Source organism: Notolepis coatsorum (assembly GCF_963971535.1).
Source record: "Notolepis coatsorum genome assembly, chromosome: 4".
Lineage (NCBI taxonomy): Eukaryota > Metazoa > Chordata > Actinopteri > Aulopiformes > Paralepididae > Notolepis > Notolepis coatsorum.
The window spans coordinates 206,997,709-207,069,797 of NC_140168.1; positions in this window are offsets into that span (position 1 = coordinate 206,997,709).

Below are 72,089 nucleotides of genomic sequence, written 5' to 3' on the forward strand. Positions count from 1 at the left end.
TCCCGCTCCCTCTCTCTTTCTCCCTCCCTCCCACTCCCTCTCTATTTCTCTCCCTCCCTCGCTCTCTCTCCCTCCATCTCTCTCTCTCCCTCTCCCTCCCTCCCACTCCCTCTCTCTCTCTCCCTCCCTCGCTCTCTCTCCCTCCATCTCCCTCTCTCTCCCTCCATCTCTCTCTCTATCGCTCTCTCTCTCTCTCTCTCTCTCTCTCTCTCTCTCTCTCTCTCTCTCTCTCTCTCCCTCTCTCTCTCCCTCTGACGCTCTGAACCCGGGTGCTAGGAGACATAGCCCAGTTGTTGTGTTGATGTTTGCAGGGCTTGAGAGGCCCTGTCCTCAGCCTCCAGCAGCCCTGGCAGAGCCCCTGTCATCAGCCTCCAGCAGCCCTGGCAGAGGCCTGTCCTCAGCCTCCAGCAGCCCTGGCAGAGCCCCTGTCATCAGCCTCCAGCAGCCCTGGCAGAGGCCTGTCCTCAGCCTCCAGCAGCCCTGGCAGAGCCCCTGTCCTCAGCCTCCAGCAGCCCTGGCAGAGGCCCTGTCCTCAGCCTCCAGCAGCCCTGGCAGAGGCCCTGTCCTCAGCCTCCAGCAGCCCTGGCAGAGGCCTTGTCCTCAGCCTCCAGCAGCCCTGGCAGAGGCCCTGTCCTCGGCCTCCAGCAGCCCTCACAGAGGCCCTGTCCTCAGCCTCCAGCAGCCCTGGCAGAGGCCTGTCCTCAGCCTCCAGCAGCCCTGACAGAGGCCCTGTCCTCAGCCTCCAGCAGCCCTGGCAGAGGCCCTGTCCTCGGCCTCCAGCAGCCCTGACAGAGGCCCTGTCCTCAGCCTCCAGCAGCCCTGACAGAGGCCTGTCTTCAGCCTCCAGCAGCCCTGACAGAGGCCCTGTCTTCGGCCTCCAGCAGCCCTGGCAGAGGCCTGTCCTCAGCCTCCAGCAGCCCTGGCAGAGGCCTGTCCTCAGCCTCCAGCAGCCCTGGCAGAGGCCCTGTCCTCAGCCTCCAGCAGCCCTGGCAGAGGCCCTGTCCTCGGCCTCCAGCAGCCCTCACAGAGGCCCTGTCTTCGGCCTCCAGCAGCCCTGGCAGAGGCCCTGTCCTCAGCCTCCAGCAGCCCTGGCAGAGGCCCTGTCCTCAGCCTCCAGCAGCCCTCACAGAGGCCCTGTCCTCAGCCTCCAGCAGCCCTGGCAGAGGCCCTGTCCTCAGCCTCCAGCAGCCCTCACAGAGCCCCTGTCCTCAGCCTCCAGCAGCCCTCACAGAGCCCCTGTCCTCAGCCTCCAGCAGGGGGGGGGGGGGTCGTTGCTCGGAGGGTGCTTCAGAAACGCCGGGCGTGATCGACGTTATCAAGAGTTGTTGTTTATTGCATTGGGCATTCTTCACGACATCCGACCTTCTGTTGCCTCTCCTAGGAGACTGTTCTGACAGCGCAGTATTGATGTAACTTGGTGAGAGAGCTTTGCTGGGAGAGATGTTTTTAATACATAGATCTTACACAACATGAGGTTGACAGATAGCCAGCCGACTGACACACCAGAATGCTTTAAACACAATGTCCCTAAAGAGCCTCGGAGGCACACGTTGGGTACGGCTGGAAAGCTGAGCCCCCTGTGTTCCTGTGTGATGATGTCCGTCTCCATAGCAGCCGTTTCATTGTAGTCATTTTGAAACTCGACCTCATTGTGTGAAATTACCGGAACTGAAGAAAAAAGCTGAAAAAAATGCAATTCTTACAGAAATATCATAAACATCAAAAGCGTTTGATAGCCAAATCACAGCATGGATGTTCTATGGTGTTTCTCAAGGTCTTGGAGTCTTCATGTGGTGTTTTCTAGCGCTTTCTCGACCATGTTGTATCAATTCTCCAGTGGTTTTGCAGCAAATCTGTGTAACAAATGGTATCGACCCAAAAGATCCTGCAGCAACTTATGAGACATAATTGAGCGTGGGAATGGCCATCATACAAAATGTTCTAACCCTTTCACTACCACACTACAGACGCGTCTATAGTGTGGTAGTGAAATGGTTAACCCTTTGTCATGTGGCAGTGAAAGGGTTAACCCTTTGTCGTGCGGCAGTGAAAGGGTTAACTGGCTGTAGTGTTGTAGTGAACGAGTTAACCTTCTGTAGTGTGGTAGTGACATGGTTAACCTTCTGTAGTGTGGCAGTGAAAGGGTTAACAATATGTAGTGTGGTGGTGAAAGGGTTAACCATATGTAGTGTGGGATTGAAATGGTTAACATGCTGTCGTGTGGTAGTGAAAGGGTTAACCGTCTGACATGTGCTAGTGAAAGGGTTAACCTTCTGTCATGTGGTAGTGAACGGGTTAACATTCTGCAGTGTGGTAGTGAAATGGTTAATCTTATGTAGTGTGGTAGTGAAATGATTAACCGTATGTTGTGTGGTAGTGAAAGGGTTAACCGTCTGTCGTGTGGTAGTGAAATGGTTAACCCTTTGTCATGTGGCAGTGAAAGGGTTAACCGTATGTAGTGTTTTAGTGAACGGGTTAACCTTCTGTAGTGTGGTAGTGAAAGGGTTAACCCTTTGTTGTGTGGCAGTGAAATGGTTAACATTATGTAGTGTGATAGTGAAAGGGTTAAGTGGCTGAAGTGTGGTAGTGAAAGGGTTAACTGTCTGTAGTATTGTAGTGAACGGGTTAACCTTCTGTAGTGTGTACATTGGAGGGGGTTGGGTTTGGACATTTACAGGGGCCAGTTTCGGATTGCAGTCTCCCGTAGGTGCTCTTTGAGAGAGGTTTTGAAAGTGGGTAGTGATTCACATTGCTTTACAGCTGTGGGTACGGCGTTCCACATTGTTGTTGCATAGTTGCGAAACGTGTTTATTTCCTTGTTTGTCGCAGTGAAAGGGTTAACCATTTGGTAGTGAGGTAGTGAAAGGGTTATGAGACATAATTGAACGTGGGAACGTCCATCATACAAAGTGTTCTAAGCCCTTATACACTCTAAATGTTCAGAATTGTAATGGGCGCCTAACCAAAACACAATGTTTATTTATGTTTATCTAAGCTCCACTTTTAATCCACTTTTATGTGGCATCTGCTGTTGACCTGCTATCTCCCCATAATGCCCCCTCCCCCTAAATACCCCCTGCTCCCTCCCTCTAAAAAGACAGAAATGTTTCTATGTGGGTCTCAGAGGGCTAACAGAGAACCTCAGTCATGCAAGCAACACTGTAGGCGGTAAGAACTTGGACGTGTTCCTCTGCTGTGACACTTAACAACCTGTTAAGCTTTAAAGTCCCCCTATAGGGGGACCCTGCTTTTCTTTATCATAAATCGATCAATAGAGACCGTATTAGATCCCCAATTATCATATCATGGGGTATCATTGGAAAGCCACCCTCATTGGCTACAACCCTGTTTTGAGATCGCCAAATGATTGACGGAGCTAGAGCCCCCGGAGGTCGGGGTGGTAATGTGTACTTTGGTGCACGCCTCACATATCGGCATGTAACTCGAGAACCGCTGAAAGGATTCTGGCACCTGAAAGGGCAATTGACAGGCAACAAATAGGCCTTTAATTGTATCTCTATATTTTATAAAGAAAATGCACACCTGGGCTGCTAGAGGTCAGAAAAGTGGCATGTCCTCATGAGGGCCCACATGTGGGCCCTTGGATGTTAAGAGGTTAATGTTTAAAAAAAATGCCAATAGTAAAGACCATAACCCTATCAAAACAGCAGTCAAAGTGTATATTTTCATTTTTACCGATGTTTTGTACGATTTACCGAAAATAAGAATTGATCGGAAAAATGCTAATTATATCTCTTTTATCGTAAAACCGTGAGGAAATGACTAAATCCTGATTTAACCCTGCCATTGGAAAGAGGAGCCTTTTCCCTATCCATAGATATGATTTGGCCATAATAAGGTCAAGGTCAAGTTCAAGGTCAAATATTAATTTATAATTAAAATCGATTATCATTTATTACTGTATCTACAAATCCTTCTGTTTAATAATCTTCCCTTTATTCATTTGCTTAGATTGCTTGTACACATGATCTCAATAAGGTGGTGAATGAGCTCAGTGAGCTCATATGCTTACCCCGCAGATTTAACATGGTGTTATTCACCGTCAAAGATGCAAATATAAATCATAATTCATTACAATTTACTCAAGCCTAGTAACAGACACAATATTCCTGACACTGGGAATACATACCCCCAGGTCCCTAGATGTTCCTAGATACCAAGAACATGCAAATTGACCTTGTAGAAGTGGAGCAATCTTCCATTTACTTATGCATGTACCTTTAGGCGAAATTTCTGAAAAAAGTCTACAGATTAACAGGTTAAGAGATATGCTTAAATGTCGGCTGTGACAGTCAGTTCAAGCTGTGGGTTGGAGTACACCACCAAACCCCTAGGTGCATTCAGTCTTTCTTCGATTTGGTCCATGTTTGTAATGTATTTAATCACCATTGATAATGGAACGCTCGGACCGAGATGATAAATGGTAAAAATGGAAGTATGTCAGAGGAACACGGCCCAGGGCAGCGGCCAATCATAGCTCTGCGCTGTCCACGTCCATCTTTGGAGGTTCCCCCTTCCTCCCCCCCCCCCTCTCTCTCTCTCTCTCTCTCTCTCTCTCTCTCTCTCTCTATCTCTCTCTCTCTCTCTCTCTCTCTCTCTCTCTCTCTCTCTCTCTCTATCTCTCTCTCTCTCTCTCTCTCTCTCTCTATATCTCTCTCTCTATCTCTCTCTCTCTATCTCTCTCTATCTCGCTCTTCTTCCCCCTCTCTCTCTCTCTCTTTCTCTCTTCCTCCCTCTATATCTCCCTCTTTCTCCCTCCATATCTATCACTCCCTCCCCATGTCTCTCTCACTCTCTCTCTCCTTCCCTCTCTCTCTCTCTCTCCCCATCCATCTATCCCCCCCTCCCTCTCTCTCTTTCTCTGTCTCTTTCTCTCTATCTCTCTCTGTGTATCTCCTTCTCTCTATATCTCCCCTTTATCCCTCCATCCATCCCCCTCTCTCTCTCCCTCCCCCTTTCTCTCCATATATCTCTCTTTCTCCCTCCCTCTCTCTCACTCCCTCCCCCTGTCTGTCTGTCTGTCTGTCTGTCTGTCTGTCTGTCTGTCTGTCTGTCTGTCTGTCTGTCTGTCTGTCTGTCTGTCTGTCTGTCTGTCTGTCTGTCTGTCTGTCTGTCTGTCTGTCTGCCTGTCTGTCTGTCTGTCTGTCTGTCTGTCTGTCTGTCTGTCTGTCTGTCTGTCTGTCTGTCTGTGTGTGTGTGTGTCTCTCTCTCTTCTCTCTCTCTCTCTCTCTCTCTCTCTCTCTCTCTCTCTCTCTCTCTCTCTCTCTCTCTCTCTCTATCTCTCTCTCTCTCTCTCTCTCTCTCTTTCTATGTATCTCTCCATCCCTATCCCCTCTCTCTCACTCCTTCCCTCCCTCTCTCCCTCCTTCCCTCCCTCTCCCCCTCCCGTTATCTCTCTTTGTCTCTCTCCCCCCTCTCTCCCTCCCTCAATTAGTATTGAGAAATTGCTAAAACTGTGAAATGTACAAAAGTGGAGGTAGGGATGGAGAGGCAGGTTCTCACACAACAAGACTTACAAACCACATCGTATTCAAAACATCCAACACAGTGTGCTCCTCTACAGATGGCGGCTTTGTGACGTTACCTGGTGTCAATGTTCCCTATTCTGAAGTTACACTCTCTCCGCTGGTGTGTCCCCAGTCCCCACCTACATATAGTCATGGATTCTGTCATATCTAACAACAGAAATTTTCTCAAATGGCGGTCCCTGGCAAAAATGTACTGGGGGCCTAATATGCATCAATGCAGGGGTCCTTGACATGAGCATAGTTGAATAGTGAAGTTTGTGGGATTCTCCCATTAAAGACATTCTTGCATTGGGGCTTTAAAGGAACACGCCAGCATTATGGGAAATGCGCTCCAGAGAGAGACAAGAAGATATTATACCGATTTCCTCTCTGTGCGTTCAGTAGAAAGCTGTCCCATAGAACAACTTTACAACACAGCATTGAAGGTATATGACAGGAAACAGTACTCATACCACCACTGTAAAATCCTGGATAAGCATCAAATTAAAAATTTTGAAAACCTCAGACGTTATAAAAGTTCCTGCTTTGTATATAAATGCCTGCACAGATTAGCCCCTCCCCTCTCAAGGAGTTTATCCACGAGAAAAGGAACACTGGATTAGCCACTAGGTCAAACACCAGAGGGGATTGTGAGGTCCATTTTAGAAAGACCGCCTTCAGCAAAAAATGTCTATCGATAAAGGGAAGTGGAACATGGAACAGCCTTCCGGTCCCCTTAAGGCAGTGTTTCTCAAAGTGGGGGGCGCGCCCCCCAGGGGGGGCGCAGAGGCATGACAGGGGGGGCCTTGAGATTTATAAAAAAAAATAAAAAAAATTTAAATAATTGGATTACAGAAAATTATCACTAAAGTGCTATCTGTTGCAGCTGCACTGTTCTCCATGAAAATACCATTTCTCAAAATCTGAAAATCATTATTTAATAAAACACAAAAGGATCACCAAGTTACTCTGGATAAAAAAAAACTTTACAGACAACATTGAGACAAAGCTTCCTGACACATCTCCATCCAAACTCTTGGAAGAACTCTTTGAAATCTCATCTGATACCACCTGGAGAGCTAGTTTCAGAGTGTGGTGCTGAGTACCAAGTATCTCATGATGCAGCAGTTAAGGTGTTGATACCATTCAGCACCACATACAGTATCTGTGTGAAGCTGGCTTTTCATCCATGACAGCTCTGAAAACAAAATATAGGGCCAATTTGAAAGGTCACGATATTGGTGTTATTTCAATAAATTTAAACATGGCCCATTTCATGACTATTTTGTTGGGGCGAGGGGGGGGGGGCCAAAATATTTTGGTCCGCCAAAGGGGGGCCTGACAGAAAAAGTTTGAGAAGCACTGCCTTAAGGGAATGTACCACCCTGTCCACCTTTAGGGGCCAACTCAGGAAATGGCTGTTAGACAGCCAAATATGCACTCATTAGGGATGTTAGTGATGTTGTACTGACTGAATGTCATGTTAGTGTGGTCATGTCAGTGATGTCAGTTTTTATGAATGAACGTTGTATGGTCCGTTTTGTGTTTGTTTTATGTTAGGACTACGGGTGGAAATTAGCCCTGTGCTATTCCCGGCATATTTACGTCCTTATCATGCTGTGATGTATTGCATACACTCATGTAAATGATGTTCATTAATTTGCATTGTCCTTAATAAACAAATCTAAATCTAAGTCCGGCTGCCAGCTAGCCTAGCTTAGCACAAATGAAGGGATGCAGATATGGACCACTAGCCTAGCCGGTGGCAAAAAAAACACCTCTCTCTGAGTTTTAAGCTATGGTAGTGGTCCGTAATCCGCTTCCATTAATTTGCTCTAAGCTAGGCTGGCTTGCAGCCGGATAGCTTTTCCAATTGATGTTCATCTTCTCGTCTGTGGAAGACGGTCAGCGCATTCATCATAACGCTGGCGTGTTCCTTTTAACGATGCTTTCACTTCACATGTCTCCACTTTTATATAAATGATCCTCACACAGTTATGACTCATCGCCGACGCGCCCCAGATCATCCCGGGATGTTTATTGAGCGACAGGCTCATTAATGACAACACCTGCGCACTCCCGACTTTGACGGACAGTTTTGTGTGAGCACCCCCCCCCCCCCCCCCCCCCCCACTCGTCATCCCCACAGGCAGGGTCACCGATATGGCTTCGGCAGAGAGAGCGCCAGACAGATCCATCAAGCGGCTGGAGGCTGCCGAGGGAGACGTGTACGACGGTAAACACATGCGCCGCAGACGCCCCTCACCAGGGCCCTGATTCAAAAGACAGCCTGGTGATGAACGGATCGGGCCGCACCGCCGGGCATTCGGAGAGCCGTGTGAGGGCCGCGCACTGCCCCCGGCAAGCCACCTGGAGGAAACCTTGCATTAGTACGTAACCCTCATAGTTAGATTACATTACATTACACTACATTACATTACATTACATTAGATTCGATTGAAATGTATTGTCATCATACAGCACAAGTACAGTACAAAGAATCGTGTGTGTTTTACCTGAATAAATAAATGACACATAAAAAAAATCTAAGAAATCTGGTTAGATTAGATTCAAATGTATTGTCATCATACAGCAAAAGTGCAGTACAACAAAAAATAAACTTGGCATCCAACCATAGTGCAAATGTAACAGTAAAGTGTAATAGTAATATACAATATACAGGTGATTAATCTTGGTATAAAATATATAAATTAGTAATAGTGCTAATCAGATGTATCACAGTGATACAGTGATAAAGACACTATGGTAGTAAGTCATACTGGCCAGCAGCATAACTAGTAAGAGTAGATAAGGATGTACAGATATAGTATCTACAGATATGTAAACAGCATTATATGCAGGTATGTACAGACAGAAGTGGATATATAATATATATATATACGGTAAGAAGAAATATATATATAAAAAAAGAAAAAAAGGTCAAAGATGATGGTGGTCTCCACGGAAAAGACACTTTTATGTGACCAAATAAAACTTGACCAGTTTGCACAAAACCCGATCTCATTCATATAAAGAATCAGATGGATTACTTTCACACTCAGGGGGGGGGGGGGGGTTGAAATGATACGCCGTGGGTACCAGTCGTTTACCTCTAGATTTTCCATATAGGTCAGGCACAGGTCACGACCCCCGAACCGGTCGCACCCTCTCCAGCTCTCTCTACTTATTGCATCATTATTTAACCAAGTGAAAAGTGTCGGTTTATGGAGGACGGTCCAAGGGTTAAAGCCTCCATTGACCACCTTTATCATATTACTATCACATTCTCAGATTGTCCCAGGGCCAAACACAACACACACACACACACACACACACACACACACACACACACACACACGCACACACACACACACACACACACACACACACACACACACACACACACACACACACACACACACACACACACACACACACACACACACACACACACACACACACACACACACACACACACACACACACGCACACACAGTGCATATTCAACAATGGAAAACACATGTTACAGATGTGACTCAATTTTCGGGGGGTTAAAAACTGAAACCTTAGCCGCGTGTAGCACGCACACACGCGCACACACCCACACACACAGGGGTGGGGGGTTGGGGATTGGACACATCTCCGTCGCGACCGGAGAAACTTCAACCGAACTTCACGTGTAAATACTCATTCACATCGTGAATAATAGGGCCCCTGAAACAAACCAGGTGTGTGTTTTAGTTGCACTGGTCGCTTAGTGTCTCCCCTCGAGAAGGTTCACGTTAACCGTTTCGCTCGGGTTGTAGTTATGAACGAGATTAAACTTGTGAGCCTGTTTCATGTCAACATGTTTTTTTGTGTGTTTTTTTTGTTTTATTTTAACAGGGGGTGTTTTGCCGCTTTGAGCATCATTGGCCCAAAGTGAGTGATGTCATCTCAGCGGCAAACAGAGGCCATGTATCGGCTCCATTTGGCCCTCGATAGCCGTCTTCGTTAACACTATGATGACCGGCGGGGCCCGGCGATTTAGGCCTCAGAGGACAGCAGAAAGTAAACAAACCGATGTACTTTCTAAGAGCTTTATATATCATTTATAGTATTGCTATCTGTCCATTCTCATTGTCACTTGAGTGCATAAACCGTGCCTTCATAATGGCTTAAAGAAAATAAAAATCCATCGGTTGGTTGTCATTTTATAGCGTCGTGAATATAAGGTTTATCGCACTTTTCGTCTCGTCTTTTTTCCCGAGAGCTAGATAATAGGCTAAACGTTGGCGCCGTTATATCAAACGCCATTTCTGCTGTATATATACGAATGAAATAAAACAAACTGCGTAGCATCCGGACTATTACAGAGCATCTATGGATGAAATGGGGGCGGCGGGGAACGCCGATTACTATTATTGATTACCAATACAGTGTGCGTTCAATATAGCATTTTCATTGACCGATCACGTTACGTTATAAAACAATGTCCAATCCAGCTGTAATTTGGGGTAATATTATCCTACCGTCAGGCCATGTGATCGCCGGCAGCATTTCCTCACCAGTCATCGGATTCTGGTAGATCGATATGCACATTGGCTAATTATAAATCCCATTATTCCACGCTGAAAAAAACGCTCGCCAAACTGATCCAAGATGGAGGATGTTCGGCTGGGATCAAGGAACTATGATCCGCACACAGAACTGTACTTTTAATTTTTTTTTTAAATTCACATAATGATACTGCAGTGGAGCGATGTCGCCCCTAAGCGGGTCTGGCCGGTACTGCATGTTTCGAAAATCAAATATGTGAAAAGATGCTGGTAGTGGATCGGGTACCTAAGAAGCGTTATAAATATGGAATAAAACAATAACAACTCGTCACGTATATACTCGTGGCTCTGGTCCACAACGCTCTTTTTCGAAACACGTATACTCGTTCTCGGACGGCATAAGACGGATGATGTTGTTGTTTTCAAGTTCAAGTTCAAGTTTCTTGTCATACAGAAGTACAGAATACTTTTATACAAAATGCTTCTTACTGTTACGCTCCAGAGACTGTGCAAGACAAGATAAGTATGAAATAAAATAACATAGTATAGCATGTAAATTAGAAGTAAAAAAAAAAAATGAGGTCACAGTGTTCAGTATAGACATATGTACAATGTTCGATGCAGAATAGACGTAACTGAGTTACCATATAATATACAATACTGTGCAGTGTACTAATACAATACTATATAGTGCAAGGCAGAAATGGGATGAGGTGCAATTTAGGTACAATTTACAGTGGGTGTACGAGTTGTAGTGCAAATCCTTTATCAATAAATATAAATTGTGTTTGTGTGGTTTAAGTGAGTGTGTGGGTGTGTGTGCTGTGTGCATTTGATGGTTGTTGCATAGTGTTTATTGTTCGTTTAGCAGCCTGATGGCCTGGGGATAGAAGCTTCTTCTGAGTCTTTCTGTGCTCGCCTTAAGACTCCGGTATCGTTTGCCTGACCGCAGCAGTTCAAAGAGGCAGTTGTTCGGGTGGCTCGAGTCCTTAATAATTATCTTAGCCTTCCCCCTGCACCGCTTGTTGTAAATGTTCTGGAGGGTGGGAAGCCCCCCTCCAATTGTGCGTTCGGCTGAACGTGTCACTCTTTGTAGTCTGCTACGGTCTTGTGCAGTGCTATTCCCAAACCAGGAGGTGATGTCGCCAGTCAGGATGCTCTCTATTGTACATGAGTAGAAGTTCCTAAGGATCTTCTGACTGACTTGGAACTTCCTTAGGCGCCTGAGGAAGTAGAGGCGTTGTCGTGCCTTCTTCACAACACTGTCAATGTGTGTGGTCCATGTCAAGTCCTCGGATATGTGGGCTCCGAGGTACTTGAAACTGTTCACTCTCTCAACCGGTGCCCCGTCGATGCTGAGGGGGCTGTAGTCCTTGACCCCCGACCTCCTGAAGTCCACAATCATCTCTTTTGTTTTGCTGACGTTCAGGGAGAGGCAGTTCTCCTGACACCACTGTGACAGATTCTCTACCTCTTCCAGGTAGGCCCTCTCGTCGTTGGCAGAGATCAGGCCCACCACTACTGTGTCATCAGCAAATTTGATGATTGTGTTGTTGTTCCGCTGTGCCACGCAGTCATGTGTGTACAGGGAGTAGAGGAGGGGGCTCAGAACACAGCCCTGGGGGGCCCCTATGTTGAGCGTGATGGATGAGGAGGTGCAGTTGCCTGCTCTTACCACCTGGGGTCTGCCCGTCAGGAAGTCCAGGACCCACTGGCAGAGGTCATAGTTCAAGCCCAGGTCCCTGAGCTTGGCTATGAGTTTGGAGGGGACTATGGTATTGAATGCTGAGCTGTAGTCGATGAACAGCATTCTCACATAGTTCCCCTGCCTCTTGTCCAGGTGTGATGCTGCTGTGTGCAGCACATGGGCTATGGCGTCCTCCGTGGACCTGTTGGGGCGATATGCAAATTGCAGGGGGTCCAGGTTGATGGGGAGGGAGGAACAGATGTAGCCCTTCACTAGCTTCTCAAAGCACTTCATGGCTATGGAGGTGAGGGCTACAGGGCGGTAGTCGTTGTTGTTATTGTTGTTGTTTTTTGGGAGAATTTATCAAGGTTTTTTGTCACAGTCACTTATATAGAGGCATATCCTATCTAAACCTGTGTATTTCTAACAAAAAAACAAACATCATGTGTGAGGGGGGGGGGGGGCAGGAGAATAGAATATATGAAATGTTTTTGTATTCAAGTGGTTGTTCTTTGCGGGGCTACCGGGAGCTTGGTGCGTCTGACAAGAGCTTGTATGGAACGCGTGAGAATTTTTATTGGCGCACAAGTGCTGCTGTCAGTTCAGTGTCGCTATGTGTTTTTTTTTTTTGGGTCGTGAAATTCCTATTAAAGTGGTATTAAAAAGGTCTTAAAAATGTTACTTGACTTAAATGTAAAAGTTGAAACGTGCAGATACCCTGAACAAACATCATATAACATAAATAACTAGACATTACAAAGACCCTACATTTAATATCAAATACACCAATACAAAACAAGACTGCACTGACAAACATTGTCGTGAAGACCTATACTTTTGCCTTCGTCTATAAAAGACGAAGAAATAACAGGCGTCATCCCTCTCGACTCGTTCAGTTGGAAAGATCGCTGACCTGTGGCCATCGTGACCCTTGGTGTGTGGGCCTCTGCACGGGCCCCCAAGGTCACAGGCCCCTAAGGTCACGGACCCCCAAGGTCACGGACCCCAGCCACCAGAACACTGACACGTGTCGCTTCTGTTTCCAACGGACGCAGAATTCACAGGTAAATGCTGACACATAGACTCAATATATATAAAAAATGTATAATAATAAACAAAAATGGTAACAGCACACACAAACTTACGACCTTCAAAATCAGCCTGTCACTTTGTTTTCTCAAAGCTTTAGAGTAGCAATATCTCATACGTGAATTGAGCGTGGGGACGTTTTGGAAAATCGATAATCACCCATTACAACATTAACCGTTGATTGCCTTTTTCGAATGAGAAAGTTTTTCCTAATTTGATTTGGTGTCGGACTCCAGGTTTCCTCCACGTGGGTCTCATAGGACACCAGACGCGCCAGAGAGGCTGTCAACCAGCCCCCGAGCTTCCAGCTACCATTGTTCTCCTGGAATCATTCATCGGAACGGATCCAAGCGCTGAGCTCGGGAGACGAGCTATAAGGGAGGCCTTTCCAGTGGACTCCACGCTGAGCAGAGGTGGATGCTGGGAGATATTGGCGCTCGTGTTTGCTTATTGAAATGACCCTCAACAATAACCCCCCCCCCTTCTACCAGCCTATGATTCTCCTCTGTCTGGCTCGCAAACAGGCCCCCCTGTCGTTGTTAAAATCAGTTTGGTTCCTCTCGCGGGGCTGTCTTTGGGGTTCGCTCGCTCGCCTGTTTGACCCGATCCTGATCCGATTAGTTTCTGGTTTTACTAGACGGCATGTGAGGGCCGGTTCCCGCTGTACAGTGAGCGCCGGGCGTAACTCCCCTCCTCCTCCGCCACATGCAGCGCTATGCCACTGGATAGAAGCCACCGCCCGGGGGGAATGTCCCGCTGTCCTCACGGTAACCCCCTCTCCCCCTTGTCAGGTCTGCAGTGCAGCGGAGAGAGAGAGAGAGAGAGAGAGAGAGAGAGACGGGACCAAAATAGGGTACAAAGCCTCCCCTGCAAATCAACCCAATTTCCAGTGTATCTAACTTTGGACTAATTTTGTATGAAGTGAAATTAGGAAACCAAAACACATTAGTCAACCAGACAGGAAGGAGGTTTGGGGGAGGGGGTGGGGGAATGACAAGAGCAGCATGCGTGTCGAATGTGAACGGACCCAGAGCTGATGGTGACGTCTTCTGTGAAGTCTCACAGAGCTGGAAGAGATGGGGTTTGCACTCACTGGCAGCGAACATAGTACCATGTTGGAGGCGACCACGGAGGCGACACCCACAGCAACGTCAACCAAAGTTAACTTGTGGACCGTATATACCAGTCTTATATTTATAGGCTATAGCTTATTTTAACATCGGTTCCCCTTTAGTTTGTTTTCTTTATTTAGATGGGAGGAAGGCTGAGAGGGAGACAGAGTAGAGGAGACACAGGAGAAGAGAAGGTTATTTATTGAGACAGTAGGAAGGCTGAGAGGGAGACAGAGTAGGCGAGACACAGGAGAGAAGGTTCTTTATTGAGACAGTAGGAAGGCTGAGAGGGAGACAGAGTAGAGGAGACACAGGAGAGAAGGTTCTTTATTGAGACAGTAAGAAGGCTGAGAGGGAGACAGAGTAGAGGAGACACAGGAGAGAAGGTTCTTTATTGAGACAGTAGGAAGGCTGAGAGGGAGAAAGAGTAGGGGAGACACAGGAGAGAAGGTTATTTATTAAGACAGTAGGAATGCTGAGAGGGAGATATAGTAGGGGAGACACAGGAGAGAAGGTTCTTTATTGAGACAGTAGGAAGGCTGAGAGGGAGACAGAGTAGGAGAGACACAGGAGAGAAGGTTCTTTATTGAGACAGTAGGAAGGCTGAGAGCAAGACAGAGTAGGGGAGACACAGGAGAGAAGGTTCTTTATTGAGACAGTAAGAAGGCTGAGAGCAAGACAGAGTAGGGGAGACACAGGAGAGAAGGTTCTTTATTGAGACAGTAGGACGGCTGAGAGGGAAACAGAGTAGAGGAGACACAGGAGAGAAGGTTCTTTATTGAGACAGTAGGAAGGCTGAGAGGGACACAGTAGAGGAGACACAGGAGAGAAGGTTCTTTATTGAGACAGTAGGAAGGCTGAGAGGGAGACAGAGTAGAGGAGACACAGGAGAGAAGGTTCTTTATTGAGACAGTAGGAAGGCTGAGAGGGAGACAGAGTAGGAGAGACACAGGAGAGAAGGTTCTTTATTGAGACAGTAGGAAGGCTGAGAGGGACACAGTAGAGGAGACACAGGAGAGAAGGTTCTTTATTGAGACAGTAAGAAGGCTGATAGGGAGACAGACAGTAGGAAGGCTGAGAGGGAGACAGAGTAGAGGAGTCACAGGAGAGAAGGTTCTTTATTGAGACAGTAGGATGGCTCGGAGAGTAAACATCCGGCTATTGGAGCGGCAACTATTCACAGACTGTTGACGGCGAATCCCGAAAGAAAGAGACTACCCCCGACAGGCAAGTTTGATAGAAAATCGATGTTTTTATTGTATTTGCTCCTGTCTGGAGACATTCATCAGAACCCAGGACCTGTTTTAACGCGCCAACAGGCGAAGAATCAACGGCTCATCCTCACACCGTCAATAGCATGCATCTCCACACCGTCGCCGGCCCAGGACACAACGGCCAGCGGATGCACCAACCGACCAGCAGGCGGCGACATCCCCTCACCGAAGCCCAAGCAGAGGAGCCGAGATGCAAGAGGGAGAGAGCTTGCAATCAGGGGACTCATATCAGCGCGGGACGTGAGCACCAGGGACCCGCCGGTTGACTCGGCTAGCCCCGCCAGAACAGCTAGACTAACCGACCCACCCCCCCTCCCCCACAACGGAGGGCCTCCAGAGACATCTGAGGACAGCAACCAGCCCCCCCCCCCCCCCCACGTCGCGGGTTTTCACACAGACCAAATACACCAGCAGAGGACAAAGGATCATCCCCACCCCCCCTCCTAACATCAATGAACACAGGACCCCATCCCCCCCTCCCCACCTACCGCCACAAGATCAACCACACGGACTAGGATCCCCCACCCCCCCTCCGGACATCACAGAGCCCCCCCCCCTTCCCACAGAAGAAGAATCCTACCTTTATCTCAATGATATTGACGACACAGCAGATAAAAACGGACTACATATCTTTCATCTTAATGTAAATAGCCTCAGGCACAAACTGGCAGAAATAAGAAATCATTTCAGTAGCGGAAAGGTAAACATACTATGTTTCTCAGAAACCAAACTGGACCCATCAGTAACAGACCCGGAAATTGAATTAGAGAACTATTCTTTAGTCCGCAATGACAGGAACAGGCATGGAGGAGGTGTCTGTATGTACATCCATCAAGACACCAAATTTATTAACCGTACAGACCTAGATCATGAGGCTATTGAAACTGTTTTTGTAGAAATTCTATTTGAAAGGGCTAAATCTGTTCTAGTCGGCACAATTTACAGACCGCCAGACCAAAATGGCTTTTATGACGTGTTGGATGAGTGCTTAGCTGGAGTTGAGGATACAGAAATGATTCTTATTGGGGATTGGAACACGGATATGCAACAAAAAGATGCACCCGTCTTCAAATCCTACAATAGGTTTTGTGATCTGCACGGCCTCAGCCAACTAATCACACAACCCACACGTGTGTGTGAGTCAACTCAGACTACCATTGACCTCATCCTGACCTCTGACAAGTCCAAGATCGCCAATAAAGGGGTTATAGCATGCGGGTTAAGTGATCATTATATGATATTCTGTACCCGCAAAAAGCTAAAACAAAAGGCTGGCTGTCACAAAACAGTCACATCTAGAGACCTAAAAACCTACTCTAGCGAGGCCTTTAACCTTGAACTGGAGGGTCTGGACTGGTCAGATGAGCTCAATGGTACACTGGTTGAAGAAACATGGCTTGGCTTCAAAACCAAATTTTCAACGATACTAAACAACATGGCCCCCCTAAGAACCACCAGGGTAAAAAATCGCGCTGAGCCGTGGATGCACGCTGAAATACTGACCGCTATGAAAACCAGAGACAAAAAATGCTCTGAGTTTCGTAAAAGTCAGTCAAAGCTTAACATAAGCACGAGCAGTGAACTCCAAGCCCACGTGACGGAACTCAAACTGGAAAGAAACAGACTAAGAAATGATGTAAACTCCATGATCAAAACAGCAAAGAAAAAATTCATCAATGACAAAACCGAGGAAAACAAAAACAAACCGCGTGAACTTTGGAAATTACTCAATAACCAACTAGGCTGCAGTAAAAAACTTAAAACCAGATTCTCAAACATAAACATAAAGACGGACAACACGCTCATCACAGAAAAGCTGGATGTAGCCAATTACTTAAATAGTTTCTTCACAAACATAGCCACAACACTGGTAAACAAACTACCCTCCCACTCAGGGCATTATGGGGTAGAACACATAGTAGCTTACTACAAAAACCTAGGGGTCCACAAAGACGACTTCAAACTGGAAATGGTAACAACAGATGAGGTACTCAAAAAACTGAGCGCCCTCCAACCTAACAAGGCCACTGGCCATGACAACATCCCCTCCAAATTCCTCAGAGACTCAGCAGCCGCCATCACCCCAGTCATCACACACATAATAAACCTCTCTATAAAACAGGGACACGTCCCCAAGGACTTCAAAATTGCGAGAGTGACCCCTCTGCACAAAAAAGGCAGTAAATTAGACCCAGGCAACTACCGCCCTGTTTCTATCCTTACCTCCATCTCGAAAGTCATGGAAAAAATTGTATACGAACAGGTCGAAAAATACCTTGCGGAAAAAAATCTAATCTACGAATTCCAATCTGGCTTCAGAACATCCCACTCCACTGACACATGCCTTCTCTATTTAAACGACCACATCAAACAAGAGGTGGACGCGGGCAAATACTGCGGCATGGTCATGCTGGACCTACAAAAGGCCTTCGACACTGTCAATCACACCATTCTGATTGACAAGCTAAAAGCAATTGGTTTTGATAGTCTATCAGTGAGCTGGATGCAATCCTACCTGGAGGGGAGAGAGCAGATGGTGGAGGTAAACGGTACCCTATCCCCCCCCCCTCACAGTAAACTGTGGTGTTCCACAAGGAAGCATACTAGGTCCGCTACTGTTCCTAATTTATGCAAATGACATGTCGTCAGCTTGTGACTGCAACTTGTTCCTGTTTGCGGACGACTCAGCCCTGCTGGTCTCTGACAAGAACAAATTACAGGTTGAAAAAACCCTCAGCTCAGAACTAAGCAAAATCTGCATATGGCTCGCTGATAACAAACTATCATTACACATGGGCAAAACAGAGTCCATTCTCTTCGGTTCAAATAACAAACTCAGCAAGACCGACGGCTTCTCAGTTACAGTGGGTGACAATATTGTCACAAGGAAAGAAGATATTACCTACCTGGGTTCCATCCTAGAGGCAAATCTTTCCTGTGACAAAATGGCATCCAATGTAATAAAAAAAGTCAACCAACGAACTCGATTCTTGTACCGGATCTCCTCACTGGTAAACAAGAATACCCTGAAGACTCTAGCAGGAGCACTCATTCAAGGGTACTACGACTATGCTTGCACCTCATGGTACCAAAGCACCTCAAAGGCGCTAAAAACAAAATTACAAACATCTCAAAACAAACTGGTCAGACTACTGCTTGACCTTACTCCTAGAACCCACCTCACCCCTGCCCACTTTGACAACCTAGGATGGCTTAGAGTAGACGACAGAGTACAGCAACTTGCAATGGGCCTGGTCTACAAGATACACTACACGACCAAGGTACCCATGTACATGACTAAATACTTCCCAAAGGTCAGTGAATACCACGATCACAACACCAGAGGGAGCTCCACAAATCATGTTAAACCCAGATTCGGCTCAAACAAGGGACTAAACACGTTTCGCAATTATGCCACATCAATGTGGAACGCCCTACCCAAAGCTGTAAAGGAATGTGAATCACTACCCACTTTCAAAAACACTCTCAAAAAACACATAAGGGAGACTGCAACTCGAAACTGGCCCCTGTAAATGTCCGAACACAACCCCCGCCAATGTACAGTAAATTACCAAGTATGGTCTTGTCAATAATCCAATGTACAGTGTTGTTTTGTACAGTTGTACAGTGTCCCCCACCCACCCCCTCCTACCCACCCCCCCCCCCCCCCACCCACCCAACCACCTCCAATGTACAGTCCCCACCCACCCCTCCTACCCAACCCCCCCCCCCCCCCACTCCTACCCCCCCCCCCCACTCCTACCCCCCCCCCCCCCCCCCCCCCCCCAACCACCTCCAATGTACAGTCCCACCCCCACCTACCCAATCCAATGTACAGTTTCTACGCCTAATGTATATACTCTTTTCTTTCTGGACTCTTTTTGTATCACAAATACAGTACTGTAATTGCAAATCTGGTATGTCATAAATGTATAGATGTAGCAGTACTGTCTATCTGTATGTCATGTATGTCATATATGTTACGATGAATTGGAAATGGGGGACCCTGGTGTAAACAAGACGAAAGTCTTTCTCTGGTCTGCATCCCCTTAACAATTGTATGTATTGAGCTGTACTGCACTGTACCCATTCTCCAATCTGTTAATAAAGTTTTCATTCATTCATTCATTCATTCATTCATTCATTCATTCATTCATTCATTCATTCAGGAAGGCTGAGAGGGAGACAGAGTAGGGGAGACACAGGAGAGAAGGTTATTTATTGAGACAGTAGGAAGGCTGATAGGGAGAAGGAGAGACACAGGAGAGAAGGTTCTTTATTGAGACAGTAGGAAGGCTGATAGGGAGACAGAGTAGAGGAGACACAGGAGAAGAGAAGGTTCTTTATTGAGACAGTAGGAAGGCTGAGGGGGAGACATAGTAGAGACCATAGGAGAGAAGGTTATTTATTGAGACAGTAGGAAGGCTGAGAGGGAGACACGGGAGAGAATGTTCTTTATTGAGTCAGTAGGAAGGCTGAGAGAGAGACAGAGTAGGAGAGACATAAGAGAGAAGGTTATTTATTGAGACAGTAGGAAGGCAGAGAGGGAGACAGAGTAGAGCAGACACAGGAGAGAATGTTCTTTATTGAGACAGTAGGAATGCTGAGAGGGAGACATAGTAGAGGAGACACAGGAGAGAAGGTTCTTTATGGAGACAGTAGGCAGGCTGAGAGGGAGATAGCGTAGGGGAGACACAGGAGAGAAGGTTCTTTATTGAGACAGTAGGAAGGCTGATAAAGAGACAGAGTCGGAGAGACACGGGAGCGAAGGTTCTTTATTGAGACAGTAGGAAGGTAGAGAGGGAGGCAGAGTAGGAGAGACACGGGAGAGAAGGTTCTTTATTGAGACAGTAGGAAGGCAGAGAGGGAGACAGAGCAGGGGAGACACAGGAGATAAGGTTCTTTATTGAGACAATAGGAAGGCTGAGAGGGAGACATAGTAGGAGAGACACAGGAGAGAAGGTTATTTATTGAGACAGTAGGAGGGCTGAGAGGGAGACAGAGTAGAGGAGACATAAGAGAGAACGTTCTTTATTGAGACAGTAGGGAGGCTGAGAGGGAGACAGAGTAGAGGAGACACAGGAGAGAAGGTTTTTTATTGAGACAGTAGGAAGGCTGAGATGGAGACAGAGTAGAGGAGACACAGATGAGAAGGCTCTTTATTGAGACAGTATGAAGGCTGAGGGGGAGACACAGGAGAAGAGAAGGTTCTTTATTGAGACAGTAGGACGGCTGAGAGGGAGACAGAGTAGAGGAGACACAGGAGAGGAGGTTATTTGGTTCTTTATTGAGACAAAAGGAAGGCAGAGAGGGAGATAGAGAGGAGAGACACAGGAGAGAATGTTCTTTATTGAGACAGTAGGAAGGCTGAGAGGGAGACAGAGTAGAGGAGACACAGGAGAGAAGGTTCTTTATTGAGACAGTAGGGAGGCTGAGAGGGAGACAGAGTAGGGGAGACACAGGAGAGAAGGTTCTTTATTGAGACAGTAGGGAGGCTGAGAGGGAGACAGAGTAGAGGAGACACAGGAGAGAAGGTTCTTTATTGATACAGTAGGAAGGCTGAGAGGGAGACAGAGTAGGGGAGACACAGGAGAGAAGGTTATTTATTGAGACAGTAGGAAGGCTGATAGGGAGAAGGAGAGACACAGGAGAGAAGGTTCTTTATTGAGACAGTAGGAAGGCTGATTCAGATTCAGATTCAGATTCCTTTATTGAGCCATTTGTGTAAAACACATTGGTAATTGTTGCAGCAATACAGTGTATGCATTCTTTCTTTTTTCACAGTAAACAAACACCAACACAGACAAGAAACGAAAACAGTGCAGTGGGGGATTAATCAATAAATAAAATACATATATATATATATAAAGTGAAGTGTGCAGAGATCCAGTACGGACTAGTGCAGTGCAGTCAATGTCATTGTGCCAGTGTCACTTGGGGGCAGAGGGGGGGGGGTACCGGGGGGGGGGGGGGGGGGGTGGGGGGGGGGGGGGGGGGGGGGGGTGGGGGGGTTGGGGGGGGCCTGAGGCATTGATCAGCCTGGCGGCTGAGGGGAAGAAGCTCAGTCTGTGTCGAGCTTTCACAGCCTTTGGGATCCTCAGCCTTCTCCCAGAGGGGAGCAGGGTGAAGAGGCTGTGACCGGGGTGGGATGGGTTGGCCATGATCTTTCTCGCCCTCTTCAGCGCCCTGGAGTCGTGCAGGGACCTGAGGGAGGGCAGGGGACAGCCGATCACCCTCTCCGCGGAGCGAATCACCCGCTGCAGCTTGGCAAGATCTTTTGCCGCTGCAGCAGGGAACCAGGAGATGATGGAGTGGGTGAGGATGGACTCAATGATGGCCGTGTAGAATTGGGCCATCATGATAGGGAGACAGAGTAGAGGAGACACAGAAGAGAAGGTTCTTTATAGAGACAGCAGGAAGGCTGAGAGGGAGACAGAGCAGGGGAGACACAGGAGAGAAGGTTCTTTATTGAGACAGCCGGAAGGCTGAGAGGGAGACAGAGTAGAGGAGACATACGAGAGAAAGTTCTTTATTGAGACAGTAGGGAGGCTGAGAGGGAGACAGAGTAGAAGAGACACAGGAGAGAAGGTTCTTTATTGAGACAGTAGGAAGGCTGAGAGGGAGACAGAGTAGGGGAGACACAGGAGAGAAGGTTATTTATTGAGACAGTAGGAAGGCTGAGAGGGAGACAGAGTAGGGGAGACACAGGAGAGAAGGTTATTTATTGAGACAGTAGGAAGGCTGAGAGGGAGAAGGAGAGACACAGTAGAGAAGGTTCTTTATTGAGACACTAGGAAGGCTAAGAGGGAGACAGAGTAGAGGAGACACAGGAGAGAAGGTTTTTTATAGAGACAGCAGGAAGGCTGAGAGGGAGACAGAGGAGGGGAGACACAGGAGAGAAGGTTCTTTATTGAGACAGTCGGAAGGCTGAGAGGGAGACAGAGTAGAGGATACATAAGAGATAATGTTCTTTATTGAGACAGTAGGGAGGCTGAGAGGGAGACAGAGTAGAGGAGACACAGGAGAGAAGGTTATTTATTGAGACAGTAGGAAGGCTGAGAGGGAGACAGAGTAGAGGGGACACAGGAGAAGAGAAGGTTCTTTATTGAGACAGTAGGAAGGCTGATAAGGAGACAGAGTAGAGGAGACACAGGAGAGAAGGTTATTTGGTTCTTTATTGAGACAGTAGGGAGGCTGAGAGTGAGACAGAGTAGGGGAGACACAGGAGAAGAGAAGGTTCTTTATTGAGACAGTAGGAAGGCTGGGAGGGAGACAGAGTAGAGGAGACACAGGAGAGAAGGTTATTTGGTTCTTTATTGAGACAAAAGGAAGGCAGAGAAGGAGATAGAGAGGAGATACACAGGAGAGAAGGTTCTTTATTGAGACAGTAGGAAGGCTGAGAGGGGAACAGAGTAGAGGAGACACAGGAGAGGAGGTTCTTTGGTTCTTTATTGAGACAAAAGGAAGGCAGAGAAGGAGATAGAGAGGAGAGACACAGGAGAGAAGGTTCTTTATTGAAACAGTAGGACGGCTGAGAGGGAGACATATCATGGGAGACACAGGATAGAAGGTTCTTTATTGAGACAGTAGGAAGGCTGAGAGGGAGACAGAGTAGAGGAGACACAGGATAGAAGGTTCTTTATTGAGACAGTAGGGAGGCTGAGAGGGAGACAGAGTAGAGGAGACACAGGAGAGAAGGTTCTTTGGTTCTTTATTGAGGCAGTAGGGAGGCTGAGAGGGAGACAGAGTAGGGGAGACACAGGAGAGAAGGTTCTTTATTGAGACAGTAGGAAGGCTGAGAGGGAGACAGAGTAGAGGAGACACAGGAGAAGAGAAGGTTCTTTATTGAGACAGTAGGAAGGCTGGGAGGGAGACAGAGTAGAGGAGACACAGGAGAGAAGGTTCTTTGGTTCTTTATTGAGACAAAAGGAAGGCAGAGAGGGAGATAGAGAGGAGATACACAGGAGAGAAGGTTCTTTATTGAGACAGTAGGAAGGCTGAGAGGGGAACAGAGTAGAGGAGACACAGGAGAGGAGGTTATTTGGTTCTTTATTGAGACAAAAGGAAGGCAGAGAAGGAGATAGAGAGGAGAGACACAGGAGAGAAGGTTCTTTATTGAAACAGTAGGACGGCTGAGAGGGAGACATAGCAGGGGAGACACAGGAAAGAAGGTTCTTTATTGAGACAGTAGGAAGGCTGAGAGGGAGACAGAGTAGAGGAGACACAGGAGAGAAGGTTATTTATTGAGACAGTAGGGAGGCTGAGAGGGAGACAGAGTAGGGGAGACACAGGAGAGAAGGTTCTTTATTGAGACAGTAGGGAGGCTGAGAGGGAGACAGAGTAGAGGAGACACAGGAGAGAAGGTTCTTTATTGAGACAGTAGGAAGGCTGAGAGGGAGACAGAGTAGGGGAGACACAGGAGAGAAGGTTATTTATTGAGACAGTAGGAAGGCTGATAGCGAGAAGGAGAGACACAGGAGAAAAGGTTCTTTATTGAGACAGTAGGAAGGCTGATAGGGAGACAGAGTAGAGGAGACACAGAAGAGAAGGTTCTTTATAGAGACAGCAGGAAGGCTGAGAGGGAGACAGAGCAGGGGAGACACAGGAGAGAAGGTTCTTTATAGAGACAGCAGGAAGGCTGATAGGGAGACAGAGCAGGGGAGACACAGTAGAGAAGGTTCTTTATTGAGACAGTCGGAAGGCTGAGAGGGAGACAGAGTAGAGGAGACATAAGAGAGAAGGTTCTTTATTGAGACAGTAGGGAGGCTGAGAGGGAGACAGAGTAGAGGATACATAAGAGATAATGTTCTTTATTGAGACAGTAGGGAGGCTGAGAGGGAGACAGAGTAGAGGAGACACAGGAGAGAAGGTTTTTTATTGAGACAGTAGGAAGGCTGAGAGGGAGACAGAGTAGAGGAGACACAGGAGAAGAGAAGGTTCTTTATTGAGACAGTAGGAAGGCTGATAAGGAGACAGAGTAGAGGAGACACAGGAGAGAAGGTTCTTTGGTTCTTTATTGAGACAGTAGGGAGGCTGAGAGGGAGACAGAGTAGGGGAGACACAGGAGAGAAGGTTCTTTATTGAGACAGTAAGGAGGCTGAGAGGGAGACATAGTAGAGGAGACACAGGAGAGAAGGTTCTTTATTGAGACAGTAGGAAGGCTGAGAGGGAGACAGAGTAGGGGAGACACAGGAGAGAAGGTTATTTATTGAGACAGTAGGAAGGCTGAGAGGGAGACAGAGTAGGGGAGACACAGGAGAGAAGGTTATTTATTGAGACAGTAGGAAGGCTGAGAGGGAGAAGGAGAGACACAGGAGAGAAGGTTCTTTATTGAGACAGTAGGAAGGCTGAGAGGGAGACAGAGTAGAGGAGACACAGGAGAGAAGGTTCTTTATAGAGACAGCAGGAAGGCTGAGAGGGAGACAGAGTAGAGGAGACACAGGAGAGAATGTTTTTTATTGAGACATTAGGAAGGCTGAGAGGGAGACAGAGTAGAGGGGACACAGGAGAGAAGGTTCTTTATTGAGATAGTAGGAAGGCTGAGAGGGAGACAGAGTAGAGGAGACACAGGAGAGAAGGTTCTTTATAGAGACAGCAGGAAGGCTGAGAGGGAGACAGAGTAGAGGAGACACAGGATAGAAGGTTTTTTATTGAGACATTAGGAAGGCTGAGAGGGAGACAGAGTAGAGGGGACACAGGAGAGAAGGTTCTTTATTGAGACAGTAGGAAGGCTGAGAGGGAGACAGAGTAGAGGAGACACAGGAGAAGAGAAGGTTATTTATTGAGACAGTAGGAAGGCTGAGAGGGAGACAGAGCAGGGGAGACACAGGAGAGCAGGTTCTTTATTGAGACAGTCAGAAGGCTGAGAGGGAGACAGAGTAGAGGATACATAAGAGATAATGTTCTTTATTGAGACAGTAGGGAGGCTGAGAGGGAGACAGAGTAGAGGAGACACAGGAGAGAAGGTTCTTTATTGAGACAGTAGGAAGGCTGAGAGGGAGACAGAGTAGAGGAGACACAGGAGAGAAGGTTCTTTATAGAGACAGCAGGAAGGCTGAGAGGGAGACAGAGTAGGGGAGACACAGGAGAGAAGGTTTTTTATTGAGACATTAGGAAGGCTGAGAGGGAGACAGAGTAGGAGAGACACAGGAGAGAAGGTTCTTTATTGAGACAGTAGGAAGGCTGAGAGGGAGACAGAGTAGAGGGGACACAGGAGAGAAGGTTCTTTATTGAGACAGTAGGAAGGCTGAGAGGGAGACAGAGTAGAGGAGACACAGGAGAAGAGAAGGTTCTTTATTGAGACAGTAGGAAGGCTGAGAGGGAGACAGAGTAGGGGAGACACAGGAGAGAAGGTTATTTATTGAGACAGTAGGAAGGCTGAGAGGGAGAAGGAGAGACACAGTAGAGAAGGTTCTTTATTGAGACACTAGGAAGGCTAAGAGGGAGACAGAGTAGAGGAGACACAGGAGAGAAGGTTTTTTATAGAGACAGCAGGAAGGCTGAGAGGGAGACAGAGCAGGGGAGACACAGGAGAGAAGGTTCTTTATTGAGACAGTCAGAAGGCTGAGAGGGAGACAGAGTAGAGGATACATAAGAGATAATGTTCTTTATTGAGACAGTAGGGAGGCTGAGAGGGAGACAGAGTAGAGGAGACACAGGAGAGAAGGTTTTTTATTGAGACAGTAGGAAGGCTGAGAGGGAGACAGAGTAGAGGAGACACAGGAGAAGAGAAGGTTCTTTATTGAGACAGTAGGAAGGCTGATAAGGAGACAGAGTAGAGGAGACACAGGAGAGAAGGTTCTTTGGTTCTTTATTGAGACAGTAGGGAGGCTGAGAGGGAGACAGAGTAGGGGAGACACAGGAGAGAAGGTTCTTTATTGAGACAGTAGGAAGGCTGAGAGGGAGAAGGAGAGACACAGGAGAGAAGGTTATTTATTGAGACAGTAGGAAGGCTGAGAGGGAGACAGAGTAGGGGAGACACAGGAGAGAAGGTTATTTATTGAGACAGTAGGAAGGCTGAGAGGGAGAAGGAGAGACACAGGAGAGAAGGTTCTTTATTGAGACAGTAGGAAGGCTGAGAGGGAGACAGAGTAGAGGAGACACAGGAGAGAAGGTTCTTTATAGAGACAGCAGGAAGGCTGAGAGGGAGACAGAGTAGAGGAGACACAGGAGAGAAGGTTTTTTATTGAGACATTAGGAAGGCTGAGAGGGAGACAGAGTAGAGGGGACACAGGAGAGAAGGTTCTTTATTGAGATAGTAGGAAGGCTGAGAGGGAGACAGAGTAGAGGAGACACAGGAGAGAAGGTTCTTTATAGAGACAGCAGGAAGGCTGAGAGGGAGACAGAGTAGAGGAGACACAGGATAGAAGGTTCTTTATTGAGACAGTAGGAAGGCTGAGAGGGAGACAGAGTAGAGGAGACACAGGAGAAGAGAAGGTTATTTATTGAGACAGTAGGAAGGCTGAGAGGGAGACAGAGCAGGGGAGACACAGGAGAGCAGGTTCTTTATTGAGACAGTCAGAAGGCTGAGAGGGAGACAGAGTAGAGGATACATAAGAGATAATGTTCTTTATTGAGACAGTAGGGAGGCTGAGAGGGAGACAGAGTAGAGGAGACACAGGAGAGAAGGTTCTTTATTGAGACAGTAGGAAGGCTGAGAGGGAGACAGAGTAGAGGAGACACAGGAGAGAAGGTTCTTTATAGAGACAGCAGGAAGGCTGAGAGGGAGACAGAGTAGGGGAGACACAGGAGAGAAGGTTTTTTATTGAGACATTAGGAAGGCTGAGAGGGAGACAGAGTAGGAGAGACACAGGAGAGAAGGTTCTTTATTGAGACAGTAGGAAGGCTGAGAGGGAGACAGAGTAGAGGGGACACAGGAGAGAAGGTTCTTTATTGAGACAGTAGGAAGGCTGAGAGGGAGACAGAGTAGAGGAGACACAGGAGAAGAGAAGGTTCTTTATTGAGACAGTAGGAAGGCTGAGAGGGAGACAGAGTAGGGGAGACACAGGAGAGAAGGTTATTTATTGAGACAGTAGGAAGGCTGAGAGGGAGAAGGAGAGACACAGTAGAGAAGGTTCTTTATTGAGACACTAGGAAGGCTAAGAGGGAGACAGAGTAGAGGAGACACAGGAGAGAAGGTTTTTTATAGAGACAGCAGGAAGGCTGAGAGGGAGACAGAGCAGGGGAGACACAGGAGAGAAGGTTCTTTATTGAGACAGTCAGAAGGCTGAGAGGGAGACAGAGTAGAGGATACATAAGAGATAATGTTCTTTATTGAGACAGTAGGGAGGCTGAGAGGGAGACAGAGTAGAGGAGACACAGGAGAGAAGGTTTTTTATTGAGACAGTAGGAAGGCTGAGAGGGAGACAGAGTAGAGGAGACACAGGAGAAGAGAAGGTTCTTTATTGAGACAGTAGGAAGGCTGATAAGGAGACAGAGTAGAGGAGACACAGGAGAGAAGGTTCTTTGGTTCTTTATTGAGACAGTAGGGAGGCTGAGAGGGAGACAGAGTAGGGGAGACACAGGAGAGAAGGTTCTTTATTGAGACAGTAAGGAGGCTGAGAGGGAGACATAGTAGAGGAGACACAGGAGAGAAGGTTCTTTATTGAGACAGTAGGAAGGCTGAGAGGGAGACAGAGTAGGGGAGACACAGGAGAGAAGGTTATTTATTGAGACAGTAGGAAGGCTGAGAGGGAGACAGAGTAGGGGAGACACAGGAGAGAAGGTTATTTATTGAGACAGTAGGAAGGCTGAGAGGGAGAAGGAGAGACACAGGAGAGAAGGTTCTTTATTGAGACAGTAGGAAGGCTGAGAGGGAGACAGAGTAGAGGAGACACAGGAGAGAAGGTTCTTTATAGAGACAGCAGGAAGGCTGAGAGGGAGACAGAGTAGAGGAGACACAGGAGAGAAGGTTTTTTATTGAGACATTAGGAAGGCTGAGAGGGAGACAGAGTAGAGGGGACACAGGAGAGAAGGTTCTTTATTGAGATAGTAGGAAGGCTGAGAGGGAGACAGAGTAGAGGAGACACAGGAGAGAAGGTTCTTTATAGAGACATTAGGAAGGCTGAGAGGGAGACAGAGTAGAGGGGACACAGGAGAGAAGGTTCTTTATTGAGACAGTAGGAAGGCTGAGAGGGAGACAGAGTAGAGGAGACACATGAGAAGAGAAGGTTCTTTATTGAGACAGTAGGAAGGCTGGGAGGGAGACAGAGCAGGGGAGACACAGGAGAGCAGGTTCTTTATTGAGACAGTCAGAAGGCTGAGAGGGAGACAGAGTAGAGGATACATAAGAGATAATGTTCTTTATTGAGACAGTAGGGAGGCTGAGAGGGAGACAGAGTAGAGGAGACACAGGAGAGAAGGTTTTTTATTGAGACAGTAGGAAGGCTGAGAGGGAGACAGAGTAGAAGGGACACAGGAGAGAAGGTTCTTTATTGAGACAGTAGGAAGGCTGAGAGGGAGACAGAGTAGAGGAGACACAGGAGAAGAGAAGGTTCTTTATTGAGACAGTAGGAAGGCTGATAAGGAGACAGAGTAGAGGAGACACAGGAGAGAAGGTTCTTTGGTTCTTTATTGAGACAGTAGGGAGGCTGAGAGGGAGACAGAGTAGGGGAGACACAGGAGAGAAGGTTCTTTATTGAGACAGTAAGGAGGCTGAAAGGGAGACATAGTAGAGGAGACACAGGAGAGAAGGTTATTTATTGAGACAGTAGGAAGGCTGAGAGGGAGACAGAGTAGGGGAGACACAGGAGAGAAGGTTATTTATTGAGACAGTAGGAAGGCTGAGAGGGAGACAGAGTAGGGGAGACACAGGAGAGAAGGTTATTTATTGAGACAGTAGGAAGGCTGAGAGGGAGACAGAGTAGGGGAAACACAGGAGAGAAGGTTATTTATTGAGACAGTAGGAAGGCTGAGAGGGAGAAGGAGAGACACAGGAGAGAAGGTTCTTTATTGAGACAGTAGGAAGGCTGAGAGGGAGACAGAGTAGAGGAGACACAGGAGAGAAGGTTCTTTATAGAGAGAGCAGGAAGGCTGAGAGGGAGACAGAGTAGAGGAGACACAGGAGAGAAGGTTTTTTATTGAGACAGTAGGAAGGCTGATAAGGAGACAGAGTAGAGGAGACACAGGAGAGAAGGTTATTTGGTTCTTTATTGAGACAGTAGGGAGGCTGAGAGGGAGACAGAGTAGGGGAGACACAGGAGAGAAGGTTCTTTATTGAGACAGTAAGGAGGCTGAGAGGGAGACATAGTAGAGGAGACACAGGAGAGAAGGTTCTTTATTGAGACAGTAGGAAGGCTGAGAGGGAGACAGAGTAGGGGAGACACAGGAGAGAAGGTTATTTATTGAGACAGTAGGAAGGCTGAGAGGGAGACAGAGTAGGGGAGACACAGGAGAGAAGGTTATTTATTGAGACAGTAGGAAGGCTGAGAGGGAGAAGGAGAGACACAGGAGAGAAGGTTCTTTATTGAGACAGTAGGAAGGCTGAGAGGGAGACAGAGTAGAGGAGACACAGGAGAGAAGGTTCTTTATAGAGACAGCAGGAAGGCTGAGAGGGAGACAGAGTAGAGGAGACACAGGAGAGAAGGTTTTTTATTGAGACATTAGGAAGGCTGAGAGGGAGACAGAGTAGAGGGGACACAGGAGAGAAGGTTCTTTATTGAGATAGTAGGAAGGCTGAGAGGGAGACAGAGTAGAGGAGACACAGGAGAGAAGGTTCTTTATAGAGACAGCAGGAAGGCTGAGAGGGAGACAGAGTAGAGGAGACACAGGATAGAAGGTTTTTTATTGAGACATTAGGAAGGCTGAGAGGGAGACAGAGTAGAGGGGACACAGGAGAGAAGGTTCTTTATTGAGACAGTAGGAAGGCTGAGAGGGAGACAGAGTAGAGGAGACACAGGAGAAGAGAAGGTTCTTTATTGAGACAGTAGGAAGGCTGGGAGGGAGACAGAGCAGGGGAGACACAGGAGAGAAGGTTCTTTATTGAGACAGTCAGAAGGCTGAGAGGGAGACAGAGTAGAGGATACATAAGAGATAATGTTCTTTATTGAGACAGTAGGGAGGCTGAGAGGGAGACAGAGTAGAGGAAACACAGGAGAGAAGGTTTTTTATTGAGACAGTAGGAAGGCTGAGAGGGAGACAGAGTAGAAGGGACACAGGAGAGAAGGTTCTTTATTGAGACAGTAGGAAGGCTGAGAGGGAGACAGAGTAGAGGAGACACAGGAGAAGAGAAGGTTCTTTATTGAGACAGTAGGAAGGCTGATAAGGAGACAGAGTAGAGGAGACACAGGAGAGAAGGTTCTTTGGTTCTTTATTGAGACAGTAGGGAGGCTGAGAGGGAGACAGAGTAGGGGAGACACAGGAGAGAAGGTTCTTTATTGAGACAGTAAGGAGGCTGAAAGGGAGACATAGTAGAGGAGACACGGGAGAGAAGGTTCTTTATTGAGACAGTAGGAATGCTGAGAGGGAGACAGAGTAGGGGAGACACAGGAGAGAAGGTTATTTATTGAGACAGTAGGAAGGCTGAGAGGGAGACAGAGTAGGGGAAACACAGGAGAGAAGGTTATTTATTGAGACAGTAGGAAGGCTGAGAGGGAGAAGGAGAGACACATGAGAGAAGGTTCTTTATTGAGACAGTAGGAAGGCTGAGAGGGAGACAGAGTAGAGGAGACACAGGAGAGAAGGTTCTTTATAGAGAGAGCAGGAAGGCTGAGAGGGAGACAGAGTAGAGGAGACACAGGAGAGAAGGTTTTTTATTGAGACATTAGGAAGGCTGAGAGGGAGACAGAGTAGAGGGGACACAGGAGAGAAGGTTCTTTATTGAGACAGTAGGAAGGCTGAGAGGGAGACAGAGTAGAGGAGACACAGGAGAAGAGAAGGTTCTTTATTGAGACAGTAGGAAGGCTGGGAGGGAGACAGAGTAGAGGAGACACAGGAGAGAAGGTTCTTTATTGAGACAGTAGGGAGGCTGAGAGGGATACAGAGTAGGGGAGACACAGGAGAGAAGGTTCTTTATTGAGACAGTAGGGAGGCTGAGAGGGAGACAGAGTAGAGGAGACACAGGAGAGAAGGTTCTTTATTGAGACAGTAGGAAGGCTGAGAGGGAGACAGTGTAGGGGAGACACAGGAGAGAAGGTTATTTATTGAGACAGTAGGAAGGCTGAGAGGGAGAAGGAGAGACACAGGAGAGAGGGTTCTTTATTGAGACAGTAGGAAGGCTGAGAGGGAGACAGAGTAGAGGAGACACAGGAGAGACGGTTCTTTATTGAGACAGTAGGAAGGCTGAGAGGGAGACATAGTAGAAGAGACACAGGAGACAATGTTCTTTATTGAGACAGTAGGAAGGCTGAGAGGGGAACAGAGTAGGAGAGACACGGGAGAGAACGTTCTTTATTGAGACAGTTTGGAGGGCTGAGAGGGAGACAGAGTAGAGGAGAGAGAAGCCTCTGGCCGGATTCGATGCCAGGTCAGCAGTGGTACATGCAGTTCCATAACCTGTACACCAGACACACTAATAGGCGGTCCGGGTCTGGACCTATAACCAATAGATCATTGAGAGTTATTCAATTTTGATGGAGCGTTTCTATTTTAACACTGCTTTTCTAGCCTTTAACTTTACTTTACTTGTAACTTTACTGTTAACATTTGTACTCTGGTTGGATACCACACCTCTTTAGGTTCTACTGTACTTTATGATGCTGTATGATGACAATAAAGTTTAATCTAATCTAATCTAGTCTTTACGGCACTGGTTTAGCGGCCTAGGAAACTCACTGACCAAGCGCATGCGTCGTAAGTAGGGATGTCCGATATTATCGGCCGATATTGGCATAAAAATTTGATATCGGAAAATATCGGTATATCGGTTTTCAAATTATTATTATTATTTTCTTTTACATTTATTTAACCTTTATTTACCCAGGCAAGCAAGTAACAACTAATTATTATTTTATTTATTGTCAAAGTATGCATAATGTTGTGTTATTACATGACAAGAGATATGTAATGTTAATTGCCTGAAATTATTCAGTTTTTTGGGGGGGGGGGGGGGGGGGGGGGGGGACCCTGCATATATCGGTATCGGTTGATATCGGTTGATATCGGTATCGGAAATTAAGAGTTGGACAATATCGGTATATCGGTATCGGTAAAAAAGCCAATATCGAGCATCCCTAGTCATAAGTCATCTCACGTGACGCTACTCGGCCAATCAAATGTGTGCATTCCGACATGCATTGCGGCTGGAGTCAGCGAGTGGGACACAGACATGGGGAGACGAGAGAGTCGGAGTAGTAATTCTCAGAGAAAATGGAGTCAGAGAAGTGTAATTGCACATGGCATGTTCTAAAAAGGGAGAAGTAGAGAGCGAAAACAGAGCTGTTTTTATCAAGATGGACAGACTCTTACATGTTCGTTCTTCCCACGGACAGTTTAGAACCAGGACGTCTCATTATGTTCAAAACCAGCATGTCTCATAATATTCCGAGATCATGCGGCTTATTAAAAGCATCAGTGTGAAGTGCCCCTATGAGACAAAGCACACATCGTCTGAGCAAACATAGACACTGGAGGGCACGGAAAATAAACGAAACTCAAGTTACACTTTTGATTTAGTTTTTCTAAAATTGAACACTGTACAACTGTACAAGCAAAACTGTACATTGGAATATTGACAAAACCAACTATATTTGAGTGTTATTATTTAGTTGCAGTGCCCTGTTTTGGTCACTAAGTGGCGCTCCTTGTTTCTACCTGATGTAGCAACAGGTTTAATGTGATTTAACTTGAGCCAGTGACTCACTTCCTGTCTACCTGCCATCCGGCACAACGCAACCTACATGTATATTGAGAGAATAATAGAGCCGTATGATCAGGCATCATATGGTCATACGCCTAACAGTATGTTTTGATAATAAATGGGTGCGAAATCCCTACAGTAGCTCTTTGCTAAGCTATCCTGGTGTAACTCTTTAATGCTAACAAGTTAACATCTGAGTAGCTCTTTGCTAAACTAAGCTATCCTGGTGTAACTCTTTAATGCTAACAAGTTAACGTCTGAGTAGCTCTTTGCTAAGCTAAGCTATCCTGGTGTAACTCTTTAATGCTAACAAGTTAACGTCTGAGTAGCTCTTTACTAAGCTAAGCTATCCTGGTGTAACTCTTTAATGCTAACAAGTTAACATCTGAGTAGCTCTTTACTAAGCTAAGCTATCCTGGTGTAACTATTTAATGCTAACAAGTTAACGTCTGAGTAACTCTTTGCTAAGCTAAGCTATCCTGGTGTAACTCTTTAATGCTAACAAGTAAACGTCTGAGTAACTCTTTGCTAAGCTATCCTGGTGTAACTCTTTAATGCTAACAAGTAAACGTCTGAGTAGCTCTTTGCTAAGCTATCCTGGTGTAACTCTTTAATGCTAACAAGTAAACATCTGAATAGCTCTTTGCTAAACTTACTATTTAATGCTAACAAGTTAATGTCTGAGTAGCTCTTTGCTAAGCTAAGCTATCCTGGTGTAACTCTTTAATGCTAACAAGTTAACATCTGAGTAGCTCTTTGCTAAGCTAAGCTATCCTGGTGTAACTCTTTAATGCTAACAAGTTAACATATGAGTGGGTCTTTGCTAAGCTAAGCTATCCTGGTGTAACTCTTTAATGCTAACAAGTTAACATCTGAGTAGCTCTTTGCTAAGCTATCCTGGTGTAACTCTTTGATGCTAACAAGTTAACATCTGAGTAGCTCTTTGCTAAGCTAAGCTATCCTGGTGTAATTATTTAATGCTAACAAGTTAACATCTGAGTAGCTCTTTGCTAAGCTAAGCTATCCTGGTGTAATTCTTTAATGCTAACAAGTTAACGTCTGAGTAGCTCTTTACTAAGCTAAGCTATCCTGGTGTAACTCTTTAATGCTAACAAGTAAATATCTGAGTAGCTCTTTGCTAAGCTAAGCTATCCTGGTGTAATTATTTAATGCTAACAAGTAAACATCTGAGTAGCTCTTTGCTAAGCTAAGCTATCCTGGTGTAATTCTTTAATGCTAACAAGTAAACATCTGAGTAGATCTTTGCTAAGCTAAGCTATCCTGATGTAACTCTTTAATGCTAACAAGTTAGCGTATGAGTAGCTCTTTGCTAAGCTAAGCTATCCTGGTGTAATTCTTTAATGCTAACAAGTTAACGTCTGAGTAGCTCTTTACTAAGCTAAGCTATCCTGGTGTAACTCTTTAATGCTAACAAGTAAATATCTGAGTAGCTCTTTGCTAAGCTAAGCTATCCTGGTGTAATTATTTAATGCTAACAAGTAAACATCTGAGTAGCTCTTTGCTAAGCTAAGCTATCCTGGTGTAATTCTTTAATGCTAACAAGTAAACATCTGAGTAGATCTTTGCTAAGCTAAGCTATCCTGATGTAACTCTTTAATGCTAACAAGTTAGCGTCTGAGTAGATCTTTGCTAAGCTAAGCTATCCTGGTGTAATTCTTTAATGCTAACAAGTTAACGTCTGAGTAGCTCTTTGCTAAGCTAAGCTATCCTGGTGTAATTCTTTAATGCTAACAAGTAAACATCTGAGTAGATCTTTGCTAAGCTAAGCTATCCTGATGTAACTCTTTAATGCCAACAAGTTAACGTCTGAGTAGCTCTTTGCTAAGCTAAGCTATCCTGGTGTAACTCTTTAATGCTAACAAGTTAACGTCTGAGTAGCTCTTTGCTAAGCTATCCTGGTGTAACTCTTTGATGCTAACAAGTTAACATCTGAGTAGCTCTTTGCTAAGCTAAGCTATCCTGGTGTAACTCTTTAATGCTAACAAGTTAACATCTGAGTAGCTCTTTGCTAAGCTAAGCTATCCTGGTGTAATTCTTTAATGCTAACAAGTTAACATCTGAGTAGCTCTTTGTTAAGCTAAGCTATCCTGGTGTAACTATTTGATGCTAACAAGTTAACATCTGAGTAGCTCTTTGCTAAGCTAAGCTATCCTGGTGTAACTCTTTAATGCTAACAAGTTAACGTCTGAGTAGCTCTTTGCTAAGCTAAGCTATCCTGGTGTAATTATTTAATGCTAACAAGTTAACGTCTGAGTAGCTCTTTGCTAAGCTAAGCTATCCTGGTGTAACTCTTTAATGCTAACAAGTTAACGTCTGAGTAGCTCTTTGCTAAGCTAAGCTATCCTGGTGTAACTCTTTAATGCTAACAAGTTAACGTCTGAGTAGCTCTTTGCTAAGCTAAGCTATCCTGGTGTAACTCTTTAATGCTAACAAGTTATCGTCACACAGCCAGACATGTTACACACTGCACTACAGCATCTCATACTGTACTTGATTACTGAACATCTTTCCATCCCTGTTACAAAGGGTCAGATTAAACCGAATATATATATTTATTGCTTGAGATCCCTTGTATAATATTTGTATATCGTTTGATATACAAATCACACAGCAGCATCACACCTGGACAAGAGGCAGGGGAACTATGTGAGAATGCTATTCATCGACTACAGCTCGGCATTCAATACCATAGTCCCCTCCATACTCATAGCCAAGCTCAGGGACCTGGGCTTGGGCTATGACCTCTGCCAGTGGGTCTTGGACTTCCTGACTGGCAGACCCCAGGTGGTGAGAGCAGGCAACTGCACCTCCTCATCCATCACCCTCAACATAGGGGCCCCCCAGGGCTGTGTTCTGAGTCCCCTCCTCTACTCTCTGTACACACACGACTGTGTGGCTCAGCGGAGTAGCAATACAATCGTCAAATTTGCTGACGACACAGTGGTGGTGGGCCTGATCTCTGCCAACGACGAGAGGGCCTACCTGGAAGAGGTCAAGGTCCTGGCGGGATGGTGCCAGGAAAACAGCCTCTCCCTGAACGTCAGCAAAACAAAGGAGATGATTGTGGACTTCAGGAGGTCGGGGGTCAAGGACTACAGCCCCCTCAGCATCGACGGGGCACCGGTTGAGAGAGTCAACAGCTTCAAGTACCTCGGAGCCCACATATCCGAGGACTTGAAATGGACCATACACATTAACAGTGTGGTGAAGAAGGCACGACAACGCCTCTACTTCCTCAGGCGCCTAAGGAAGTTCCAAGTCAGCCAGAAGATCCTTAAGAACTTCTACTCATGTACAATAGAGAGCATCTTGACCGGCAACATCACCTCCTGGTTTGGGAATAGCACTGCAAAAGACCAAAGCAGACTACAAAGAGTGACACGTTCAGCCGAACGCACAATCGGAGGGGGGCTCCCCACCCTCCAGAACATTTACTACAAGCGTTGCAAGGGGAAGGCTAAGAGAATTATTAAGGACTCGAGCCACCCGAACAACTGCCTCTTTGAACTGCTGCCGTCAGGCAAGCGATACAGGAGTCTCAAGGCGAGCACAGAAAGACTCAGAAGTAGCTTCTATCCCCAGGCCATCAGGCTGCTAAACGAACAATGAATGAACACTACACAACAACAACCACCAAACACACATAGCACACACATCCACACGCACACACTCACTTTAAACAAACACACTGTAGCACCCACTACACACACTTTATAGCACACACCCACTTTAAACAAACACACTGTAGCACCCACTCCCCACACTTTATATTTATGGATGAAGGATTGCACTACAACTCGTACACCTTACTGTAAATTGTACCAAAAATTGTACCTCATCCCATTTCTGCTTTGCACTAGATAGTACTGTACATTAGTACACTGCATAGTTGTGTATTGTATATTATATGGTAACTCAGAACATTGTACATATGTCTATACCGAACAACTGTGACCTCATTTTCTTCTTCTAAATTCATGCTATATTATGTTATTATGTTATTTGATACTATCTTGTTTAGCACAGTCTCTGGAGCGTAACAGTAAGAAGCATTTTGTATGAAAGTATTCTGTACTTCTGTATGACAACTATTAAAGAACTTGAACTTGAACTTGATATCCCTTGTATATTATTTGTATATATACACGGAATATCCCTTTACCTGGGTACAAACCAGAGTAATATTCGCTCTCCTATTGGACAGCGACCCCTAGGCGCCAACGGCCAAGCCCCCAACGGCAAGTTCAAAGGCAACTCCGGGCATGTCTCAACATGTCCAGAGTCGGCGCAGTAATACGAGACAGAACTGAGGTTGGCACTAGATAATTCACCGTACGTATAAATACGGCGCAGGTGGTAACAGCAGCAATTCGTTCATTACTAGTAAAGCCTTCACCACGAGACAACGTGCAGTGAAGTGAGCAACTTTGCCTCTAAATAGAGCCTTGAGAACTGCGTGCGAATAGATTGCTAAAGTGTCAGAGTTTAACGCAGTAACGTTGAGTTCGACTTATTCTAATGTGAAGTAATAGTCTATCATTTATAGTGTATCGTGCGGCTACAGTTCTTCAGTGACCAGCATTACCACCGGTTCGTCGTGTATATAGCTAGTGCACTTATCCAGGCTGGGCGGCCTAAACTCGTGCCCCCACCCGAGGAGTCCTAGACGGGAACCGTTGGATATGTACACCGGAGAACCTACACCGGCGACTGCAGAACCATTTCTGGTTGGATTATATTGCTTTGGGACCGTGACTGCTGGAGCAGAGAACTGTCGACCCCACTGTCGTTTGGGATCTACCCCCCGTGAGGATCATCACTCGAGCCCGCCTCTAGGAAGAGGCTGGCTAGCTGTCTTCCATGCTGTCGAGCATACTGGATTATAGCTGTTGCTTTGTCTACTGATCAAGGGAGTACATGCACTGGCTCCTGTATCTGGAACCTCGTTATTCCTCGTTGACCCAGACTTTGTACCCGAACATTCCTCTACCCCGGCCGGCCTTACACCCGGAGGGAACCCCCCAGTGTCTCCAGCTGGTACTAGTGTGCCCTATGTAATTGCTATACCACAGGTGGCGTCAGTTTAGACCCATCCTAGTATTCATACCATTCTCATTGACTTACGCTCTTGACTTACTTTACGTGTGTTCTTCGCCATACAAGCGCGAGCCTAATTCTCAATCTGTAACCTAACATTGCTTAATAATAATAAATACCCTCTAAATAGTACTTTATGTGTCAATGCCGTATTCTTGTGTGGGTGTTCACCATATATATTCATGTACTGTATGGCCAGTAATTAAAGTACATAACTAGTAGTGGTTTAATATATCATACTCTTTAATACAGTCAGGGAATTGTACCCCTCAGTTACAATTGGTCCTTCGAGCCGGAGGGTATCAGTGTAATATCTAATATAATATTGATATTAACCATGGCCAGCGGTGAACACTCCCCAAGCGGCTCTCCCAAGCTAGAACGCCCGCAGCGCAAACGTCAGCCACCTCCCTATCTGGAGGAATACGCTGTCGTTCTAATACCTAGCTTTAAACAGACGTTAAATGCGGATAAAACGGATAGTCAAAGCATGTCAAATCCTACCGACCAGGCGACCCTGCCAGTAGAGACCCCAGTGGGTTCAAACGAAACTGACCAAGCTCACGGGGGGGACCAGGGGGGACATGACATGACTATACCCCCAGACAACGTCAACGGGATAGTCCCCGGAGAGCTCCAGGATAAAGAAAGCGCTCCAGGGACAGAACCCGACACCACCAGAAGAGAAGCGCGCCCAGGAGATGGACCTCGGGGCGCGCCAGGAGAACAGATCTCCAACGAGCACTGTCAGAAGCCGATCACCTCCGTCAGTATCATCCCCCAGCGAGGCGGACCAGATACTGGCACAAGCCTTCATCGCCACCCTGACAGCCTCCACTGAACGCGATCGACTTCAGGGTGAACGCGATCGACTTCAAGCACAGACGCTTAGTGAGCGCGAACATTCTTCCATGGAACAAGAGCGCCTCCGGGCACAACAATTAAGTGAGCGCGAACACTCTACCATGGAAAGAGAGCGCCTTCAGGCTCAACAGACGAGCGAGCGCGAACAATCTGCAGACCAACGAGAGCGCCTTCACGCGCAACTCCAAGCGCAAGCCCTTAGTGAACGCGAACACTCTGCAACCGAGCGAGAGCGCTTCCAGGCGCAACAAAGGAGTGAAGACGACCGCATAAGACTGGAGACCAGACGCCTTCAGACGGAAGAGAACATTGAAAGAGGCCGCGCTGATGCACAGCGCGCCGCCGCCAATGCACAGCGCAACGCCGCCAATGCACAGCGCGACGCCGCCCATGCCCAGCGCGACGCCGCCCATGCCCAGCGCGAAGCAGAGCGCGACGCCGCCCACGCCCAGCGCGAAGCAGAGCGCGACCGGCTGCAGGCGCAGATGATAGAACAATTGATTGCCAGGGCGACACCCCCTCTCTCCGCACGGAGCTCCAGGACATCATCACGACAAGGGTCTAGGGCACCTTCCCCTACCCGACCAAGTGACCCGGAACCCGGCCAACAGAAGGATCCTATCTACGTCTCCGAACCCCCTCCCCGACCGGTCCATACGAGACCCAGCAACCGGGAAGAACCGGCCTACGCCGCCGAGAGACTGAATAGAAGACTTCAGGACCTAGAAGAGGAAGAGCAAGAGGAGGAAAGTCAAGCCCACCAGCAGCAACGTACTCAGGACCAGGAGGCCCAGTACAGCCCAGACTTCACCCCCGAGTCACTGCGCTACAAACCCCCGACTCAACTCACGGGTGAGTTTGACGCACAGTCAGCACCGAGGAACAGCACATGGGTACCCGGCCTCTGGTACCCACCAAGTACCAGCCCACGACAACACGTATGGGGAGACTCGCCCAGGAGGCCTCTTCCCCTACGCTCACCAATGTGCCAGCCATCCATGGCATCGTACCTTGGCACACCGACGTTCCCAGACTTTACGCACGAGGACAGAGCACAGTACACGGAATTACGGATGTGCTTAGAGACTATGATGTCCGACGTCCCTGATGAGTCGTACAAATATGCCATCCTCCTCAAGCATCTCAAGGTGCCCAGAGCGCATAATATAGCGCTGGCATATTCCAACTCAAGCACCCCATACTCCGCGGCTCTAGTGGCCCTCGACCAGCGTTATGGGCGCATATGGGACTACGTGATACAAGAAATAAGAAATATCGACCGTCTCCCCCCAGCCAAAGACAATAGAGCATTGGATGACCTCTCTATCAAGGTACAATCCCTGGTAGGGATGCTGGGGTCCCAAAAGGAGAAAGGGAGACATGAACTATATGCTAACTCTAATGTGGAACGAATACTAGAGAAGCTCCCTCCAGCCCGCCAAGAGCGCTTTCGGCGGCAGAGAGACCACCGTGATCCCGACGGTCCCGAGCCATCCCTCCTAGACCTGGCCGCCTTCCTCGCGAGGGAAGTCAGCAGCCTACGACTGGATACGTTCGTGTGGAGTGGACCAAGCCCAAGAGATGGACCTCGGAGATCTAATGATAACCGCCGGTCGGTGACCGTTATGCACCAAGCCGAGTCAGTACCGCAGCACAAGAACCACAACACCCCCTCGACGAAAGAGAAGTGGAAGATTGTATGCCAATACTGTGAAAAGGAACATTGGCTGTCTCAATGTGACACTTTCAAGAAGATGACCGCTGACGAGGTGAGTCAGTGGATCAAAGCCAACCGCCGCTGCTTCCGCTGCGCGCGCAGCCATATGGCAGCCGAGTGCCGTTTAAAGAAGAAATGCAGCAAGTGCGACGGCGCCCACTTGGATGTCTTACATGACAGCAACAAGAAGAAACTCGTACCCCCAAGCAGCTCGAGAGTGAACGTCATGTATATCGACCCCGCCAGCAGCGGGAGCTCCCGAGTGCTCTTGAAAGTGGTCCGAGTGATATTAAGCTACGAGGACAAGGTCATGGACACTTACGCCGTCCTGGACGATGGGTCAGAAAAGACTCTCGGCGGTTAGGTGGCCGAGCGGAGATTGCGTTCGTCACCAGCCCCGGAGCTGTGAGCTGGATTCGCCTGTTCGAATCCAGCTCACAGCTCCGGGGTTGTCACCAGCTTGGCTGGCCGTCTGCACTAATACAATTGGCTGTATTAGAGGGTGGGAGAAGCTGGCGGGGTGGGTCCGGGTCGTTGTAAACAGCGACTCCTACAGTTCGGTCGGGGCGCCTGCTAAGCGCGGATAGGACTCGAGGGGGATAGTGTGGTCCTCCCACACGCTACGCCCTCTCGATGAGAATCCGCGCTGCCAGGTGAAAAGAAGCGGTGATTGGCTGGACGTGTGTCGGAGGAAGCACGTGGTAGCCTCCACTCTCCCAGATGATCTGACTGTGGGGGGTAAGTGCGCAGCGACCAGGAAGGGACTGGGAATTGGCATACGACTAACATTGGGATGGGAGAAAATCGGAGGAAAATGGAGGGGGAAAAAGACCAAGAAAAAAAAAGAAAAAAAAAGAAAAGACTCTCCTCCTCGCATCCGCCGCAGCCCGGCTGGGTCTGCGAGGGAGCGAAGAAACAATGACAATCCGTACTATAAGAAGAGACCTGAAGACCATAAAGGGTGAACATGTCTCCTTCACGATAGCAGCAGTCGGGCAGCCCGAGAAGCAGTATAGGATTACTAACGCCTTCACCAGCCAAGACATAGGCCTGTCACAGTACACCTACCCCATCCCCAAGCTGATGGAAAAATACGTGCACCTACGTCAACTACCTATACCGCTCATCGACGGCGCCACCCCCGACCCTGCTCATAGGATCCGACCACGCACACCTCATCGTCCCAACGGACCGGGTCCACATCGGGCCCAGAGGCTGTCCAGCAGCGGTCAAGACCCGCCTAGGGTGGACACTACAAGGCCCCCTCTCCGGGTCTCCCAACTGACCAGCAGCCACTCGCTGCCTCCACTCAAGAATAAAAGAAGAAGACACCACCCTCTTACAGCACGTCGAGAGGCTATGGACATTAGACGCGATGCCCTTTAAGAATGAAAAGAAACTCGTTCGATCAAAGGAAGACACTTATGCCATAACCCTCCTCGAGCAGAGGACAAAGAGAGTCGAGGTCAATGGAGTGATGAGATACGCAACTCCACTCTTGAGGCGAGAGGGTATGCCCACCCTCCACGCCTCAAAAGAAGCGACGGAGCGATATCTACTGAACACCGAGCGGCGTCTAGCCAAAGACCCCACTCAAGCCACTGTGTACCGCGCTGAGATTGACAAGCTAATCACAGCGGGACACATAAAGAAAATTGACATTCAAGAGGCCGACCAGACGACCGAATCATGGTACGTGCCCCACCACAAGGTCCACCACAACGGCAAGGATCGTATTGTGTTCAACTGCAGCTACCAGATCGGACTACAGAATCTGAATAAAGAACTCTTGCCCGGCCCAACACTCGGCCCCTCTCTACTAGGCGTGTTGCTACGTTTCCGCCAAAACAAGGTGGCCATCAGCGGCGACATCAAAGGGATGTTCCTGCAGGTGCGACTAGTGGAAGAGGACAAGCCCTTGCTGCGGTTCTTATGGAGAGAGATGATCGGGGATGAGCAACCATCCATCTACCAATGGGAGGTCCTCCCTTTCGGAACCACATGCAGCCCATGCTGTGCTACGTTCGCACTGCAAAAACATGACGCAGAGGACCCAGCAGCTGACAAGGAGGTCAGACAAAGTGTAGAGAGGAGTTTCTACGTGGACAACTGTCTGCAAAGCGTCTCGACGCCAGAAGAAGCCGAAGCCCTCCTACTCAAGCTCCGCGCCTCACTGATCAAAGGCGGCTTTGATCTCCGGCAGTGGGCCAGCAGCGACCCTCAAGTACTCCGCAGCCTCTCCCCAGAGACAAAGGCAGCAAGCAGCGAGACCTGGATGGCGACCATCCCAGGTGAAGCCCAAGAAATGACATTAGGACTAGTCTGGCGCTTCAAAACAGACTCGCTCCATTACAGATACACACCCCTGACCATGGAGCAGGGAAGGTCGACCTCTCTACCGACCACCAGACGGAGTGTATACAGAACACTCGCAAGGCAATATGACCCGCTGGGGTGTATCCTACCTTACACCACCAGAGCGAAAATGATTGTACGAGAGCTGTGGGACAAGGAACAGGGCTGGGACGACCCCATACCCGACCACCTCGCTTCCACCTGGAGAGAGTGGGAGAAAGAACTCAACTCGCTCCCAAATGTGAACATACGCCGCAGCTACTTCCCACCCACAGTGCGGCTGGAGACGTGCCAGATGGACCTGCACGTCTTCAGCGACGCCTCAGAAGTAGCCTACGGCTCGGTGGCTTACTTGCGGGCCCGAGAGGAGGGAGGAGAAATACACACAGCCTTCATCCTGGCTCGCTCAAGGATAGCCCCCCGCAAGCAACAATCGATCCCGCGTCTAGAGCTCTGCGCAGCCCTGGTAGGCGCGCAACTCGCCACGTTAATCCAACGTGAACTCACCATCCCGGTGCAAAGAACAATCCTGTGGTCAGACTCCATGACCGTACTCACATGGATCCAGTCCGATTCGTGTAGATACAAGGTCTTCGTGGGAGTCAGAATCACAGAGATCCAAGACTTAACAGAATCAGCATGCTGGAGGTACGTGGACACGAAACAGAACCCAGCAGATGTCATCACACGGGGGATGTCCCTAGATGACCTCACACATCACAATATCTACAGTGACGGTCCTGAGTTCCTCAAGCTCCCGGAAGAAGAGTGGCCTAACCCCACCCCACGGGAGGCTAATCAAGAGGAGGCAGAGATCAAGAAATCTATGTTCTGTGGGTTGACGCACACACCGGTCCCCACCGACCCTAACATAGACGACTGCCCCACCCTTGAGAGTGCGCAGTTAAAGACATTCCTGTGGCACCACCCTGAGGTTCCCTCCACTACTGACATTAATGCAGCTAACTACGAAGAAGCAGAACTCCTTCTGCTACAGCGAGCCCAAAGAGACTCGTTCCCCGACGAGCTAGACTGTCTGCAGGGATCAAAGCCAGTCCCGTCAGACAGCAGACTGCTCCACTTGGCCCCTAAGCGCGACGCCCATGACCTCATCAGAGTGGGTGGTCGTCTGAGACGAGCCCCGGACTTAACGGATGACGTCAAGTTCCCTATAGTCCTCAACAGCCGACACAAGGTCACCGAGCTCATCATAAAGAAATACGACGAGGATGTGCACCACGCTGGGGCAGAGAGAGTCTTCGCTGAGATCCGACGTCGCTATTGGATACTGCAAGGAAGAGAAGTAGTACGACGCTTCCAGCGGACCTGTCTAGACTGTCGCAAGTGGCGAGCACAGCCCAGTATACCCAGGATGGCTGACCTGCCTCCCTGTCGCCTCCGACTTGGCGACAAGCCCTTTCACTCCACCGGCATGGACTGCTTCGGCCCGCTTTACGTGAAGAAAGGAAGAGGGACGGAGAAGAGGTGGGGCATTGTATTCAAATGCATGACCACCCGAGCAATACACATAGAACTCCTTCCGACCATGAGTACGGACTCATTCCTCATGGCCTTCCGGAGATTCACAGCGCGAAAAGGGAAACCGTCTATATTATTGTCTGATCACGGGACAAACTTCAAAGGCGGAGAAAGAGAGCTGAGAGAGAGCTTCCAAGCCATGGGCCCAGAACTTAAGACCCACCTCGCTCCCTCTCAGATCGACTTCCAGTTTAACCCCCCGAACGCCCCTCACTTCGGGGGAACCTGGGAAAGAGAAGTACGTTCCATAAAGACAGCTCTGTACGCCGTGCTTGGGGCCCAGACCGTGGCTGAAGAAGTCCTCACGACAGTCCTCACAGAGATCGAGGGAGTATTGAACTCAAAGCCCCTCGGTTACGTCTCAAGTGAGGTAGCAGATGTCGACCCAGTCACCCCCAACACTCTCTTGATGGGGCGGCTGGACCCCGCGCTCCCACAGACGGTGTACAGACCCGAAGAAGCGAACGGCCGAAGAATGTGGAGGTACAGTCAAGTATTGGCTGACAAGTTTTGGAACAGTTTCCTCCTCCACTACCTACCGTCTCTACAAACCCGCCAGAAATGGGTAAAAGATAGAGACAACTTGACGGAGGACACAGTCGTTATGATCGTGGACCAGTCACTACCCCGAGCTATGTGGCCGGCCGGCCGCGTAAGCAAAGTGATCACTGGTGCCGACGGAAAGGTCAGAGCGGCAGAAGTTATTGCCCAGGGACAGACATACACCCGACCCGTGGCGAGGCTGATAGAGTTGCCAAGGCTCCCTGACTCCCTTGATGACGATCATGACCCACTGACTTTGTAGATTGCCCTACTCCCCACAACAGACATTGAGTAGTTGACAGGACTATTAATCTGTCTTTGCTTTATCTAATTAGGTGCGGACTAATTAGGAGGCGGCTGTTACAAAGGGTCAGATTAAACCGAATATATATATTTATTGCTTGAGATCCCTTGTATAATATTTGTATATCGTTTGATATCCCTTGTATATTATTTGTATATATACACGGAATATCCCTTTACCTGGGTACAAACCAGAGTAATATTCGCTCTCCTATTGGACAGCGACCCCTAGGCGCCAACGGCCAAGCCCCCAACGGCAAGTTCAAAGGCAACTCCGGGCATGTCTCAACATGTCCAGAGTCTGCGCAGTAATACGAGACAGAACTGAGGTTGGCACTAGATAATTCACCTTACGTATAAATACGGCGCAGGTGGAAACAGCAGCAATTTGTTCATTACTAGTAAAGCCTTCACCACGAGACAACGTGCAGTGAAGTGAGCAACTTTGCCTCTAAATAGAGCCTTGAGAACCGCGTGCGAATAGATTGCTAAAGTGTCAGAGTTTAACGCAGTAACGTTGAGTTCGACTTATTCTAATGTGAAGTAATAGTCTATCATTTATAGTGTATCGTGCGGCTACAGTTCTTCAGTGACCAGCATTACCACCGGTTCGTCGTGTATATAGCTAGTGCACTTATCCAGGCTGGGCGGCCTAAACTCGTGCCCCCACCCGAGGAGTCCTAGACGGGAACCGTTGGATATGTACACCGGAGAACCTACACCGGCGACTGCAGAACCATTTCTGGTTGGATTATATTGCTTTGGGACCGTGACTGCTGGAGCAGAGAACCGTCGACCCCACTGTCGTTTGGGATCTACCCCCCGTGAGGATCATCACTCGAGCCCGCCTCTAGGAAGAGGCTGGCTAGCTGTCTTCCATGCTGTCGAGCATACTGGATTATAGCTGTTGCTTTGTCTACTGATCAAGGGAGTACATGCACTGGCTCCTGTATCTGGAACCTCGTTATTCCTCGTTGACCCAGACTTTGTACCCGAACATTCCTCTACCCCGGCCGGCCTTACACCCGGAGGGAACCCCCCAGTGTCTCCAGCTGGTACTAGTGTGCCCTATGTAATTGCTATACCACAGGTGGCGTCAGTTTAGACCCATCCTAGTATTCATACCATTCTCATTGACTTACGCTCTTGACTTACTTTACGTGTGTTCTTCGCCATACAAGCGCGAGCCTAATTCTCAATCTGTAACCTAACGTTGCTTAATAATAATAAATACCCTCTAAATAGTACTTTATGTGTCAATGCCGTATTCTTGTGTGGGTGTTCACCATATATATTCATGTACTGTATGGCCAGTAATTAAAGTACATAACTAGTAGTGGTTTAATATATCATACTCTTTAATACAGTCAGGGAATTGTACCCCTCAGTTACAATCCCATTCTCCTGAATGAAACTAACTAGTAGTATACACTCTTAAAGAGTTGTTGAAATAACAGGGTATGTTTAGCTCTATTGACAAGCTTTGTACTGTATGCATTACAAATATAAAAAGCTCTATAACAAACTGCGATGGATTGTGAGGGTTAACTAGCTAACTAATTAACTAATTAACTAACTAGGCTAACTAAGGGATCAACAGAAATAGTCTTGACAAAGGCTGGTAAGGTGAAAACACTAGCCACTGCTGACATACAGTGTAAAGTGACCCTTTTCTAATGGCACCTTCTGCTGTGGTTTTCTGAGAAAGCACGAAGAACGCTCGGAGCTGCCACCACTGGTCGCCAATAACACACATTACTATCACTGTTAACCTGTCAGGTCAAGGTGCTGATCTTATTGACGACCAGTCGTGGCAGCACTGGGCGTTCGTCGACTGGAGGATTTGAAAGGAGACATCAGGGTAATTTTATACTGTATTTCAGCACTTTGTTGAGACTCTTTCAGCTTTCTGTTGATCCCTTCGAAAACACAATGTGAACTTGCTATAAGTAGTAGAGTTTTGACTTAACCCTCTGAATTTGCAGGAGTTCGTTATAGAGCTGTATGTAATGCATACAAAGCTCGCTGATAGAGCTTAAATAAACATACACGGATGTGTTCAAAAAGAAAAAAAAGATACAACCTGGCTTAACATTTTGTGGCCATTAAAACATGTTGTGTTTTTTCTTTATCACACCCTTACGTGTCTAGTTGGAAACAACACATCTTGTCGTATGTCAAACACGTGTGTTTTTACGAGTGCATGATTTGCCATCACCGCTTCCCCCCCCCCCCCCCCCCCCCTACGGCAACTAGCTTACGCTCAATAAGCAACATTAATAATAACCAAACCACATAATAACATGGCAATATGGTCTGTATTCCGAAGCGCAAAGGGGGACTCACTGAAGCCTGAAGGTGGGTGGGAGTCCATAAATCAGCCGCAGCGCTTAGCGTCTCCTCCGTTCCCGGACGCCCCCCCAAAGTCCCACGCTCCCAGCTCCCTCCAAAAACCCACCCTCAGCGCCGTGGTTAGCCCCCCCCCCCCCCCCCCCCCGACTCCGGCAACTTTACACGGCTAATTTATGCACGTCTCCCCTCGCGGTGGAGGCCGAGGCCGGTGTGGGGAAGTTCTACTGGCTTTTAAAAGGCCACAGCGGCCGCGTCGGGGATACGGGTGGCTGAGCAGCGCTGTTAGTTCAGTACGACCCTGGTGGAGTTCACCAGGAACACGCTACATACGATAAGATAAGATATTCCTTTATTGATCCACTTTGGGAAATTCTGGCGTCATAGCAGCATGGGGGAGGGGGATGGGCAGAAAAATACCAAAAGATAATAAGATACGATTAGATTAGATACGATTAGATTAGATAAAATAAGATACAATCAAATAAAATTTGATTAGAAAGAATAAGATATTCCTTTATTGATCCCCTTGGGGAAATCCGGGCGTCATAGCAGCATGGGGGAGGGGAGGTACACAGTAGGTATGGGCAGGGTAATAGTAGAAAGACATAAATATAGGCAATAGAATTAGATCTGAATATTAAAAAAAATATATGAGAAAAAAATAAACAAAATGTAACTCTGAATATAAAAATATGAGAAAAATAAACGGTGTAAACAAAGGTGCAGATGAGGTTCTGTATCACTTATGTTATACGTTATACATACATTAGGAGCTCTCGCCACACGTGCTAATGGGAAAAGAACTCTGATAGCTCAGAAAGGGAGTCTCAGGAGACTGAATGCCCCTTTTCCACTGCATAGTACCTACTCGACTCTACCCTACTCTACTCTACTCTACTCGCTTTAGGTACCTGGTACTTCGTTCCTTTTCCACTGCAGGTACTAAGTACTCAGTTTGTCTCCGTGTGGGGAGGCGGGGCCGCTGGTGTACAGCATGAGAGCTCCAGCATAGCTATGTCCGTGAGGGCTTGGACCAAGCCAGAGTAAAACACAGTTTTCAATCAATCAATCAATCAATCAATCAATCAATCAATAACAACATTAACCAGACTCTCGTTGTGTCTATTTTGCTAACGCTAACGTTACCTCTCATTGTGTCTATTCTACAAGCTTTAACGTTACCTAGGCTCTCGTGTCTATCTGCTAACGTTAACGTTAGCATTAGCATTAGGCTAACAACAAGCTTTAACGTTACCTCTCACGTCTATCTGCTAACATTAGCATTAGGTAATAACCGGTTTAAAATGGATGGTGATTACCTCACGTTGTGTCTATTCTACTAGCATTAACGTTACTAGTACAAACAATCAATAGCGAGTTATATTGATCACACTATGTACGATAGCCATGCTAAAACGCTAGCACATTAGCACCTAAGCTAACAACAAGCTTAACAAATCAGCGATCTTTTGTGAGACTAAACTCTCCGCTCGGTGGAAAATTGTGTTGATGTCGGTTTTGTTTCATTTTGTTTATTGCACTTGTTCCTCTTCTTCTTCTTGTGAATTTCCGGCAGTCTAGACACCTTTCGGCGTATTGCTGCCTAACTGTTCAACCTTCTTCTTCTTCTTCTTCCTTGGACTTAATGTCGGGTCGCAACCACAGAAAGGCGCATACCGCCACCTCCTGTACAACCCAGCGACTGGGCCAGATAAAGCAAGAAAGAAGAAAATAATAACAAAACAAAACACAACACAAAAAATAATACAAATAAAAAATAAAAACAAACCCAGGATAAACAAACACTACCCAGCCCTAACCTCACCTCCATATCCTACCTAATAAATTTAAACCTAAAACCTAACCACAACAAAGAAATTAACTCACTCCTACCCCCCAACAATTCTGTGGCCTTACACCTTAGGATGTAGGCCTGTGTCCACAAGAAATTCCATGACAGCTTTCACCACTGCCCTTTGCTGTTCCTCAGGTCCTCAGTGAGATGCAAGGCAGCCCTGCATCCAGTACTGCAGTGAACAACACCCTCCTCTCTGATGCGTATTTGGCACATTCCATAAACACATGTTGCACAGTTTCCTCTGCCCCACATTCACACAGTCCATTTTCATGCTTCCCAATGCGGGCCAGCCCCCCCCCCCCCCCCCCCCCCCCCCTGCTAGTCCACAGTGTCCAAACCTCAACCATGTCATTATCACCTGCTCTCTTCTGTTGTTCCCCAGGGTGACGTTCCCTCCCCTAACACTATTCTGCAAGCTGTAATAAAACCTTCCTCTCTTTTCTCCCTCCCATTCCTTCTGCCACCTCCTGGTAATCTCCGCCTTTATTTTACTGCGGTATTCTGATACCCCCAAGGCTAAGCCAAATAATTTATCCTAAGCGAGGCATTAAAGATGGCGGCTTTCTGTTTTTGTGCAGACGCTCCAACGAGTGACGCGTCTCTCTTCTGACCAATCAGTGGTCTGCAGTGTTTCACGTGACTTTTCTGGTACCACTTCTACTCGCTTGGAACCTCGACAGAGCAGGGACTAAAAAAGTACCCAAAAAGTACCTGGTAATGGAAAACCGAAAAGGCAGAGTAGAGTAGAGTAGAGTCGAGTAGGTACCATGCAGTGGAAAAGGGGCATTAAGGGTGTGTTCACATCTGAAAGTCCAGGGATAGTCCGGACTTTCTGGTGGACCAAATGTGAAAATGATACATTGTTTGATTTTGGTCTGCGTTCACACTACCCTGTTTGGTGCGGATCTAATTTGTAAACAAAGGACATGCTGTCGCATCTATTGGACTATAGCACTCACAAACGTAATCAGTTGCCGGCAGCGTAATGAGAGAGATACTATTATGAGCACGGCGCTAGTCGACTAGAGAGTAGAGAGAGAGAGAGAGAGAGAGAGAGAGAGAGACAGAGAGAGAGAGAGAGAGAGAGAGAGAGAGAGAGAGAGAGAGAGAGAGCGCTTTCCTTCCTGCGTAAGCTGTCAACTACTAGACAGCTGCATAGAAGCAGCTCGAGATGCGTTGTTGTTACAGAGCTGGTCCACGCTGCTATTATGAAATTAAGCTTTTTTTTTTTTTTATATGAGAGAATGTCCGCGAATGTCCTCCTCACGCAGGAGAAAGTTGGGGGGTGCGCGCGGCGCGAGTCTATAGAGAGAGAGGAAGAGAGAGACTGCGTCTAGAGAGGAGAGAGAGGGAGGAAGAGAGAGACTGTCCGTGTGCGGCGCCAGTCTAGAGAGGAGTAGGCTACTTTGCTTCCTGGATTAGGTACTATAGTTCGATTGAAACGAACCGAGTCCCAACTTTTCAAGAGGACCATGGTTCGGTTGTTTGGTCCTCATTATAGTTCGGTTTGCGTTCACACCTGTACAAACCAAACGGACTATCGATCTAAAGGGACCATGGTCCACTTAAAGGGACCATGGTCCACTTAAAGTGGACCAAACAGAGTAGGTGTGAACGCGCCCTAAATGTCACCTTGGATTCTTAATTCTGCGTCCGCACCTGTGCTGCAGAGGCTCGGGCGGTGGCTCAGAGAGGCCCGCCCCGCTGGGATCAAAGAAGGGCTTGGTATTGACTTTTTCGTGAAATAATTACTGTACGAAATATAGCAGGAGTAGTAGACCTTTTTCCTTTTTACGCCGTCGTATTTAGCTTAGTCACTACAGTTTGTCACACTTGTCATTTCATCGTCACGTTTGACATAATGATTATGAAGCTGTGTAAAGGCTGAGCTCGGCAAACCTGCTTCTAAATGTTACCAATGGAATGAGCTGCAGAAATACCTTGGAAGTGAGAACATTTCATTGCGTTAGAAGATTTTAACGTTTTTAAACGTTGACATCTTTTTATGTTGCTTGTACGTGTTTTTTTTTGTATCCACTTTTTCTCCCATTTCTATTTTTCTCCCATCCCAATTTCGTATCGTCCAATTCAACCCTCCCAGCTGGCCCCTGTGTTCACCGCCATATTTAATCAATCACTGGCGGAGTCAGTGGTCCCTGCCTGCTTCAAGATGTCTACCATCATCCCTGTGCCGAAGAAACCCTCCCCAGCATGTCCAAATGACTACAGACCGGTGGCACTCACCTCTGTGGTCATGAAATGTTTCGAGAGGCTGGTCAAGGACCACATTTGTGCCTCCCTCCCCAGTGATATGGACCCTATGCAATTTGCATACAGGACAAACAGGTCCACCGACGACGCGGTCTCCCAGGTACTGCACAGCACCCTCTCGCACCTTGACCGTCAGAAGGGGGGCTATGTGAGACTGTTGTTCATTGACTACAGCTCAGCGTTCAACACCATAGTCCCCACCAGACTGGTGGACAAGCTGATCGAGCTAGGTCTGAGCTCCGCCCTGAGCGCCTGGGTACTGAACTTTCTGAGCGAAAGACCCCAGGCGGTCAGGGTGGGGGGTCAGACCTCCAACACCATCACCCTGAGCATCGGGTCCCCCCAGGGCTGTGTTCTGAGCCCCCTGCTGTACTCACTCTACACACACGACTGTGTGGCCAAGTTCAGCTCCAACTCCATAGTGAAGTTCGCAGATGACACGGTGGTGGTGGGGCTGATCTCGGACAACGACGAGAAGGCCTACCGGGAGGAGGTTGAGGTACTGGAACGCTGGTGCCAGGACAACAGCCTGCTCCTGAACATTGGTAAAACCAAGGAGCTGATCGTGGATTATAGGAGAGGACAGCAGGAGACGCACACACCACTGATGATCAGTGTTGTGCTAGTTACTGAAAAATAGTAACTCAGTTACTTTACTAGTTACTTCATTTCAAAGTAACTTCGTTACTGTACTAGTTACTTACACCCAAAAGTAATGAGTTACTGTGAAAAGTAACTATTTTGTTATTTAAAAAAAAAAAGATTAAAAAAAAAGATTGCTCCCGAGTCCCATGCCCTATAGTACTCAAAATCGGTTGATCAACTTGACAGTTTCCATTCACATCACCGAACTCTGCTAAGCAATGTGGTCTAGATACAAACACAAATCTGACACAAACAAATGTTGTCCCGAGTCATATAATAAGAAGTGCGCCGGTTGAAGGAACAGCCTTGATGTCGCCGGAGCGTTTCATTATAACCATTATAATTCAAGGGTACTACGACTATGCTTGCACCTCATGGTACCAAAGCACCTCAAAGGCGCTTAAAACAAAATTACAAACATCACAAAACAAACTGGTCAGACTACTACTTGACCTGAACCCCAGAACCCACCTCACCCCTGCCCACTTTGACAACCTAGGATGGCTTAGAGTAGACGACAGAGTACAGCAACTTGCAATGGGCCTGGTCTACAAGATACACTATACGACCGGGGTACCCATGTACATGTCAAAATACTTCCCAAAGGTCAGTGAATACCACAACCACTACACCAGAGGAAGCTCAACAAATCATGTAAAACCCAGATTCGGCTCAAACAAGGGACTAACGTTTCGCAATTATGCCACAACAATGTGGAACGCCCTACCCAAAGCTAGGGGTAACGGTACTGTATATTTGAATACCGTTTATGTCACAAATGTATCAGTACTAAATACCTATATGTCCCTATGCCATAAATGTCATGTATGTTGTGTATGTCATAAATGTCTATATGAATTGAAAATGGGGGACCCTGATGGAAACAAGACAAACGTCTTTCTCAGGTCTGCATCCCCTTAACAATTGTATGTATTGAGCCGTACTGTATTGTACCCATTCTGCAATCTGTTAAATAAAGTTTTCATTCATTCATTCATTCACCATCTTGCAAGTTGCAACGTTGTTTAAGATATCAATCAAAGCATTGCAACGTTAGAATAGTTAGGATATCAATTGTGCATGAAAGGACTATATTTATATTGTTTGATTAGTATTATGAGATTCCCTGGCAGATTTCGTACAGTCAAAATCCGTTGATCAACTTGAGTTTCAGTGAACACATTGCACTGACTCACCAAAGTCTGCGGTGGTTGAGATGTAGTAACGTTACGTTAGTCCAGTTGACTCCAGCAGCGCCTCAAACATGTTCTTTATCTCGTTTCCATGTTGTATATTAATTATCTCTCCAAGTAGTTGCTAACTGGTTTGTTAGTTTGTTACTGCGTTCTTTTTATGTCGATTCATAGCGAGCGTTTGTTTTGTTTACAATAGAGAGGGTCTATTTCTTTCCGTAGCCGCATTTCTTGCGCACTTCTGATTGGCCAGTGGCCAGACTCGCCTCGTATCATTCTACGCGGGTGGGGATGAGGATAATAATAATAATCACTACCGCTCGCTATCAATCTACGCCGTATATAACGCAAATAACGCAGTGACGAACCATTCAGTAACGTAAGTAGCGTTACTGAATTTCAAAAGTAATGCGTTAGAGTACTAGTTGCGGCAAAAAGTAACTTCGTTTCTGTAACGCGTTACTTTGTAACGCGTTAGTCCCAACACTGCTGATGATTAACGGGGCTACCGTGGACAGGGTGAGCAGCTTCAAGTACCTGGGGGTCCACATCTCAGAGGACCTGACATGGTCAACACACATAGACACAGTAGTAAAGAAGGCGAAACAGCGTCTCTACCACCTGAGACAGTTAAGGAAGTTCAGAGTATCGGGAAAGATACTCCAGTCCTTCTACTCAGGAGCTGTAGAGAGCATCCTGACCGGAAACATCACTGCCTGGTATGGAAACAGCACGGCACAGGACAAGAAGGCCCTACAGAGAGTGGTGCGCTCAGCCGAGCGTACCACGGGTATTGCACTACCCCCCCTGCAGGTTCTATACAACAAGAGGTGCAAATCCAGAGCCTGCAGGATAATGAAAGACCCTCACCACCCCAATAACAGCCTGTTTCAGCTGCTGAGGTCAGGCAGACGCCTGCGAACCCCAGCTACTAGGACAGAGCGGCTTAGGCTCAGCTTCTTCCCCCAGGCCATCAGAGCCATGAACAATGAACATTGAGTGCTCAGAACATTGAACTGTCCACACACAAGCACACATGAACACACACACGACACGCACACTGTGCACGCTCACACACGAGCAGCCACTTAACACTTTAACATGAGCGGGCACACACTCATGTCGCACACACGCACACTTATGGCCAAAGGAAAGGACACTTTAAATTAGAATAACAGGAACAGTGTATTGCACTACCAAAGCTAACTAGCATGTCCCATATGCTCTGTAAATAACTATGTACAGATACCGAGATGTCACTCCATGTTACCTGCTACCTGTTACTGCACAATGTTGTTTCCTTCTTTTGATTCTATTATATGTACCACTGTATTGCACATCGTTGCGGGCAAGACCACCCGCATTTCATTGTATACCTGTATGTCGTGACAATTAAAACTCTTGACTTGACTTGACTTGACTTCCCCTGTCTCGAACGCTGTTGCTTGCCTCCCACAAGCCGGCTGCAATGTGGACGAAGCCATACATAGCACGAGTCCCCTCCGATACTCGAGGTAGCAGCCATCGCATCTTTTCACCTGCGCGGCGCGATCTTTCAGCGTCAGGGGTCTGCGCTTTGGAGGGACGCCGCCCCCATCACTTCTTGATTCTACTGCGCAGGCGCACCAACCGACCTGTAGGAGTCGCTGTCCACAACGTCCGATCCCCACCCCTCAGTTTTCCCTCCCCCTAATACTGCCAATTGTATTAGTACGGACGACCAGCCAAACTGAAAACAATGTGGAGAGCTGGGCTCAAACCCAGCGTCTCCAGCATTGGTGGTGAGTGCCTTGCCCACTGCACCACCTAGCCGCCAGGCTTGTACGTGTTTTTATTGATATATATGTTTGTTGATGTTTGGATTTTTTCCCGAACTGTTTGTCCACAGTGTCTGTTGTAAACAGGTCACACATGAAAAATAATCTTGTGTGTTTTTTAACCTGAATAAATAAATGACAATTACAAAAATTAAATAAAGATCGGATTATATTAGGTTAGATTAGATTCAAATGTATTGTACAGCAGAAGTACAGTACGACAAAAATAAGTTTGTCATCCAACCAGAGTGCAAATGTAACAGTAAAGTGCAATAGCAATACACAATGTACAGGTGATTAAACTGGGTATAAAATATATAAATGAGTACTACTGGGTAATAGTGCTAATCATGTACAGTATGTACAGAGTTGTAGTATTAATATTTACAGTGATACAGGTTATAAAGCCACTATGGTAGTAAGTCATACTGGCTAGCAGCATAACTTGTAAGAGTAGGTAAGGGATATGTACATAATATATATAGTATCTATGAGAGAACCCTAGATATAAAAAGATTTTTAAAAAATCTATTTGACTTGTTTCAAGCACATATTTGCTTAAAACTAGTTATTATTTCTTAAGATTTTTGCAAGTGTGCAGTTCTCTCTCCTGACTGGATAAAAATGGTAAATGGTAAATGGTGTATTTTTTACAGTGAGAATGGGATACCAGAAAATGCATTTTTTGTTTACTGCAGATACCCATGTTACTGACCAAACACTATATCAGTGATGGCTGTGGGAATATAGAGCTATTATTTTAACATATAGACCACTTATTTTAACAAGAAATACCACTTACAGCACCTTTAACTCATTGGACGCCAGACCCGATGATAGTCGGGTTAACTCGCCATCGCTTCAGCGCCAGACCCGAGTATAGTCTGGTTTTAATCGTTATTTATTTTATTAGCAATATCCATTCATTTTCATCCATCCAACCTGATGTTATCGTTGGGAATGGGTCTGAGCTCGCAAAAGGGCAAATACCGCCGCCTATCGTCTCCCGGATGGTATTGCACATCATTGGAATCCCTCTGGCTGGGGCTGTGCATTAAAAAAAAGTCCGGTCCAGGTTTTCCTTCTCGGGCGTGCAGTATCGCTATAACCAGTGATGCCAGTAACTAGTTACTAAGTAACTAGTTACTCTAATCTGATTACTTTTTTCAGTAAATAGTAATCTAACTTGTTACTTTTTACAAGCCAGTAATATGATTACAGTTACTTTTGCAAGTGGCTGTGCATTACTATTTAGTTACTATCTCATAATACTGATGATAAGAGAGCCAGGGGTACAGTCAGCTAGACCGGAGATGGGACGTGTGCTCGCGCACGCACGCACACAGCCACACACACATGTTTACGTTTATAGCTGGTTTTAGAATGGCTTCAGCATGAAGTTAAATAAACTATCTAGTTAGTTTTATAGTGTACTTTGACTACTTGAGAGAGAGTGAGAGAGTGAGAGAGATTCATGTTACACGCGACTTGCGGAGTACGCACTGTGTCCATTGTCTCAGAATGGATTTGGTAGAGAGAGAGAGAGAGAGAGAGAGGCAGAGAGAGAGAGAGACTGGATAACATTATCACTTACCTAATGAGACGGGTGATGTTGTTTCGCAGAAGCAAAAAAGACGACGACTGCGTAACCTAGTTACTTTCATCAAGTAATCAGTAAAGTAACTAGATTACTTTTTAAATGAGTAATCAGTTATCAGTAATCATATTATTTTTACAAGTAATCCGTGGCATCACTGGCTATAACACATTGACTGGGGACACTGAGCAGCGTGGATTATGTGTTTTGGATATATAACGTTGGACCAATAAACGCGATCAATATTTGGAATGGCGATCAGGAATTGGATTATTTCTTTTGCATTACATCAGATACAAGGTAAGAACATTATATATCAATTTGATCGTTGATCTGATATGTATTTCAGGAAGATTCGATAATCAGCCGAAAAATGACGTGTTTTGTGTATTCCACTAAAGGGCTATTATCGCGTCTTTCTCTGGAATTACTAGAAATCACCAAAACTATACTCGTATTAAAAACGGTATAAACGGAAATGTACAGATGAAAAAACAATCAGTTTTGTACATGTTGACTGCAAGCAACTCACTGATAATCGACGGGTGTACTAGACCCATAGCCATAATTTAAGATATATTTTAAGCACTCGCAAATCTCCCACTCCTCCCATTGATTAAAGCGGTGACGCTCTACCGCCCTCTGGCGCACTTAAGCGGTGGCGTCCAATGAGTTAAGGTCAAAGACTTGTTTCCAGTGCACTCCTTGAGTGTAAAAGCAAGATGGTGGCAGTAGATACATAATTTAAACTGGATCATTTGTAGTACTAGCTTGTTCAAGGCAAGAGGAGATCTGATCAGATTATAGGATAAAGGGGAATACTGCCGATGTCCAACACTGAAATATGCATTTCACTTACCTTTGGGAGGTATCCAGAATTCTGCTCAGTTCCAGAGCCGCGATCCATTGGCCCACTGGGTCCGTTCACGGCAGCGAGCGCTTTGGATTACAAACTCCCGTTGGCCTTGCGTTTGCAGCGAGACGGGAGGCCTGACAGAGTAGCAGCCCAGGTACACCAGCCGCCCATGTGTCCTGACCCAGCCGCCCATGTGTCCTGACCCAGTTGGTACACCAGCCGCCCATGTGTCCTGACCCAGCCGCCCATGTGTCCTGACCCAGCTGGTACACCAGCCGCCCATGTGTCCTGACCCAGTTGGTACACCAGCCGCCCATGTGTCCTGACCCAGCCGCCCATGTGTCCTGACCCAGCTGGTACACCAGCCGCCCATGTGTCCTGACCCAGCCGCCCATGTGTCCTGACCCAGCTGGTACACCAGCCGCCCATGTGTCCTGACCCAGCCGCCCATGTGTCCTGACCCAGCTGGTACACCAGCCGGCCATGTGTCCTGACCCAGTTGGTACACCAGCCGCCCATGTGTCCTGACCCAGCTGGTACACCAGCCGCCCATGTGTCCTGACCCAGCCGCCCATGTGTCCTGACCCAGCTGGTACACCAGCCGCCCATGTGTCCTGACCCAGCTGGTACACCAGCCGCCCATGTGTCCTGACCCAGCTGGTACACCAGCCGCCCATGTGTCCTGACCCAGCTGGTACACCAGCCGCCCATGTGTCCTGACCCAGCTGGTACACCAGCCACCCATGTGTCCTGACCCAGCTGGTACACCAGCCGCCCATGTGTCCTGACCCAGCCGCCCATGTGTCCTGACCCAGCTGGTACACCAGCCGGCCATGTGTCCTGACCCAGCTGGTACACCAGCCGCCCATGTGTCCTGACCCAGCTGGCCCACGGGTCGTCGGCCCTGGAACCACTTCCAACTCTCTGCTCATCATTCAAGGGAAGTTAAATACATACCTCGGTGTTGAAAACCTGCAGCGTTTGAATGAATGAATCCTTTATTTCTAACAGCAAATATAAACAAGAAACAAGAATGTAAAAAAATCACAAAGATAACTTGCTTTAATAAATTCCGAACAGGAAGAGGAACAGTAATAATGCTTCTCAGGTCCTACCCGTTATTGTAATAAACCCTTTGTTTTATTCTTCCAAACACAGTGTAAAATCTGAATAATCTGCAAACAAAACCACTTGTCCATCAATCATGTCACTATATAATCACTACTGTTATTAAATAATACATTTTTACAATTACAATCAGTAGTCCAACAGTGGCTCAGGAGGTAGAGCAGTCGTCTGGTAATCGGATGGTTCCCAGTTACATTCCCGCTCCTCCCGGGCAGCGTGTCGAAGTGTCCTTGAGCAAGACACTTAACCCCCAATTGCTCCCGATGAGCAGGTTGGCACCTTGCATGGTCGCCTCCGCCGTCGGTGTGTGCATGTATGAGTGAATGGGTGAATGTGAGGAACAAGAAATTGTATAGCGCTTTGGATAAAAGTTGTTATATAAATGCACCATTTACCATCCAGTATCTGTAGAAAGCGAAAGGCATATACTGACTAAATCAGAACAACAGACCAGACCTTTAATGTGGAGCTCTGTCGTAACAGTTGGACCTCGGGTGTAAATTCTTTGGCCCCTGCGTTGTAGCCGCTGTACAGCGCCGTGAAAGCCCCTCCGGACTTGTGATCACCCGTCCGGATACGTGAGGCCGGGCGAGGAGGCCTTATTTACGACCCGCTGCAGAATCCTCGGGAAAACATACCTCCTTTGTTTTCTGTCGCAGCGTAATACATGCAGCTTCTGGGAGTGATATCCAGGCAGAACAAATATCTTCCTCTGGAAAGGCCGCGGGGAGTACTGGTTCTGGTTCCTGGAGGCTGGAGGCACAAGTGGACCGTATGCCGGCAGAGATCAGCCCATTATAGGTCAATTTGGCATTTGTCCCTCCCCCGAGGACTTTATTTACCCAAATTGGCCTCGCGCTAAACACCCATCCTCTCCTCCCCCTCTCAACTCCCGATGCAGTATTCTCCGTAGGTTTGTTTATAGCTCTGTAAATCTATCATCTTCGTATTACTACCGAGTCCCAGTCTGAAACCAAATCTCTCTATCACTCTCCCAGGCCGGAGAAGGAGGAAAAGAGAACGAGTCCGTCGGACAACCTCTCCAGACGCGGGGAGGAGGCACGGCATCACGCGGCAGTGTGGCGAAAGAGAGAGGGATGAGACGTGGGATTAAAGACTTAAAAGCCAGTTTATTTTATTTACCATGAGGTTTATTCATGTATGGCACATTCTTCAAGATTGGTCTGTACACAGGATATACGCTTTAGATCAGATTATACGTCTTTTTTAAAACTTTTATTTCATTTCAAACCTTTATTTAAACTCGAAAGGCAACTGAGGTTTCCCTCATTTACAGTCAAATCAAGTGTACATACAGAAATTAGCACACAAAAAAAGCATATAAAATCACACAACATATAAAATCAGAACGATAAGACAACAAGACGAGGCAAAAAAGGTTAACAAATCAATTAAAAAACGTACAACTTGATTGACAAAGGTTGGCGATCAAAGTTGTAAACTCTGCAACAGAGGGGAGACATGAGTAGAAGATGTGACACGCGACAGTATGGCGACAAAGGAAGGGACGTGGGATCAGCCGAACGCACAATTGGAGGGGGGCTTCCCACTCGCCAAGACATTTACAACAAGCGGTGCATGGGGAAGGCTAAGAGAATAATCAAAGACCCCAGCCACCCAAACAACTGCCTCTTTGAACTGCTGCGGTCAGGCAAGCGATACCGGAGTCTCATGGCAAGCACAGAGAGACTCAGAAGGAGCTTCTATCCCCAGGCCATAAGGATGCTCAATGAACAATAACACTATGAACAATAACACTATGTAACACAAACCATCAAATGCACTCACAGCACACACATCCACACGCACACACTCACTTTAAACAAACAACTCACTGCAGCACCCACTTTAGACACTCAACACACTTTATATTGATTGGTAAAGAATTTGCACTACAACTCATACCTCATTACACCTCACTGTAAATTGTACCTAAATTGTACCTCATCCCATTTCTGCATTGTACTGTATATTGTATTGTAACTCAGTTACTTTTCTACTCTGCATTGAATATTGTATATATGTATATTGAACACTTGTCTACGTACTTGACTTCTATTTTATACTTTATTATACTTTATTTATACTTATCTATTTTTATCTAGCACAATCTCTGGAGCAAAACAGAAAGAAGCATTTAATATAAGAGTATTATGTATTTTGGTATGACAACTAATAAAGTAATGTGAAACTTGAACTTGATTAAGGACGTCAAAGCCTCCATGTGTGATCTTTTTTTTATACCATATGTTTATTTACATATGGTACATTCTTGAAGATTGATCTGTAGACGGGAAATACACTGGAATGTACCCATAAATCAGATTATATGTCTTTTTAACTTCAGCGTTAGCAAACATTACCAATAAATACACCTTTTGGAGCCACAAAATACATCAAATACAGTTATGTTTAGTGTGCATACAGAAATTAGCACACACAAAAAAAGCATATAAAAACACACAATAAAATCATAACAATAAGACAACAAGACGAGGCAAAAAGCAAGGATAATCAATTAAAACACGACTTGATTGACAAAGGTTGGAGCACTGGCATACCGTGTGGCAAAGGGAACCGCTCCTGCCTACCTCCGGTCAATGGTCTCTAACTACACACCCTCAAGACCCCTACGCTCTGCATCTTCTGGCCGCCTCAGACCCACTCCCATCCGAGCTCCGGGAGGGTCATCAAAGAGAACCTGCCTTTTCTCAGTCCTTGCCCCACAATGGTGGAATGAACTGCCCACCACAGTTAGGACAGCCGAAACCCATCCAATCTTTCGCCGTCGACTAAAGACGCACTTCTTCAACCATTATCTGAAATAATAATACATTTTTTTTTATATATTCAAATCTAACCCTAACTAACCTTACTGTCATGCACTTGTCCTAATAAACTAACCTACACTGTAGCACTCAACACTTTGATGAACATTGTTACTCAGCTGATAGAGTTGTGCCCTTCCTGATGACTTGTTGTACAGAACGTGTAAGTCGCTTTGGATAAAAGCGTCAGCTAAATGACTAAATGTAAATGTAAATCAAGGTTTTAAACTCTGCAACAGAGGGGATAATCTCAAGCTGTAAGGACTATTGTAGTTTGTTCCGTGAGCTTAGGGGCATGAATGAATGAATGAATGAAAACTTTATTTAACAGATTGCAGAATGGGTACAATACAGTACGGCTCAATACACACAATTGTTAAGGGGATGCAGACCAGAGAAAGACGTTTGTCTTGTTTACATCAGGGTCCCCCATTTTCAATTCATAGCGACATTTATGACATACACAACATACATGACATTTATGGCCTAGGGACATGCATGACATACAGGTATTTAGTACTGTTACATTTGTGACATATACGATATGCAAATATACAGTACTGTTACCCATAGATCCTGACAGAGTATACATATGATGGGGAGGGGACTGTACATTAGGAGGGGGTGGGTGGGTGGGAGAGAAATATACATATGGTGGGGAGAGAATATATACATACGGTGGGGAGGAGACTGTACATTAGGAGGGGGTGGGTGGGTGGGAGAGAAATATACATACGGTGGGGAGAGATTATGTGCGGTGGGGAGGAGACTGTCTATTAGGAGGGGGTGGGGGTGGGGGGGTTTGGACATTTACGGTGGCCAGTTTAGAATTGCAGCCTCCCGTAGGTGCTCTTTAAGAGCGGTTTTGAATGTGGGTAGGGATTCACATTCCTTTACAGCTTTGGGTAGGGCGTTCCACATTGTTGTGGCATAATTGCGAAACGTGTTTAGTCCCTTGTTTGAGTCGAATCTGGGTTTAACATGATTTGTTGAGCTTCCTCTGGTGTTGTGGTCGTGGTATTCACTGACCTTTGGGAAGTATTTTGACATGTACATGGGTACCTTAGTCGTATAGTGTATCTTGTAGACCAGGCCCATTGCAAGTTGCTGTACTCTGTCATCTGACTGAAATTGATTGATTGATTTATTGATTGATTGAAAACTTTATTAACAGATTGCAGAATGGGTACAATACAGTACAGCTCAATACACACAATTGTTAAGGGGATGCAGACCAGAGAAAGACTTTCGTCTTGTTTACATCAGGGTCCCCCATTTTCAATTCATCAGGACATATATGACATACATGACATACAGATAGACAGTACTGCTACATCTATACATTTATGACATACCAGATTTGCAAATACAGTACTGTTTGTGATACAAAAAGAGTCCAGAAAAGGGAGTATATACATTTGACGTAAAAACTGTACATTGGAGGAGGTTGGGTAGGGTTGTGTGGGGGTGTGTGATGTATAATGCAGTGCAGCATTGGACACTCAACGCCACTCTGCCTTAGAAGCCCGGCGAATCCTGTGTGTTTTCCTTTCATTGCGGGTGCTCCATCGGTAACAACAGCGGACAGTTTATCAAACCCCCCATATTGCTGCACGGCACTTTAAACAGCGTTGAATATGTCCACACTAGGGCTGACCCCTATTAGTCGAATAGTCGATCGATCGAAAGGAGCCGTAGTCGACTGCCAACCTCTTAGTCGAATGCAAAAAAAATCCCTGTGATCTAGTATCACTAAAGTTACAGTGTGGGTTCGTGTCCCTGTGATCTAATATCACTAAAGTTACAGCAATATGTACTGTGAAGTATGTTGGGAATTACAGGAGTATTACTGAATAGAGAGCCTATTAGGATGCTAGATCCTAATGTGAAACACTGTGATTTGCCATATCTTGCTATGCTCGCTCATGCCTGTATTTTTTATGTCCGTTCTATTTTATAATTTTTTGACTATTTTTAAACTGAATCATTTTAAACTATTTTTACTATTTGTGTTACTGAAAACTGTAAGCGGAGAGCCTATTGGGATGCTAGATCCTAATGTGAAACACTGTGATTCTACCTGTCTATCTTTTTATGCTCGCTTATGCCTGTATTTTTTACTGTTGTGAAGCACTTTGAACTGCAACCTCTGTATGAAAAGTGCTATACAAATAAAGTTATTATTATTATTATTATTATTATTATTATTATTATTATAATTATTTATTAATTCTTTATTTTTTAATATTGGCCTGGGGCCGCATGGAGCGTCGGTGAGGGCTGCCAGTTGCCCCTCCCTGGTGTATATGATGTCGACGTCCCGCGCCGATTTGGGTTCCATGGCTGGGAGCTCCGGCTCTCTCCCTCTCGCCTCGGCCTCTTGTCTCATCTGCGGTGGCTTCGGTGATGGGATGTCGCCGCCTACTGGTCGGTTGGTGCATCCGCTGGCTGTGGTGGGAGCTGTGTGGATGTTGTTGATGATGTCGACGGCCGGCGTCGGTGTGAGGAGCCGTTGATTCTTCGCCTGTTGGCGTGTCATACGTCCCGGGTTTTGGTGAATGTCTCCAGACAGGAGCAAATATAATAGAAATATTGATTTTCTATCAAACTTGCCTGTCGGGGGTAGTTTCTTTCTTTCGGGATTCGCCATCAGCAGTCTGTGAATACCTGCAGCTCCAATGGCCGGATGTTTCCTCTCCGAGCCATTCAACAGGTAAAAGTCACAATGGGACTGTAGATTCTCGCTTTTGTTACTTTCCACCGCCGTTTCCTGACGATTCTGTGCTGAATTCAGGCACACGTCTGTAATCCACAGTATGGCGAGAAAGAAATGCGCAAATATTCTTGTTGATATTCTTGTTGCTGTTTTTTGTTGATGGTATCCATGGGAACAGCAAGAGCTGGGTATTTTGCGACCATTCATGTCGAGATCCGGAAGTGTCTAGTAAACTAGTGCATACAAAATATTCAATGTACAATTGATTAAATGTGATTCGTATTTACAATGACGACCTGGCGAGAGGGCAAAGGGGCCTCTCGAAGGGTAACAGCGAAAGGGGACACAAATAATAATAAAAATGCATCATAACGAAATGCATATTTACCCTGTTCTGAGCTACCATCTACTGTTAGTCCTGGTACCAAGATCTCAGTCAGTGTAAAACACATCTCCATTGCTACGTCTTATTTGTTCCCGTTTGGATACCAGATTGGGGCCGTTAAAGACTTTAACGAAGAGAAGGAGATATCTTTAACATTCAGCCACGGTGGTAAACGTTGACTATAACATCGAGATGTGATCTCTGCACATTCCCGTCCGTCTTTTGGCATCATTACGGACAGCGATGAGCTCCATAAAGAGAATTTATTTACATTTATACGTCTCCCCGCCCGTTCCACCTTCACAACAGCCTTTTAAAGTGTCTGCTTTAGGATTTAGGTTGCATTCTCTATGTCACTTTACACTCTGCCACTCAACCCTCCCTGTCTGGTTTAAATTGGATTTAGTTGATTGTCTGGGAATTGCATTTCCTTTTCTTTTCTTTTAATCCTCTGGTTTGTGGGAGGGAGGGAGGGGCGGTGTGAGGAGTGGGGGTGGTTGTGGTTGGTTTTCAGCTGCAGGCTGTAAAGTTCCTGTCCTGGTAAAACATTTTATACCGAGGCTCCGGAAAGCTTTTTCAAGCGTCGGTCTTTGGTGTAAATCATGCCTGGAGCACATGGTTACTTTATGGGGGGTTTGGGGAGGCTACCATTTATCCCTCCTGAACAAGTTAAACCTCCACATGGGAGAGGTTTGGGCTCTCGAATGGAACTGAACGTCGAGCGCCGTAGAACGTCGAGCCCCCCATGTGAGAGACACCTCCGTGACCTTAGGGGCCTGGGGGTCACGAGTCCCCTGACATATGGTGATCTTTCACTTGACCTGTTATTCTGCCATTAAGGGATAGAGGGGAAGGATCGGTGGCTGCTTGGAGAATGTGTCGGAGGCCAGAGTTTGAAAAATGATGTCACCTTGAAGTGTTTGTAAGAACGTTGTGCTGCAAACTGGACTTCGGCTTAAGCCAACCATGTTGTGGCGTGTTGCTCCCATGTTGTGGCGTGTTGCTCCCATGTTGTGGCATGTTGCTCCCAGAACCATGTTGTGTTGCTCCCAGAACCATGTTGTGGCATGTTGCTCCCAGAACAACCATGTTGTGGTGTGTTGCTCCCAGAACCATGTTGTGGCGTGTTGCTCCCAGAACAACCATGTTGTGGCATGTTGCTCCCAGAACCATGTTGTGTTGCTCCCAGAACCATGTTGTGGCGTGTTGCTCCCAGAACCATGTTGTGGCATGTTGCTCCCAGAACCATGTTGTGGCATGTTGCTCCCAGAACCATGTTGTGGCATGTTGCTCCCAGAACCATGTTGTGGCGTGTTGCTCCCAGAACCATGTTGTGGCATGTTGCTCCCAGAACCATGTTGTGGCATGTTGCTCCCAGAACCATGTTGTGGCGTGTTGCTCCCAGAACCATGTTGTGGCATGTTGCTCCCAGAACCATGTTGTGGCGTGTTGCTCCCAGAACCATGTTGTGGCATGTTGCTCCCAGAACCATGTTGTGGCGTGTTGCTCCCAGAACCATGTTGTGGCATGTTGCTCCCAGAACAACCATGTTGTGGCATGTTGCTCCCAGAACCATGTTGTGGCGTGTTGCTCCCAGAACCATGTTGTGGCATGTTGCTCCCAGAACCATGTTGTGGCATGTTGCTCCCAGAACCATGTTGTGGCGTGTTGCTCCCAGAACCATGTTGTGGCGTGTTGCTCCCAGAACCATGTTGTGGCATGTTGCTCCCAGAACCATGTTGTGGCATGTTGCTCCCAGAACAACCATGTTGTGGCATGTTGCTCCCAGAACCATGTTGTGGCGTGTTGCTCCCAGAACCATGTTGTGGCGTGTAGCTCCCAGAACCATGTTGTGGCGTGTTGCTCCCAGAACCATGTTGTGGCGTGTTGCTCCCAGAACCATGTTGTGGCATGTTGCTCCCAGAACCATGTTGTGGCGTGTTGCTCCCAGAACCATGTTGTGGCATGTTGCTCCCAGAACCATGTTGTGGCATGTTGCTCCCAGAACCATGTTGTGGCATGTTGCTCCCAGAACCATGTTGTGGCATGTTGCTCCCAGAACCATGTTGTGGCGTGTTGCTCCCAGAACCATGTTGTGGCATGTTGCTCCCAGAACCATGTTGTGGCGTGTTGCTCCCAGAACCATGTTGTGGCATGTTGCTCCCAGAACCATGTTGTGGCATGTTGCTCCCAGAACCATGTTGTGGCGTGTTGCTCCCAGAACCATGTTGTGGCGTGTTGCTCCCAGAACCATGTTGTGGCGTGTTGCTCCCAGAACCATGTTGTGGCGTGTTGCTCCCAGAACCATGTTGTGGCGTGTTGCTCCCAGAACCATGTTGTGGCGTGTTGCTCCCAGAACAACCATGTTGTGGCATGTTGCTCCCAGAACCATGTTGTGGCATGTTGCTCCCAGAACCATGTTGTGGTGTGTTGCTCCCAGAACATGTTGTGGCATGTTGCTCCCAGAACCATGTTGTGGTGTGTAGCTCCCAGAACCATGTTGTGGTGTGTAGCTCCCAGAACCATGTTGTGGTGTGTAGCTCCCAGAACCATGTTGTGGTGTGTAGCTCCCAGAACCATGTTGTGGCGTGTTGCTCCCAGAACCATGTTGTGGCATGTTGCTCCCAGAACCATGTTGTGGCGTGTTGCTCCCAGAACATGTTGTGGCGTGTTGCTCCCAGAACCATGTTGTGGCGTGTTGCTCCCAGAACAACCATGTTGTGGCGTGTTGCTCCCAGAACCATGTTGTGGTGTGTTGCTCCCAGAACCATGTTGTGGCGTGTTGCTCCCAGAACCATGTTGTGGCATGTTGCTCCCAGAACCATGTTGTGGCGTGTTGCTCCCAGAACCATGTTGTGGTGTGTTGCTCCCAGAACCATGTTGTGGCGTGTTGCTCCCAGAACAACCATGTTGTGGCGTGTTGCTCCCAGAACCATGTTGTGGCGTGTTGCTCCCAGAACCATGTTGTGGTGTGTAGCTCCCAGAACAACCATGTTGTGGTGTGTAGCTCCCAGAACCATGTTGTGGCATGTTGCTCCCAGAACCATGTGGTGGCATGTTGCTCCCAGAACCATGTTGTGGCGTGTTGCTCCCAGAACCATGTTGTGGCGTGTTGCTCCCAGAACCATGTTGTGGCGTGTTGCTCCCAGAACCATGTTGTGGCGTGTTGCTCCCAGAACCATGTTGTGGCATGTTGCTCCCAGAACCATGTTGTGGCGTGTTGCTCCCAGAACCATGTTGTGGCGTGTTGCTCCCAGAACCATGTTGTGGCATGTTGCTCCCAGAACAACCATGTTGTGGCGTGTTGCTCCCAGAACCATGTTGTGGTGTGTTGCTCCCAGAACCATGTTGTGGCGTGTTGCTCCCAGAACCATGTTGTGGCATGTTGCTCCCAGAACCATGTTGTGGCGTGTTGCTCCCAGAACCATGTTGTGGCATGTTGCTCCCAGAACCATGTTGTGGCGTGTTGCTCCCAGAACCATGTTGTGGCGTGTTGCTCCCAGAACCATGTTGTGGCGTGTTGCTCCCAGAACCATGTTGTGGCGTGTTGCTCCCAGAACCATGTTGTGGCGTGTTGCTCCCAGAACAACCATGTTGTGGCGTGTTGCTCCCAGAACATGTTGTGGCGTGTTGCTCCCAGAACCATGTTGTGGCATGTTGCTCCCAGAACCATGTTGTGGTGTGTAGCTCCCAGAACCATGTTGTGGTGTGTAGCTCCCAGAACCATGTTGTGGTGTGTAGCTCCCAGAACCATGTTGTGGTGTGTTGCTCCCAGAACCATGTTGTGGCGTGTTGCTCCCAGAACCATGTTGTGGCGTGTTGCTCCCAGAACCATGTTGGGGTGTGTTGCTCCCAGAACAACCATGTTGTGGCATGTTGCTCCCAGAACCATGTTGTGGTGTGTTGCTCCCAGAACCATGTTGTGGCATGTTGCTCCCAGAACCATGTTGTGGCGTGTTGCTCCCAGAACAACCATGTTGTGGTGTGTTGCTCCCAGAACCATGTTGTGGTGTGTAGCTCCCAGAACCATGTTGTGGCGTGTTGCTCCCAGAACCATGTTGTGGCATGTTGCTCCCAGAACCATGTTGTGGCCTGTTGCTCCCAGAACAACCATGTTGTGGCGTGTTGCTCCCAGAACCATGTTGTGGCGTGTTGCTCCCAGAACCATGTTGTGGCATGTTGCTCCCAGAACCATGTTGTGGCGTGTTGCTCCCAGAACAACCATGTTGTGGCGTGTTGCTCCCAGAACCATGTTGTGGCGTGTTGCTCCCAGAACCATGTTGTGGCATGTTGCTCCCAGAACCATGTTGTGGCGTGTTGCTCCCAGAACAACCATGTTGTGGCATGTTGCTCCCAGAACCATGTTGTGGTGTGTTGCTCCCAGAACCATGTTGTGGCGTGTTGCTCCCAGAACAACCATGTTGTGGCGTGTTGCTCCCAGAACCATGTTGTGGCGTGTTGCTCCCAGAACCATGTTGTGGCATGTTGCTCCCAGAACCATGTTGTGGCATGTTGCTCCCAGAACCATGTTGTGGCGTGTTGCTCCCAGAACCATGTTGTGGCATGTTGCTCCCAGAACCATGTTGTGGCATGTTGCTCCCAGAACCATGTTGTGGCGTGTTGCTCCCAGAACCATGTTGTGGCATGTTGCTCCCAGAACAACCATGTTGTGGCGTGTTGCTCCCAGAACCATGTTGTGGCGTGTTGCTCCCAGAACCATGTTGTGACGTGTTGCTCCCAGAACCATGTTGTGGCGTGTTGCTCCCAGAACCATGTTGTGGCGTGTTGCTCCCAGAACCATGTTGTGGCGTGTTGCTCCCAGAACCATGTTGTGGCGTGTTGCTCCCAGAACCATGTTGTGGCATGTTGCTCCCAGAACCATGTTGTGGCGTGTTGCTCCCAGAACCATGTTGTGGCATGTTGCTCCCAGAACCATGTTGTGGCGTGTTGCTCCCAGAACCATGTTGTGGCATGTTGCTCCCAGAACCATGTTGTGGCATGTTGCTCCCAGAACCATGTAGTGGCATGTTGCTCCCAGAACCATGTTGTGGCATGTTGCTCCCAGAACCATGTTGTGGTGTGTTGCTCCCAGAACCATGTTGTGGCATGTTGCTCCCAGAACCATGTTGTGGCGTGTTGCTCCCAGAACAACCATGTTGTGGCGTGTTGCTCCCAGAACCATGTTGTGGCATGTTGCTCCCAGAACCATGTTGTGGCATGTTGCTCCCAGAACCATGTTGTGGCGTGTTGCTCCCAGAACCATGTTGTGGCATGTTGCTCTCAGAACCATGTTGTGGCGTGTTGCTCCCAGAACCATGTTGTGGCGTGTTGCTCCCAGAACCATGTTGTGGCGTGTTGCTCCCAGAACCATGTTGTGGCGTGTTGCTCCCAGAACCATGTTGTGGCGTGTTGCTCCCAGAACCATGTTGTGGCGTGTTGCTCCCAGAACCATGTTGTGGCGTGTTGCTCCCAGAACCATGTTGTGGTGTGTTGCTCCCAGAACAACCATGTTGTGGCGTGTTGCTCCCAGAACCATGTTGTGGCATGTTGCTCCCAGAACCATGTTGTGGCGTGTTGCTCCCAGAACAACCATGTTGTGGCGTGTTGCTCCCAGAACCATGTTGTGGCGTGTTGCTCCCAGAACCATGTTGTGGCGTGTTGCTCCCAGAACAACCATGTTGTGGTGTGTAGCTCCCAGAACCATGTTGTGGCATGTTGCTCCCAGAACCATGTTGTGGCGTGTTGCTCCCAGAACCATGTTGTGGCGTGTTGCTCCCAGAACCATGTTGTGGCGTGTTGCTCCCAGAACCATGTTGTGGCATGTTGCTCCCAGAACCATGTTGTGGTGTGTTGCTCCCAGAACCATGTTGTGGCGTGTTGCTCCCAGAACCATGTTGTGGTGTGTAGCTCCCAGAACAACCATGTTGTGGCATGTTGCTCCCAGAACCATGTTGTGGCGTGTTGCTCCCAGAACCATGTTGTGGCGTGTTGCTCCCAGAACAACCATGTTGTGGCGTGTTGCTCCCAGAACCATGTTGTGGCGTGTTGCTCCCAGAACCATGTTGTGGCGTGTTGCTCCCAGAACATGTTGTGGCGTGTTGCTCCCAGAACCATGTTGTGGCGTGTTGCTCCCAGAACCATGTTGTGGCGTGTTGCTCCCAGAACCATGTTGTGGCGTGTTGCTCCCAGAACAACCATGTTGTGGTGTGTAGCTCCCAGAACCATGTTGTGGCATGTTGCTCCCAGAACCATGTTGTGGCGTGTTGCTCCCAGAACCATGTTGTGGCGTGTTGCTCCCAGAACCATGTTGTGGCGTGTTGCTCCCAGAACAACCATGTTGTGGCGTGTTGCTCCCAGAACCATGTTGTGGCGTGTTGCTCCCAGAACCATGTTGTGGCGTGTTGCTCCCAGAACAACCATGTTGTGGTGTGTAGCTCCCAGAACCATGTTGTGGCATGTTGCTCCCAGAACCATGTTGTGGCGTGTTGCTCCCAGAACAACCATGTTGTGGTGTGTAGCTCCCAGAACCATGTTGTGGCATGTTGCTCCCAGAACCATGTTGTGGTGTGTAGCTCCCAGAACCATGTTGTGGCGTGTTGCTCCCAGAACCATGTTGTGGCGTGTTGCTCCCAGAACCATGTTGTGGCGTGTTGCTCCCAGAACCATGTTGTGGTGTGTAGCTCCCAGAACCATGTTGGGGCGTGTTGCTCCCAGAACCATGTTGTGGCGTGTTGCTCCCAGAACCATGTTGTGGCGTGTTGCTCCCAGAACCATGTTGTGGCGTGTTGCTCCCAGAACCATGTTGTGGCGTGTTGCTCCCAGAACCATGTTGTGGTGTGTTGCTCCCAGAACGCACTGCATTAGTCAACATGCTGGATAGTAACTCTTGGAGTTGTCCAAGAGCAGCGGGGTCCCCAATATACTGTTTGTGAGAACAAGCGGCATATACGGCGCGCTGTGT